General features: G+C 40.1%; 1 long non-coding RNA gene across 1 annotated transcript; it reads left to right on the top strand.

Moving 5' to 3' along the window:
- The first annotated feature begins 12,295 nt into the window (after positions 1 to 12,295).
- LOC139073347 (uncharacterized) lies at positions 12,296 to 32,768 on the top strand. The gene is made up of 3 exons (XR_011521972.1): positions 12,296 to 12,564; positions 23,671 to 23,861; positions 32,514 to 32,768. It is a non-coding gene; the product is annotated as an uncharacterized lncRNA (long non-coding RNA).
- Positions 32,769 to 72,089: the final 39,321 nt, after the last annotated feature.

Genomic DNA, 72,089 nt, shown 5'->3' on the forward strand with positions numbered 1-72,089 from the left:
AGGTAAATCGCACCTAAATTGTCTCATTCAAAAAATGTTAGTTATCCTTAAAAGATTTCCTGTGCACACACAGTATTCTCATGCTCTAAAACATTACTAACTCAGAGTAGATGGGGGAAAAGCCAGTATAAAATAGCAAATGTTAAATTACAGGATTTATTTTAATGGTAATTCAGCTTATTACTTCTAAACTAATACTGCAACTAATATAATAATTATAACTCAGTGAAGGCTACAGGTTAGCACCTAGTGGAAGTCTTTATAGACTGAAATAATAAAATCAAATTGTTGAGGGAACCATTGAATCAGAATTGAAAGGATTGGCTATTAGGTTGGATACTTTATGAAAAGACACTAAACTAACTGAATGAAGATTTAAGTACATTTTATCTTAAAAAACAAAGCAAAACAAAAATCTTATTCCTAATATTTCCAAGATTTCTGCAAAATTGTTTATTCTCAATTATCCTTTTTTTAATCTATTTGGTTCCAAAATTAATCTATCCAACCTATTAAGAACATCCTAATCAAAGATAACCTTCAGCTTCCACCTTGCCTGAATTTCTTCAAATTCCAAATTGTTGGAGCCCATAAGAGTAAAGTCTTGCTATATTTACAATTCCAGAATAAATAACACAGGAGAGGAATGCGAGTTTCTTTGGGGACTTGAATTATTCACAAAATGAGTAATTGATCCCAGATATAGATTTTCAATTTATAATTATTATGTGCTTAATCATTATGGTTATTTGGGATCATGAAGAATTTACTAATGGGAATTTACAAAAATGAAACAAATGTGGAGGATGACATAATATGATAGAAAAGGGTGTGGCCCAGTAAATCCTGAGTGAAATAATTGCTGATTGATGGTGAAAAGTTTGCATTCTCTCTCACATTGGGCTCATATGGCAGGAAGCAGTCAAATGGGAGCCAGAACAGAGAAGACATTAACTAATTTTTATATGCACTATGTTTTTTGTGAAGAAGAATATAAAAAAAAGATGACATTATATTAGACAATTAAATTTTAAGGCCAAAAATATTAGTTTTGCAATTTTTAGGCCACAGTAACTATTGCAGATTATCTAAAGGACGAGAAAAGCATTTTACCATGTGCTCTTCAGTCTGTAGTATTGTACTCTATTTGTCTTAAAAAATCATCATAAGCATTGTCACCCACAATAACTGCTGAGTGGGTAAAAGGAGGTCTTTTATTGCTGGAAAATTTACTCTGGACTGACTTCTGTATGAATCATGGGATTACAAATCTATGGATACTTAGAAGGAAGCAGAGATTTACGTTTACCACTGTGCACTCATGACCTGTATGCCATCAACAGTGAACCACCACATCCTCCTGGGGAAAGCCCTAGGGTGTGGCTTTGAGGGACAATGGGGATGCTGATGATGGCAACCATGAAAGTTATGGGGTAGTTGCTCTTCATTCATTTGCTAAATATTTATTGAGCACCTACTATGTACCAGAAATCCTTCCAACCCCTGGGTATACAGCAGGGACGTCCCATAAGGTTCACATTCTAATGAGGAGAAACAGAAATCATAAGTAAGTATATTCTATGTCAGATAATGATAAAATCTTTGGAAAAACAGGGGAAGGGAGATGCAGAAAATTCAGGAGTATTTTTTTATAAGGAGAATTAGCAGAGGCCTCCTAGGTCGTGTGATGAATAAAATGGGCATCGTTGACAAAGTAAGGAAGAAAGCCACGAGGAAATCTGGGAGAAGACCTATTCAGGCAGAGGGAAAAGCTGGCACAAAGGTACTGAGAGAAAAGTGTACTTGGCTTGTCAGAACAGCAAGAGGGCCAGTGCAATCGGAGAGAGGTGAATGAGGGGAGAGGAGATAGGAGAAACTGGGTAAAAGGGTGGTAGGGTCAGATTATAGGGCCTCATGGGTCACTGATAGGATTTTGGCTTTCTGAACAGAGCCACAACAAGGTGGGATTTAGCTTTTAATAGGATCACTTTGCCTCCTGTGTAAGAAATGATTCTATGAAGGCTGGGAGGAAGCAGAGAAACCGGTCAGAAGGCTTTAGAATCACCTAGGATAGAGTTGATGATAGGCTGATAGTGATCAAGATCAAGAGAAGCAGGATTTTAATGTAAAAGCCAACAGGACTTGCTGATGGATTGGATATGGGGTGTAAGAGCAAGAGAAATGTCAAGGTTGACTCCAAGGTCTATTGGCATGTGCAACTGGGAAGATGGAGTTGCTGTGTACTGACACAAGGATAGGAAAGAGGATGAGGAGTTTGACTTTTATGCATGCTGGATTTCAGACACTTACTAGGCATCCAAGATAAGACGTCAAGGGAGATGGAAGAAATGAACCTGGATGCAAGGGAGAAGTTCTGGCTGGAGATGTAAATTAGGGAGGCTTATCAGCATATCAGTGTGTATTTGAAGAGAGGAGATAGGATGAGATCACCTAGGGAGTGAAATAAGAGAGGGGAGTTGTGAGGCTTGGACCCAGGCCGCTCTAACATGTGAAGGTCTGGCTGATAAGGAAGAATCAGCCAAGGATCTGGAGGAGTGGCTAGTGAGGTAGAAGGGCAGTTTAGATGTGTGGTGATGCTGAAGCCAAGTGAATAGAGTATCTCAAGAAAGAGCAAGTGAGCCCTTAGAAGGAGAGAGTAGACTGGTGGTTACCAAGGTCTGGGGAGTGGGGGAAATGGGGAGATGCTGTTCAAAGGGTACAAAGTTTCAGTTATGTAGGTTGAATAGGTTCTGGAGATCTAATGTCCAGCCAGGTGACTGTAGTTATTAATACTGAATTGTTTACTAGAAATGTGCTAAGAGAGTAGATCTTAGTTGTTCTGATCACAAAAAGAAGTAACTGGGGAGCCAGCCCCATGGCATAGTTGTTAAGTTCCTGCACTCCTCTTTGGTGGCCTGGGGTTCACCAGTTTGGATCCCAGGAACAGACCTACACACCACTTATCAAGCCATGCTGTGGCAGGCGTCCAACAAATAAAGTAGAGGAAGATGGGCACAGATGTTAGCTCAGTGCCAATCTTCCTCAGCAAAAATAGGAGGATGGGTGGCAGATGTTAGCTCAAGGCTAATCTTCCTAAAAAAAAAAAAAAAGTAACTATGTGAAATAATGGATACATTAATTAGCTTGATTGTGCTGATTGTGGTCATCACTTCACAATATATATGTATATCAAGGCATCACTTTGTATACCTTAAATATACACAATTTTTATTTGTCAATTACACATTGATAAAGCTGGAAGAAAAAGAAAACGAACAGCAAATGGTCAACTGTATCATATCTTTTGATGATTCTAATACCTGAGAATTAGACTGAGAATTAACTATTTAGCATTGAGGACACCATCGAAGACCCTGAGGAGAGCCCTTTGGCAGAATGCTAGGGAGAAAGCCGGACTGAATGGCCTCCAGATGAGGAGGTGAGGTGCTAGAGGCAAGGAGTGTAGTCTAATTCTTTTGAGTATTTTTGTTGTAAATAAGAGTAGGAAAATGGAGCTGTAGCAGGAGTTGGCTGTGGGATCCAGTGAGGGTTTGTATTATTATTCACTGGAATCAAAGCAATAGCATGGGAAATCTTGGCATATTTACGTGTTGGTGGAAATGTTCCTGTAAGGAGGAAAAATACCTGTTGATTAAGGAGAGAGGAGGGCGGTGGTTGCAGTGATGTACTTGTGTAGATGAGAGATGTTGGGGGCTGGAGAACATGTGAAGGGCCTGGCATTAGGCAGGAACATGGACCTGTCACCGAAGTAACAAGAGGGAAGCCAGATTCCAGGTGTTCAGATACAACTGGGGCAGTAGATGTGGTGGTTGTGTGGGCAGAAGTTAGCTTGTGCTGCTTCCACTTTCTCAGCGGACAAGGGAGCTAGTTCATCAGCTGAGACTGAGGGGAGAGAGATGTTGGAGACTGAGGGGCAGACAGGATGGCGTAACATAGTCATCAAGCAGAAAGAGAGGGAATGAACTCTACTGAATGAGCTGCTAATCGTTTAAACTTATTATCTCGGTTGTAGCCACACAATGCCTCTGAAAGGCAAACGTTCTTATCATTGTTTACAGATAAGAAAATGTGGCAAACTGAGCTAAGCCTACGTGTGTATGCTAAACATTTAGGTTCTCTTGGCGGATCATGGCACAAGATTAGTATGTAAATTAGCAAATGGTCTGTCATGGATGAAGACAGCGGTAGGGAAAAGAAATGCAGTAGCCACTCTGGAGTGTGTGTCCCTTTGGGTTAGAATGGGGACTGACTACCCTTGGACTGTACATTCTTGAGAGCATGTTAGCTGCCCATGTCTTGAGTTAAAACTTAAGCTATTTGGTACTTGCATATTATCATGCAGATACCCTGAGGTGCTTTAATGAAAATTACAGGCCTTATGATGTTAAGCAATCTCAGAGAGGAGCAAGGAAGCTTTCGTGGCTGTGAAGGGGAGACACTGGGATTTGAAGCTAGAAATGACCGACTTCAGAGTCCACTATTTCCACATGAAGCTACGTTGTTCCACCAGTAAGATCCAGCTCCTGCCCTTCAGAGCCTGCACTTGAAAGGGGCAGGCAAGCTGAGGACATGACTAACAATGACACAAAACATGATATGATACCCACGTCTAGTCAATATTCCCCTCCGTCCAGGCTTGAGGGAAAGAATATCAACTTCTGGCTGCTGTGCAAGGAAGGATTCAGGGGGGACTTACATTGGATTCCGAGTGGCACATGGGACTTGCAAGTGTAGAGAGAGGACTCACATTTTAAGAGCTGGGAATAAAGCTCCTCACAGTGCTATTACTCTAGGAAATGACACTGCATGAAGGTTCGAATTCTTCTTCATTTACCATTTGCCTCTCTACCTTTTTCTGCACAATTTGAATTTCTTCTGGTGGGAGCAGGGACAGACTGTTGACATATCTCCTTCTTAATTAAGTATAGCGTTGACCTCCCTCTCTCAGGAAACACAGTGTCTTTCTCACTTGTTAGCCATGAGATGCTGGGCTGAGCTCTGGGAATTGAGTTTCTTCATCTATAACCCAGGGATGTTAATACATCTCTCACAGAGGTGCTTTGGGTATTAAATACAATAGTATGAGACAGCGCTTTGTAAAGTGTAAACACCATGGAGATGGATCTTAGATGTTGTTATTCAATTTCGTCAAGTACAACAGAGCCCGAGGAAGAGACAAAAACCAACAATAAGCGTTTCCTTTGGGCTCTTTGCTTGTGGCGCTATGATCTAGTTTGGCTGAAGGATCTTTTGTATGTTAATATAAGAGCTTTGAAAAGATTTGAGCCCTATCGTTCATGTTAGACACTTTTGTCCATTTACGGAAGCACTGTACCATATCCCGCTCCGCCGCCAGCTGGCCTGAGAGAATGCCAAACAGGCATAGGACCCCAGAGCTGTCCTTGATTGACCAGAGGACTTCAAATATAAAATAATTCAGTTCTATTATTTTTCATTTCCTGCAAAACACGAAAGCTGATAAGTTTTGGGCTCTCTCACTGTTAGAGGGAAACAGTCAAGTTGAGTAATCCTTTCAGCCAATGACAGAACAACCCAGTAGTTTCTGTTCCAGAAAGCTGCCACTTGGAGGTTAAAGACTCCTTTCTCAGCAAAGGGCTCTCTCTTTTGGGGGGCTTTCCAGAAACACCCCGTTGCATGGTGCTGGCCAATTTGATCTCTGGCATTCTGCACGTGGACCTCCACCTTGATTTTTAGGAGAGGCTGAGAGGCAGCATGCTGTTTACAGTTATTGATCTTTTAAAGTTGTCTAAAGAAGTCCCTTTGGCAGTTCAAAAACTTAATGTTCACTTCAATCAGCTGAGTGGCTCTCAAAGTCATGCCTCATCTCTAAAGAGGATACACATGGTCACGAGCTTGCATTCTCTATAACCTGAAACTTCACGAGTGTGTCAGAAGTCAGAGTTCAAATAATGCTTTTTCTGTTTTTTTTTGTTTCTCTTTGCTTTACACTTGTCAGATTAGCTTTTTGTAGGTAATGATTCATTCCTTGAGTTGGGATATTCTGTCAGAGACTAGTGAAGCCTGTTAGGAATGGATTGAATCATGGCAGATTGAAGTTACGAGCATGGGTGAGGCGCACCTGGGAAGCGCTAGGCTCAGCGCATGCAGGGTTCTGCTCTGCACACACCACACTCATAAGCTGCTCCAGTCAGTTTAAGGATTTTCAGCATAAACCATGGAAATTCTTTTACCAGGTTCTCTGGAAGTGCTTTCTCTTCCTTTTTCGCATGCCGCTCCCCCACCCACTGTGTGTTTACTAGTTCACAAATAATCCAGGACCCCCTCAAGCCATTTCAGTTCCAGTCTAAGACTGCCAGTCAATCCCAGACTACCATGGAAAGGATGCTAGAGAGATGTGAAAAAACCTGGTAACTTGGTGGCCACATCCCTTTCCCTTCTGTCGCTTACTGGCTTCAGTCTGTGGCCACGACTTGCACTAAGATGGAATAGAGATAATGCTTCTCAAACTTTAATGTGCATAGGAACACCCAGGGATCCGGTTAACATTCAGATTCTGCTTCAGTAACTCTGGGGTGGGATCCGAGATTGTGCATTTCTAACAAGCTCCCCAGTGGTGCTGATGCTGGGGTCAATGGGCCACACTTTGAGTACCAAGGAATTAGAGGATGTGTTGGTCAGAGAGGCTCTCAAACATTCCAATTAGATTCAGGCTCCAGCCGCAGTACAGGGCCTAATACGATGGATAACAAAGAAATATTGTCTTTTAACAGCATTTCCCAGGCCTGTCCCCTGGGACCTAGCATAAAACGATTTCATTATATTTATCAAATACTCTCTGCAAAACATATTGCTATAAAAATCAGTTAAGCGTTTGTGACCAAATAAAATGACTAAAGTGCTATAATTGTCTAAAGAGTGATATACGGGAAATTCACTGGAGCTATCTGGGTGCACAGGATCTTATAGCCTCTTTCATCCATCAAAGGTTTTCCTCGGCAGATGTCAGCCGGGAGGTTATCTGTATCGTAAACACTATGCAAAGCTTTTTGGATCCTTTCTCTGGGACAGGTTGCCTCCATTGACTGTGTTATCAATCAGGGCATAAACCACAGCCGTAATGTTATCTGAGTCTCAGAAGTTCACCCTGGCACAGTAACTGCTGGGGAATTATGAGTCATGGGATTGCTTTAACATAGAGAGTATTGTGCTGTAAAGATTATGAAATCTTATTAGAAAAGGCTCTGCCCCAGATTTGTAGCAGTTAAAATCAGAATATTTCTTTCAGATACCTTAGGGGAGAAGAAAAATGTTGGAACCTGTTTCTATTTACTCCTATATGCTCCCAGGATGCAGAACCAGCAGCAGGAGCTGCAGCAGTCCCCGCTTATTAGGACGAATCTCCCCTTTGGGGGGTTATTTAAAAATATTTGTACATATTTCAAATCCTTCAGTCTGGTTTGTGGCAAATGGTTGCTTAAGCAGCTTCTTAATTATTTCGTTTGAGTTTTTGCAGAAGGACTGTTGCGAATATTTGGCACAAAGCTGAGGTTTTTGAGGGCTTTTACTACCTCCTGAATAGATTTCAGGAAAAGGAAAAAAATCAAGGAGGGTTAAATTATTACTTTCTTTGTGTAGTATGCACAAATAGAATTGATTGTGGACCTCAGTACAGGAAAGAAATACTTGCACAGCTGCATGGTCATAATTTTTATGTGTGTTAAAATTATGTTCTTGCTATTTTGTCATAATATTCTAGAGTGAAGCTTTGGAAGAATGACATGGTTATAATAATAGCAAATGGAGTCACTTTGTAGATACCAGGTAATAAATTATCTCATGAACTTGAGGATGAAATGTAAGCAAAATCATTTAAACTCTATGGTGGATAAATAGAAACACATCAAAGCAAATGTTATTTTGCAGTACTATCAGGTGAAATCATTCATTGGAGGAGACAAATGCATCAGGTGCCAAACTTGCACTTGAGCAAATTTTAATTAGCAAGTGTATGCCCGGTCTTTGTTTCTGCCTTTATATTTGAGCTACCACAAGCAGCTGGGAAAGATGACGTGCACTGAGTGTGGAGGGATGCAGGCTAGTGGAATTTATGGGCTGAGGATGTTTGAGACCCTGGGTCATCCTGGATTGTCATATGGCCAATTTATTCCTTGCAACCATGGGGAAGAAGAGATGGTTTTACACCCTAACTGATCTTTTGGCGGCAGATTAGAAACAGCTGGGCTGTGGACCCAGAGAGAACCTCAATACTGTCTCCCTGCTTTTCTAGGGATCTAATGATGTAGGCTGTTGTATTTCATTCTATATATTTATCCACATCAATATGTTCTATAAGCATAGGGAAGACCAGTAATAGTGGTGAGAATGACACTCAGCATTGCGGAGCTGCCTTCCTACATCAGACTGTGCAGGCAACAACCAACTAGGAAACAGAATCATGCGAGCTTCACTCCTGCTCTCTGTCTTCTGTCACTTCATGTTGTGTTTTTTGGGGAGGTGCAGCTGGTCAGGAAGACACTTGTGTATTAGAATTTAGGAAGAAATCTGAAGCTTGAGCAATTGCAATGTCAGAGTTTGGATCTTTCTGATTATGATTATGTTGAGAGGCGCTCTCAGCAGATTGATGGTGCATTCTGGTAAATAAAGCTATCAGGGCAAAATAAGATGAGATCGTACATATATGTATATGTGTGTGTGCACACATTTGTGTATGTGTACGTGTGTGTGTATATATGTACAGCCATGCATTGTTTAACTACGAGGATGTGTTCTGAGAAATGCGTCGTTAGGTGATTTTGTTGTTGTGTGAACATCATAGAGTGCACTTACACACACCTAGACAGCACAGCCTGCTACACACCTGGGCTGTATGGTACTGATCTTATGGGACCACTGTCACAGATGCGGTCTGTCATTGGACGAAACATCGTTACGTGGGACAAGATTGTGTGTATATATATCTCTCTCTCATCACACAAGCACTCTGGAAACTGTCCCACTGAGAACGATGATCCATGTGATCCAAGGTCTTGAGTTTGGGGAGAAAAGAAAGGTCAGGGAAGGCAACTCCAAAATGACAATTTTTTGCAAAAAAACTCCGTAATCTTCACTCTGTGAAGATCATTCTGTGGTCACTGCTTTGGCAATGAAAATAACGGTTATATGCCAAAACAGTTTCAAGGCCCTCAATCCACAGATAGCAGTTTTATGCAGAGTATTGAATGTCATTGAGAGCGTGGTGCTCACCTACAATCATTTTAAAGGAATGAAAGGAAATCTGCCAGCTCCCAGCCATAGAGAGAGAACTCTGGCCCAATAAGAGATACGCGTTTAGTCTAAGCAGACCATGCCCTCGGGTAGCTTACCATCTGCTAGAGAAAAAACCCCAAACCAAAAACCAACAGCAGAGCTTGGAGGTTACGTAGTACAAGTAGTTCATTTTTACAAAGACGGAATCTGAAAAAGAGAGGTTATGCGAATTCCCCCAAGACACACAGTTGGGAAGTGGGGGAGCTGAGCTGACATCCAGGCAGTGCGGCTCCAGTTCCTGCTCTTGACCCGGCGCAGTGTCGCTTCTCTGAAGAAGCTGTGACCTAAGGAAGGTTTCTTTTAAATTTGTTTTGAAGCTCTGTTGTTCCTTCCTTCCTTCATTTCACAATTTGGCTGCCTCTAAATGCAATTCCTTCTGCTCGAGGGGTCGGGGGAGGCAGGCACGAATCAGCCAATTATCCAATAAGTTACTTGCTTTTCATTATGAAAAGTACTGGGAAGCAAAGGGGGCTATGAAAGTATACGGCAGGGGTGGAAGTGCGGGGTCCAACTGAGGTCAAGGGTTGAGAAAGGGGTCCTTGAGGAGGTGACATTAGAGCCGAGCACTGACGGGTGAGTAGGCATTCATTGAGTGAAGGAGGCTATGGACAGTTGTGGAGGAATAAGTGAACTCCAGGCAGTGGGAACAGCTGTGCAAAGGCCCTGAGGCAGGCAGTATCATGGCCCCTGGGAGGATCTGAAAGAGGACCAGAATAGCTGGTGTGGAGAAGGATATGATATGAAGCTTGGGAAACTGGTAGGAAGTATGGGGTCATGCAGAGCCTTGAAGACCATGCTGAAGAATTTGGTGTTTATTCCTAAGAACAGTGAGCTCTTGATGCTCATCAAAGGGTGTTTTATCTCTGCCCACATAATAAATACTGGGGTTGGGAGGAAAAAACTGAGGTTTAAGTATCTAGTTTTCCCTTGGAATTTAGGCTGGAGCTTTTTTCCCCAGCCCATCTAAGGCAAGAGTCTGCATCCTTTCAAAGCAGGGTGTGAAGCTGGCACTTCCTGTCATCCTGACACACGAGGGAGGAACCAAGCCTTACAAGGGCCAAGACGGGAGCTAGCAGTTGCTCAGCATGTCACAGATCAGCTTCTCTGTCCTCTGGCGGGGGTGCGCTGCCCCCTATCCCTTGGGAACAGAAGTTCGCCTCTCCTTCCCCAACTCAACGTTTGAAGCCTGCATAACAAAGTTTACTTTCAGACAGCCCTGAACCTTTTGTTTTCAATGGCGTTAGAGGATCATTCACTCAATGCCAAAATAAAAGAAGTCCCCAACTCACAAGCCTTGATTTCTAAAGTTTATATATCAGAAGGTAGGCCGACCTTGGACTCAGCCCTCCATCACGGAACAGGGGGACTTTCCCCCGTGCCTGCATCTGTGCTCCGGGCACTGGCGTTTCTCCTAGAAGTGACGTTATAAATGGCGGTTCTGTTCCGGGGTGAGCCCCCAATTGCATTAACAACTTGGTCTTCGGAGCCCAGGGAAGAGGAGACGACGCAGCTCAGAAGAGAGGAAAGAGAATAGAAAAGAATAGAATTTCCTTCCCTCTCTCCTGGGTGTAATTTTGAAAGAGGCACATTTTTGTCAAATTTGAGTGATAAAAAAAAAGTTCAGCCTAGGTGGGGAGAGGGAGAGCTGCAAGGATAGCACAAACTCCGCGATGAAACGGGTCTCCAGCGTCGGGCGTGCAGGTGGGCTGGTGGCCCGCTGGGGGGCGTGGAGAGGCTGCGCGGGGCGCCGCCTGGTGCTGCGGTTCAGCCGGTCTTGCAGCTGCTCTCGCAGCCTGTTCAGAGTCCCCTCGTGGAACAAGCGGTCCCGGGCAACAGCTCCTTTGTTCCTTGGCTTTCCAGAACTGAAGAGAAAACTGATGGCGTGCAGGTGACTCGGGCCTCTGTCTCTCTCTGGTGCCTGTTTTTGCAAAGAGTGGAAAAGTAGGAGCAATCTTTGCCACTTCTAGAGAGCAGCTGTGCCGTGGAGAAGCAATGGAAAATCCAAGCAAAAACCACCAGTGCGGCTTCAGCAGTGGTCCCAGCCCGGATCAGTGAAAAAGCCAGGGCGGAGGTGACAGTTGAGGGTGTGCTAGGAAACCACAGGAGAATCCCAGACTGAGCCGCGTAGGGCCCCTTGGGTGCCGCTGCAGGGGACGGGAGAACCCACTAATGATCCTCGGTCCTCAGAGGCAGAGAATAAAGCCAGCAGCTGCGCAGACAAGAGCAACCCCAGAGATAAGAATCTAGGCTCCTTGGGAGCTGAGACTATGTCTCCTGTCTCCTTGAATTCTCAGAACTGCTGTCCCCTGGGGCCGGGAATGCACGCCTAATTGCTGAAGGAAGACTCAGACCTCGGAGACAGGAGGAGGGAGGGGCCCTCCAGAACCATAGAGCGGGCAGAGGGCAGTCCACGCAGACACTGAGTGACAGAGTGCTCTCTCTTGTCTACAGAGGCCTGAAAGCCGTCTCCTTCCCTTGGCTGGTGGAGCTGGCTAATAAGGAGGAACTACCCGTCATTATATTGGGAAATTGCGATGGAGATTTTGCTTTCCTCAGAGACACGCTATTTGGGAAGGCTTGACTATCTTAAATGCTGGTGACTGAGGTGACCCTCCCTGAGCCGAGTGGCCCGTTGGGGCAGGTTATTTTCAGGTGTGCACCGAGAGAGCAGGGTTTGTGATAAGCACATCTCCCACTGTGCGTGTGTGTGTACCATCAGTCGCCAGTCCTACTGGGAGCTCTGCTCTCAAAAAGCAAGGGTCCTTGGCCAAATACCCGAGGAGATGGAGTGGTCCACACCCTTCCTTTGGATAGTCATCATCTAAACAGCATAAAAATCTCTGGATTCAGTCATTAGGCTTTGTTCTGTTAAACCCAGTGCCTCCTACGCCTGCGTAAACACAGAACCCCATTGCCGTGTAGCAAATATTTCCTACACTTTGGTAAATGATGCTGTTGTGGGTGGTTTGGAAAAGCAGATTGGAATTTTATCTGATGGGAGCAGACCCGGGAATCACAGGAAGTTGAAATTTTCCCTGAACAACCTCTGTAGCATATGCCAGAGGCAACGGTTCCCTTTCTTGACGGATCTGGATCTAGAGTCAGATTAAGCCCGTCATTTTGATTTTCCTGTCACTGAACGAGCTAAGGCAAATTGCTTCGCTGTCCTGTGTCCCATTTCTTCACCTGCCCTCTTGTACTCCTTTTCTCGGAAGACTGTGCAGAAAATGAAAGGTATGTCTTATTCAATGAAGCCTAATTGTGGTATGTCGCAGTTAAGCAGAATTAGCATGTCCTATTTTCAAGCGTAGTCCTTCTTTGCTACTCCTACCAGTAAGACCCAGAGAAGTCAGGCGGCATTCTCTGCATTTACAGATTCAGAAGGTAGTACCCAGAGAGACTGGGGGCATAACAGGGTTCCTAGCTGGGCGTCTCCTTCCTCGTGTTCCTCCAAAATGGGCTGTTGCACAGGCAGCTTGCAGGATCGGGTCATGACCGAAGAGCAATACAGCTGAGCTTGCTTCTTGAACCAAGTCTCCGCTCCCAGCTGGGTTTGCCAGCTTTGTAGTGATTTGTCAGGAGTAGCTTCTATTTTCATTACTGTGCTTTTTGCACAACTGAGAGGCCTTTTGTAATAAGTGGGGACATTTATCCACTAGGTGGCGCTACATCCTTTGTTCTCTGATGGATGCTTTTTCTCTAAACTAAAAAGTATATGGTTTGGGTGGGAACTCAGCAAAGACCGTATATATCCTTCTTTTCTCTCACTTTGTCATGGGAGCTTCAGTATTTTGATTGAAAAATGTATGGAGAATGGGCATGTTTTCATACTGGGAATGAGAGCTGTGATGCGTTAGGATGTCCTGTGAAATACAGCAGAAAGCTGAGGGGAATCCGATGGCCTCACTTTGGATTAGCTCCAGGATTTGCTAGATACACAGAAAATGGGAAGTTCTTTAACCTCTCCGTTATTTCCCTTCTTACGAGTTTCTTTATCTGCTAAATAGCTGCCCTATAAGGTTGTTTTGTGGAGTAAATGAAACCTATAGAAAGTACTTAGCCAGTAACCTGGGACATAATAAGTACTCAATCTGTTAGTTGTTGCTATTATTTATATTTTTATTTTTCATTGACTCAGTGCCCACTGACAGAGAACTTCATGTTTTCTTTTGAAAATAGGGCGTTCAGCAGGATTTGTATTTCCACTGGACCACCTGCATTCTTTTGCTCCCCTTTGGGTTCCTGCATCCCTTAACCTTCTTAACCCCTGGCATGGTCTCTCATTTTCCCTAAAACAGTGTTCCTCAAACGTTAGTGCTAGCAAATTCCCAGGAGGGCTTGTCCAAACACAGATTTTGGGGCCCCGCCCCCAGAGCATCCGACCCAGCAGGTCTGAGTGGGGCCTGAGAATGGACATTTCTAACAAACGGCCAGTGATGCTGATGCTGCTGGACCCGGGTCCACATCCCACTGCCCCAGAAAGGATTCTTTGAACCCTTGTCTTGCCTTCCCCTGACAGGCCTTTTTTAGTCTGTGACTCCAAGGCAGGACTGGATGGGATGCTTCAAGTTGCTCCCGCTTGGACTGCCCCGCTTCCTCTGCTTGTCCTGGTATCTAACATGCACATCTGTGTGCTCAAAAAGACGGCTAAATCTCATTATGAGGGCTCGAACTCCTCTTTGTCATTTCTTATCACCCCTCGCACCCCACCCTCAACAATTTCTATCTGAGTGACACTGGGCGAACTCAGGGCTTCCCAGCTGATTGCTTTCGGGGGCCACAACTGGGCAAGAAATAGCTCGTGATTCTCCACGTTGGAGAATGGCCTTTGGCACCATACGCGGCACGTGGTAAATGCTCAGGTATATTTGCTCAGTGAATAAACCTCTAGAGAAGGCACTTATGGTCTACTGCAAGGAGATCGTATGATCATCCTGTGTGACCATAGGACAGTCACTTTAGAACCAAAACACAGCTTAGAAATATTAGGTACTATGGTGATTTACAGCCACATACTGTTTAATATGACTGACATTCTTTCAGGTTGGACCATATAAAATTGCCTCTCTGTGACCAGTTTTGGTTTACAAAAATGGCAGCTTTATGTGCCTCAACCTCATAGAACTTCTGTATTTTAAATTAGGCACATGCTTAATGGAACTATTTTTCCAATATGCTTTTAATTCTCAGGAACTGCATTACTGCTCCTCTTTCCCTCGCCACACATACGAATGTTGAGGGAATATTTTTAAAATAAATCTGATGTTGGCACTATAAAGAGTCAATTTTATTCCCAATCCAAGGGGATCCCTCGTCAATGTTTTCTCATTGGAAGAATGAGTCTTTCTTCATTTAGAAGGAAATGGCAGATGTTCCCTTTTGAGCTGGCTCTTGGTTTTCATGGAATGCTGAGCTGCAATTCCGGTGTTGAATTGTCTTTCCTCACTTTTTCTGTCCCCTGCCCCAGAGACTGCCTCTGCTCCCTCCACCTCCCTTCAAAGAGTATATTAACCTGTGTTTCCGTCTTCTGCGATACCATCCATGCCCTGTTCCCAACACCCTCTCCCCTTTCTCTCTCTCTCTTTCTATAGTGTACATTTATATAACCACAACTAACCTGAGCATAGGCAGTGAGATTAGCTTGGCAAACTCTACAATATACCTTTGAAGTTTGTGCTTCTGGACGTTACTTAACTTCTGGTGCATCAGTTTCCTCATGTGTAAAAATGGAGGTAAAAATAGTATTACTTCATAGGGTTGTTGTGAGGATAACATAGGTAGAGTATCCAAAGTGCTCAGAGCAATGGCTGGCAAACTGTAAAAACTATGTAAATATTAGCTATTTTTAGTTTCAGAGAATATCCCAGAAAATGCTAAATTATAAAAACACATCTATGATCGATAGCGACATCCTCCTCTAGGAACTGTGGTAGCCTTGGCCTGTTTTAAGGTCTTCTGTGTTTCTTCATAAACATCCAGTTTTAAGTGGTTTTGAGATCATTATTTATTTTAAAAATCGTTCGATCCTCTAATCCAGTGGGTTTATTATCAGTAAGTTCTTCTTTCCCCCTTGATATTTAGGCCAAAACTCGTCTCTTCTTAATTCCAGTCTATTTTTCCTCATTAATATCTGTTTACTATGCTGGCGACTCTTTTTCCTTCATGTTTACCTCTTCCTGATATTTACAGAAGTACGAGGGAGAGTTGTGAACTTAGGCAAACTCTTTGGGGAGAGCTCCCTGGGGATCTTTTACAGACATCACAGTTCTTGGTGACGCAGTCTGCAGGCAGCGCCAACAGAGCGCCATGGCTATCTCTGGGAATTTCTCATGAATAAAAGCAGAGAAAAAGCAAAAACCATCTGTTTGTGAACTAGGAAGAGTGGGGTTCCAGCCTTTCTTTTGAATTTCCTCTAGGGCTTTAAATTATGAGGTAAAAATCACAAAGCACCATAGAGTTTTGGCATTTTTATCATTGTGTTTAGAATGGAGGGGGAAGGGGTTTACAGCTTGGTTCACCAGGAATTTCATTGTAGGATCATGGGGGTCTCAGAGATGCTCCCCTCATTTGGATTATTTGTACGTGCTAGAACTATATTTTATACTTTGACATTTCATGATTATTTCATGTAATTATTATATCAGTCATATTTTGGGGGGGTGAGGTTTATTTGTACTTTCCTTGCATTTTATACCATGGTTCAATTCTGGAATCTTTTAAATCCCAAAAGGATATCCAGACCTCAGCATTGAGTTTTATGAGACAAATTATTTTTGTCTACTGAGTTTTCATAATTGTTCCATGTATCATATTGTTTTATTTATTGGAATATTTATTTCAAGATGTCGTGTTCAGAGTCTAGTTAGGTCAAGTTTTAGCATCTGTTAAGAAGTTAGGTTTTGCTTACTTTTCTTAAAAATGAAAATTAATTTCCTATCTTTGATACCTTCAATGAAGGGGAAAAAGTCATATTTTTATTCTATTACAAAACTGATCATTTTAATAATACATATTTTAAAGAAATTCAGAATCTGAAAGATTATGCAACAATTGTGGCACTGGGTACAAAAGCTACGCATTGATTTATTCAAGCATAAGTCAGAATAAGCAAAGGAATAGACTTCTTTGATGGTTCACAGTTTTTATTCTAGCTTCCCAATAAGATTTTATCTTTAATATCCGTCTGAGGTGGCGGCTAAGATATGACACCAAAATAGTTCTGTTTGAAAGTAGAAGTTCTCATTTTCTGCTCCCTCTTCCCTTATTTTCTGCTCTGTCTTATGTTTAAGGCAAGTGTGGGTATAGAGGTAAATGAATTAAAATTAGTGCAAAGAGGACAGAAAATGAATATCCTCTTGGTCCAGCCAACACCTCTAGGTCAAGTGTTACCACTCTCTCCTCTTGACCTGAAGTCTTATGATCTGCTAGACTCTTTAAAGAGAGGGCTGGAAGGATACCGAGTGACAGGATTAGAGGCTGGTGGTAATAATGGTGTTAGTGGTAGGGAAATGGATGTAGGGTCTGAGGACACAGTGCCCAGTGCGATTACTGATGAGGTGGTAGTTTGTGGCAATGTCCTCCTCCGTGAGAGTGTGGTGCCCAGCAGACTCGGTGTTTTTCCTCGGCTATCCATATCCACAGCTGATATGGGCATTTGGAGAGCAGATGGGTAAGCCACCTTTTTATTGTTCTGTCCTCCATTTAAATGCTCCCAGCAAGGACTGAGTTCAAAGATAGTTCAATGAGATGCCAGATCAACTGACACATCTATCCTAGCTGGTGGGACGTTCCGAGTGTTCTGATAAACCTGAAAACAAGGAAAGAGATATTTGGTCTTGCTTGACTATCTCCAGAATCTTCTGTCCTAAAAAAATGGGAGTAGGACATCAGGCAAAGGTAAGCAGAGACTGAACTTGTCAAAATCCTAACAAGAATATAGCAAGAAATATGGAAAACAAAACAATGACCTACAGACTGAAAACGCTCAATATATATCCCAATCCCCAAGAAAGGAGATGCCAAGGAGTGCAGTAACTATGGCACCGTTGCTCTAACTTCGTATGCGAGTAAAGTGATGCGCAAGGTGCTGCAACAAAGGCTTTTACCTTATATGGAGCAAGAAATGCCTGACAGCCAATCTGGACTTCAAAAAGGGAGAGGCACACGAGATCTAATTGAGATTATAGGCTATTGGAGTGCTCCAAAGAATTTCAGAAGGTTAGTCTCTGTTTCACAGACTATAGGAAAGCCTTTGACTGTGTGGATTATGAAAAGCTGTGGGCTGCTCTTAAAGAAATGGGCAGGTCTCAGCACTTGATTGTCCTGGTGCGTAACCTGTATTGTGGACAAGAAGCCACTGTCAGGACAGAATATGGAGAGACAGAAGGGTTTCTTGTAAGCCAAGGTGTCAGACAAGGGTGCATTTTTTCTCCCTGTCTGTTTAATCTGTATGCAGAACGTATCATATGTAAAACTGGGCTAGACTCAGACGAAGGAGGAATGAAAACTGGTGGAAGAAATATCAACAATCTAAGATATGCAGATGACACCATCTTACTGGCAGAAGCTAGCAATGACTTGACATGGCTTCTGACGAAAGTAAAAGAAGAAAGTGCCAAAGCAGGACTGTGTCTGAACACGAAGACGACAAAAATCATGTCTAAAGAGGAACTATGCAGCTGTAACGTAGACGATGAAGACCTTGAAATTGTTAAAGACTTTGTTTACCTTGGTTCAGTCAAAATTTAAGCGGAGACTGCAGCCAAGAAGTTGAGAGAAGACTGAGATTTGGAAGGGCAGGAATGGAAAGATTAGGAAAAATCATCAAGTGTAAGGAAGGGTCATTAGAGACTAAGACACTCCAGCTAAGGTTGTCCACACCCCTGTATTCACAATTACTGAGTAGGAGTGCGAAAGTTGGACAGTGAAGAAAGCTGACAGGGAAAATATGGATTCATTTGAGATACAGTGTTGGAGGAGAGCTCGCTGGATACCCTGGACTGCCAGAAAGATGAACAAATGGATCCTACAGCAAATGAAGCCTGAACTATGGCTGATGGCAAGAATGATAAAACTGAGGCTGTCGTACTTCGGGCACTTCATGAGAAAGCAGGATTCTTTGGAAAAGACAATAATGGTGGGAAAAGTAGAAGGCAGTAGGAAAAAAGGAAGACAAAATCTGACTCCATGAAGGAGGCCATGGGCCTGAGTCTACAGGAGCTGAATAGGGTTGTTGAGATCAGGACATTGTGGACATCACTCATTCATAGAGTTGGTAGGAGACAGAAGAAATTTGACAGCACCTAACAACAAGAGATAGGCAGGTGGTTGAAGGGGGCTATTGTGGTCTTGGCCAAGTGATATGATTTGTTCTTTTAACTGCCTTTTGTAAAATATCGAACAACATCTAATCAAGTTTTTAACACTATTGAAACAAAATAGCCACATTATTATTCCCATACAGGGAAAAACTAAAACCCAAAGAGCTTCAGCATGTTGCTAATGTCACAAACAGTAGAATGGACAAGATCAAACTTGAAAATGCCTCTTGCCCTGTTTTCTAATCTATTCTTTTTTTCCCTTTTTTTTTTGGTGAGGAATATTGGCCCTGAGCTAATATCTGTTGCCAATCTTCTACTTTTTGCTTGGGGAAGATTGTCCCCAGGCTAACATCCGTGCCAATCTTCCTCTACTTTTTGTATGTGGGATGCCACCACAGCATGGCTTGATGTGTGGTGCATAGGTCCACACCTGGGATCTGAACCCATGAACCCTGGGCTGCCAAAGCAGAGCGCACGAACCCAACCACCACGCCTCCAGGCGGGCCCCTCTAATCTATTCTTTCAGGCTGCATATATCCCTTTTATTGTATGGTGAAAAGAATAAATCATTGCCTGAATTTACTATAAGATTGAAATAGACTTGATTTTCTAAAATATGTTTTTCCTAGAAGATTTCCAACAGTAGGACAAATGCTGAACATTTCTGAATTCTAATTGTGAAGCACTAATCTTGTGCATTAGCGCTTAGCCTTAGGAAATTCTTACTTTGGGTGCCAAATTAAACTAATTTACACTTGCTAACTAACTAAACATTTTCTTCGCAAGATACAATGCTCACATTTCTACCATAATATTATGCTTTACACTTTTTCTACTATTTTACAAAATTATGTGAGGAGTGAACTATTTCAAGCTTTGGACTATAATTCTTCGTGGCCTCCTGGAGGACCGTGAGGCAAAGACCCTGAAGATACTAATGTTAACTGTCAGATGATGTTATAAACCGTCCCAATGGATGGCATAACCTGCTGAGTAGAACGTCATTACCAAGAGGCACATCCTGAAACATAGTGATACAGTAAGAATTTTTCCTCAGTGTTGCTAATCCCTCAACCGGGCTAGATGCTGTATGCAATGTTCTTTAAACAAAAATATCACAGAAACATTAAGCAGGGTATATACAATAGGAAGAGTAGTCCTATATAATCTGGTTTGGGAAGACCATCCAAGATCTATACTTAATTGGTTTCTCATCTAGTTTCAGTATTCTTCTCTATAATCTTATTTATTCTCAGAATAAAGCAAAGCCAGACTGTTTCTACTTGAATTTGAGGCTCTGAGTTTCACCTATAAGCTTTAGGAAGTGACCCAGGTGAACTATTTGAGGGCAACTTTCATTCTGAGCTGTTGCCAAGGCATTGCCCTGGAAAGTCCAAATCTTGATCGTGAGTCAGGAAAGAGTGGAGGATGTTTTAGATGACGATTTACCTGGCTGAGCATTAGTCACTCCATGCTGGACTTGGAACACAGGCTGTTTCATTAGCTGTGGGAAGTATAGCATGTTTTCTGACAAATATCCCCCAGAAATCAGATTCCAAAGTCCCCTTTATCCTTGGGTGGTTTAACGCTCCACACATTCTCTGCCTTGCTTTGTTACAGGCTGGATGGCTGCCATTCCTGTGATAAAGGCAGTGGGGAATGTCTCACCTATCTTGGTAATTTGAGCTTTTGTCCCATTTTCCAGGCAAGATTTCAAACTTTTAATTACCCACTTAGTAAAACCCAGATGTCCCATTTCAAAGACCTATTCCCATTAGGGAATTTTCATTTCCAAGCGATAGTTGGATGGAATCCTAGAGTTTTACTGCATCCCATTTCCAATACTTTAGCTTTACTCTTTTCTTTTCCTGAGTAAATAGGAGCCTAAACTTTAAATTCTGAGAACCTATTTTAGATGGAATTGGGAGTATACCACAATCCACTACCTTGAAGCTTTTCATCTAAGCCCTAACTGGTTCTTTTCAAAATATTCCTTAGCATGCATTTGGTTCGTAAACCTTCTTGGGGTGCTAAGAGGATAAGTGACTTTCAATTTGAAAGTACATTACAAAGTATTTCGTCTCTTAAAGTTTAAGGAATACCTTGGTCAAGCTCTTACAGCATTTTCCTGAGAGTGATGTCGATAAATGGATTCATCCGTGGGTTGGAAAAGGACCAGAGTGAGATGGCTCCTGGACCGATTTACTGTGGCCATGTGTATTGGCAGAAGAGTAGGGGTCTTGTGTGACCTTGTTTACACAGGATGTTTCCACAGCGGTGCTAGCTGAAAGTCTCAACTTCAATTGCTGTCTCCATGGACCGCATTGGCTGGTATCATCACCTGTTGATGGTGGTCTGCATAAAATAGCCATTTTCCAATTTCAAGAGAAGACACAGGGAATTTAACCTGGTTATATTGATGTGTAGGTAAAATAATGAAAGGATTTAACTTGGATAAGCACATTGAAATTTAAATTAAATCACAGATGGTTAAAACTTCTACTTCAAGGTGGCCTTTATATGACCTAGGTCTGAGGTACCATGGTTGATAAGGGCCATTTCAGGCTAGGATGTAAACTGTGACCCTTCCTGAGTAAAAGTGATATTTTATTTACATTTTACACTCTTCAAAGTGCTTGCACAGGCATACAGGATTGCAAGATCTTTATTTTCCGCAAGTGGAAAATACACAAGTATGCAGACATTGCAATGGCTGGCAGAATCACAGGTTTCTAAAGTTGAGGGTCATAATTCATGTTGAACTGTGTATGAGTGGTATCCTGGGGAGTCCAAATGTGCAGAGGGCTGGAGTGGCAATGCAGAGGCTTACCCAGCTCCAGAAGATTTCCCCCTACTCCCACCTCCCACTTCTGACTTCTTCAACTACTTCTCCCTCATTGCTCAGTTCTAGTCACTTGGGTCTTCTTGCCAGTGTCTGAGCACACCAACATGCTCTGGCCCCAGGGACTTTGCACTTGCTGTTTCTCTGGCTGGCCTGTTTAACATTGCAACTCTTCCCACATTTTCTGTCCTTTTCCTTGGCTTTATTTTTCATCTCTAGTCACTATTTCACATATTATACGTGTAGTTTATCTTATATATTATCTGGCCTTTCCCCTACTCCGCCAAAGTCTATGAGGGCAATGGTTTTAGTCTCTTTTTTCTTTTTCCCCAATGCTGTAGCCCCAGCACCTAGACTAGTATTTGGCATATCGTCTGTTCTTCATAAATATTTCATGAATAAATGAATGAATTAAAAACTTTTCAATATATTATTAAAGATAGCTAAGAGTTACTAGCACAATAAGGCAGTCTTGAACTTCTGTATATACTGTATTTTAAAAAACCAGGAAACTTGATGGTTTTGCTCATTTCAGTGGTGAGACATGTAACATGTTTCATGCGTGGCTAGGTAGGGCTCTGATTTGAAATGGAATGTTCCATCTCCATAGATGGAACCTAAGAGACCCTTACAGAAACCTTCAGGTCCATCTGTTATTTCTCAAAGGATAAGAATTTTGGTGTGGAGGTTTGAGACAAAAGTAACCTCAGCTGGGGTGGCAGCTTAAGAGTCAACAGTTTAGTGTCACAGCTTTTATAAAAAATAAGACTTACCATTAGAGAGACAATACCAAATTCTCATTTATGCCCCCGATCTAGCCGTCTTGATGCCTCTGATCCCAGGCTTCGTCCGCCTTCCTGCTACTGCCCATGGATTTATACCAACTCACTGTACAGAATACATTTGCTCTCCCCCAGAATATTGCTTTTGCGAAAACAAGCTCAGTCTTGCCATTCAGTCAATTCACTTGCCACTCAGTCAGTTCATTCGACAATTTAGCATCATTTGACCAGATTTTAAGGGAATTTGTGATTTGTAAAACAAACATAGTTATTAAGAAAACATATTTACTTTCATGGCATTTCATTGGCAGTATGTTTTCTATTAAGTATATTTCAAATAATTGATAACATGTGTGGAAAGTTATACATAACATTATATGAATCTTCTGTGTGTCTTAGTAGAGAATATCCAAATATTCGTTCTAGGGGAGTGACATTTTTATTAATAATTGGGCATCGGGGACTTATATATGCTCTGAAATTGGTAAATGCATACGTATGTAAAGAAAAGTGCAAGTAATGTTAACATTGTCATTTTTCTAAGATATACCAGCTTCTGAAGCTGGTATCTGGCACCATTTCTTTTACCCTGCTGTAGAAACTGAATACTACTTGTACGATTAGGTGTTGTGGTGATGGATGCTAATAGGGAACGTGGTGTTGGCTTCTCACTGGCAGATCCCCCAACACCCTGGCAGAGGGGATGAGCCATCATTAGGTAGCATGTGCTCTCATCTTAATGCACATGAGTTTGTAGCATTTCTTTAATTGTCCAATTTGTTTTCTATTACCAGGTGGTTTTGATTAATGAACCAAAACAAGTGAATTTGTGTACAGAAGACAGAAAGAATTATAACTCAGATGGTTGCTTTTAGGTCAGTACAAGTTGCAATAGAAATACATAATCTTGTTACTGATGCAACATTAATTCTTTCCATATTGAGGGGGATGAAGTACCTAATTAAAATTCCAACATTTCCTTCCCCCTTTTAATCTTCCTACACACTAGTAAAAATCTACGGAACCATGAATGAAATATTTTAGCTTCCTAGACACTGTGGATATTCATTAAAAAATGCTTCGATGATGCCAAGTATTGAGAGGGGCAAAGAATGGTCTTCAGCTCGACTCATTCTTCTCCTGCCTTTTCAGGAGCTGCCAGCCGCTCTCCCTGCCCTGCTCTGAGGCACAGGAGCCTCAAATATATCGCCCCGTTTTTGTTGTTTTACAAGTATTTTCACTTAAGCAGTTTTTCTACTTAGTTAATAAGCACAAATATAGTATTTACTATGTGGCCAGAATATTCGAAGTGCTTTAAGAATATTTACTCTTTTTTTCTCCTTTCTCTTTTGTGTCCTTTTGTCCCTTTTTGTCTCTCTGTTTCAATTACATTTAGGTATTACCAACTTCTGAACAGAAAATCTTCCTCTCAGCATTGGGTAAATTTCAACAGCACGTAGATTTCTCATGGGATGTATATACACTTCAACAATGAAATGGTATCTCTATGTAAGGCTGGTGGGAAGTTCCGTGGAGTTTCTGGATGCAAAAGATACCCACCCATACCTGCACATACTTTATATTTTGGTAAGACTGGGTTTTTTCTTTTCTAACTGCGTCCCTCCATGTAGTCTTACCTGCAAGTTGAAAAGGCTTCATAGTCAAATTAAGTTGGAGAAACACTCCCTCTGGTAGGGCCTCCCTCATGGAGAATCACAGTGCATGCTTGCTTATTAAAAGATCCTACAAAAACCTGTAGTAATTTCGCTCAAAAAATTAAATGTAGGATTACCATTTGATCTAGCAATGCTACTTCTGGGTACATACCTGAAAAATTAAAAGTAAGGGCTCAAACAGATATTCGTACACCAATTTTCAGAGCAGCGTTATTCTCAGTAGCCAAAAGCCAGAGGCAACCCAAGTGTCCATTGATGGAAGAATGAATGAACAAAATGAGTGGCGCAGTCAGTTAGCGGGTGGTACTCATGCAATAAACAAAATGTGGTATATACAACGGAACATTATTCAGCCTACAAAAGGAAGGGAATTCTGACACATGCTATAACACGGATGAAACTTGAAGACATTGTACTCAATCAAATCAGCCAGTCGCAAAAGAACAAGTACTATACAATTCCACTTATATGAGGTACCTAGGGTAGTCAAATTCACAGAGACAGAAATTAAAATGGTGGCTGCCATGGGCTGTGGGGGAGGGGTAATGCGGACTTATTCAATGAGTACAGACTCACTTTGGGAAGAAGGAAAAGTTCTGGAGATGGTTAGTAGTGATGGTTGACAACAATGTAAATATACTTAATGTTACTGAATGTACAATTAAAAGGGTTAAGATGGTAAATTTTATGTCATGTATATTTTACCACAATGAGAAAAGAAAAAAGAAGAAATCTGTTTTTAATCTAGCATTTCCTAGTTTATTTGATCATGAAACCCTTTCTTCAAGGAAGAAATTTTTTGGAGGAATAATTGGAACCCAGTTCTGAAAAACCTGGTCTATACACTGAACATTGAATTCAACAAATGTGAGTTGTAATAATTTCACTTCCATACCTAAAACCCTTCTATTCCTCCTTCAACATGATTGGTAACACTCCTTGCTTGTGTGCAAGCCTACCTTGTATCTGATCACAAATGTGAGATTAAGTCCTCAACTAGGACAGGGACCTCAAGTTAAGAGAAACATGACAGTTAAAATCTGTACAACTTGATGATGATGAAATGAGGAAAGGATATAAGTAAAGATAGTGCAGAAGTTTTAATCTGGGTAAAAGGAGAATTTATTACTAATGAAACGAATGATCTGGAAGTAGCAAAGAAAATGATACATCGTAAGGCTGCCGGGATTGTATCCTCTTATTCTGAATAATTTTCCGGTTTGCAGGGCCTCTTTTTTTTCATTTTGAGAAATTCAGTTTAAAGAATGCATTTTAAGGGCTTTAATTGCATCTATTATTGTAAAGGCAGTCAGAGTAATTAGGATGATGATTTAAAACGAATTCCTTCTGATTTTCTGTTCTCTCACAATGAAAGCTACACCAAACAATTAGTCTCCATATGTGAGGCATAAAGAATGCAGCAGTGTATAGACAGACAAGAGAACAGAAGGCATCTCTGACCTCTGGAATAAAATATTCAAAAGCCCTGGCCTTGCACCAAATGAATTAAAATTGTCTAGTTTTCATTCACAATTTGAGACATAATATTTGTTACACGAAGACATTATCAAGTTTTAAGCAAAGGAAAAATCATATTCCTGCTTAACCTATTACTACAAGTGATGTAGCAGATGATAATAGTGGATTTTGAATAGTGTAAATGAGGATAGATGACAGCCCTGTGTCCCTTAGGTTCAGTACTTAGCACAATGCTGAGTACACAGTAGGTGCTCAAAACATATTTGTTGAACAAATGGATCAATGATCGAATTGGTTTCTGAAAGTTAAGAACTGTTATGATCGGAGAGCTGAGCTGCAATGAAATGTGTATCCTGAGTGCACTTTAATATTTTCCCTGACATCTGAGAGTGAGGGGAGGGATCGCAGGGTGTAAAGAGTGTTCGCGCTCATGGGAGAGAAAGATGGTTTATTGTGCTTCCAACAAAGGTCAGTCCTGGGGAGTATTAATTGTGAGGGAGACTAAAGAACATTTGGGCTGAATGTCAGGGGAAGTTTTTGAAAAGTAAAGTGTGTGAAACTACATAACAGAGCCAGAGGTAGAGACTCCAGGGAAGGGTGGAAGGCTCAATGGCTGGAGGATTTACAAGGAGCCTGGACCAAGCCCTGGAGAAGTGGTGGGGGCCTCGTGCCCCTTGAAGGAGGCTGCCCTAGCGGAGCTGTCAGATTTTCATCTTCTTCCTCTCTCGTGTACAGCTGCACTGGAGTCTTCTAAAATACAAAGAAAAAGATGCATATGTGTGGTTTGGTAAGGGGCCTTTGCAACTTGGAGAATAGCACAGTGATGCAGCAATACTTAAGGGAGTTTGTGTATTTGGAAAATGAGGCTGTGATCAGGTGAGATTCTGGGAGAAAGAGCAAGAAGCAAAGGATTCGTTCTGCAGCTCTTCAAAATGGTGTATTTGTCAACTAGTCATGTGATTAAATATAAATGTCTACAACAAAGGAATAGACTCCAATGCTAATTAGAAAAAGTGAGTTAGTGAATTCCTTTTAGGTCTATGATTCTTGGAAAATTAAATTTGAGGACAGTGATGCCACATAGCTTAAAAGTACTCAAAATCTCTAATGTCCCCTGGAGCTAAAAATCCTCTAAAATCAGCCTACATAATGAAGCCTTTGTTATAGCTCAAATTTGCTTATATTATATAGAGAGAGTGCTTTGTGCTGCATATTTTGTATGTTAATTTTAAAAGTTGAGCTATTCTCATCCAGAAAGTGAAATTACAGGTCACTCCATAGAACCCAATAAGGAGTTTTGCTATAAAATGAAAATAGTTTTAAATAAAAAATGTTCAACTCAACCCCAATACACATTTGCTGCCTGCAACTTCCTGGTGCTACTGTCTAAATCCACTTGTCATTTTAAGAAGGTTAGCTTCAAAAGAAACTACATCTCTCTTCCCTACTTGGTGTTTTAAAATTTTAATAAATAAGACATGAGGCATGCCATTGATTTCACAGAATGATAGTATTTGTGAAAATAAATTTGGATGTCATCAGTTTTATAGATAGATAGATACATAAGTAAGAGAGAGAAGGGGAGGGAAGGAGAGAGAGAGAGAAATAACTGAGTTCCTCTATTGCATGTATCTTAAACAAAATTGTCATTTTGGATAGAATAGAACATTTCTGCTGATGACTCATGATTAAACAGTTGGTTTTTTCATGGCTGATGAATATAACCGTGGAGAATCTTTTTAAAAGACCACCTTTGCAGTGATATAATCTAAATAGATAAAATTAAATTTCTTATTTTTAAGTGCAGTACATGAACAAAAGCAAGGAAGATTTTCAGTGATTATAGCTACATTTTACATCTTCTGACTTGAAATATAGGTTATATGGAATGCCCAAAATTAATGTTATGGAATTTGTACCTTTCTGGGGTGGGTCATGAGTGAGGAACTAGAGAGAGGGACTCAGGAGGGGAAATTACAGTGGTAAGAAGAGAGTCAAGAAGGCTCAGCCCTCTCGCGATTCCCCCTGCCTGCCGGACGTCTCTCCAGGGATGTCTTACTGGCAGCTCCAAACCAATCACGTCTCCTCTCCTAGACATGCTGCTCCTCTTCTAGTCCCTGCTGTAGTTAACCATAACTCTACCTACCAGGTGCCCAAATAAAAGCTTAAAAGCTAAAGCAAGTGTACTCTGAGAAGCCTGTGAACCTGAGCACTGGGAGGGCCCTGCACACTTCTCAGTAGGGTACCAGAGAGACGTCACTGATTTCCATCCAGCCTCAGCACACAGTTACTTCAGTGGGTAGGTGTGGATCTGAATACAGACTGCTTGGAACATTAATGTAGATGGTATTGACAAAGTATGTTCAGGATGAAAATAGCCATTTTTTTCCTGAACAAGTGTACCTTATGTTGGGCAATTTAAGAATTGTAATTATGAAAAAGCAGTAGTAAATAGTGTCAATTTTTACTCATTTTCACTCTCCTTTTCCATCTTTGCTTTATCTCCTCCAGTCAGCAGTAAAACTTTGTGAGTTGAGGCACGGCAGTGTCTGTGACAGTCCCTTATTTCTTGACTAGCATTGACCTTGTGTAGCAGCAACCTTCCTGAGGATGCAAGTGACAGTAGATTCTCTGTTGAGATTCCCCACAGGCCTGTCTCTGGCAGAGCCCTGGCTCCTGCAATTTAATCATGCTCATTCTTAATTTCATCAACAGTTCCATCAACGATTCTCTAAGTCATTAGACTAGAGACTCAGCTGTTTCCAAGACTGCTCAAGCTGGCCCCTTTCAAAGCATGAGGTGACCTGGTTTTCTTTTCTGAGCCATGACTCCATATTTTAGATACTTTTGTTTCAGTGTTCCCTTTTGACATTATTTTGCAGATGATAAGATGGAGACACATAGGAATAAAGAAATCTAAGAAGATTTGTTCCATTAGGAACTGTCCAACTCCCATAATACTCCCGTGATATATAATAGTAATAATAATCATAATAGTTCATATAGGTTTTCTTTTAGCATAACTACAAAAAAGAAATAGGTCTCATGGTAGAGTTCTGCTTTTGGCTTTCTCCACAGAATAAATCAAGAGCAGGCTAAAGGGGATCTCCCACATCCAGGGAAATGAAGACTCTTTTGTGAACAAAGGGGAAACACGCCTTTAGCTTACATCAAATATTTGGGCCTTAAAAATAACAGAGGCTGTAAAGATGGCTCTGAGAAGTCTCATCTTGCCCAAGCTTGTGAGATGATAATGGCATCCTTCCCAAATTGCTTGGCAACCTACTTCTTTACAACAGAACTGACAGGCGTATCCCAGGGTAAGCCACCAGGCCCCAACTCTACCCCACACTAAAATTAATTCCATTGCTGAGAAAAAGAGTGGCGGGATAGCAGGAATGGAAATACAACAAAAATGTGAAATATAGAGTGACTTTTTATTGTCTAGTTTTTGGGCTGGATAATATATTTGGGAAGTTTATGTATAACCTGATTCTGGTCCAGAACATATAGATTTTCCACATCTATGGAACAAGTTTACGAACCATCCTTCCCCGGTTCTCCCCCCTGGGCAGGCTTGCTATCCCCATTGTAATAGATGCCTGTGCATCCTGAGAAGCAGCTACTTGGTCTTCCTTTAAAGCCAACAGGAACCATCAGAGGAAAATCAAACTGAACAAACCAGCTCAGAGACATCTGACAGTTACAAAAGCCTCTCTTCCTTCTCGCTCCCGGGAAGCCCTGGCTTTCAGTGCTGTACGGTATCCCATCTTACAGAGCTCACAAAAAGAGGGTTTGGTCTTGAGAACGATGCTGACAGGACCGCCCGTTGGCTGTTGCTCCAGGCTTGTCTTCACTCAAGGCCTTTCCTCCACTGCCCATCTGCAGCTAGCGCTCGGTGGCTCTATGGAATTTCTCTCTCCAGATTTTCTAGCTGTAATTACAGTTTCTCATTTACAATAGAACATTACACTCTTTTTGGAGCTACTTCATATACTTGGCAGCCAACTAAGGTGATCATCTGTCCTGCTTTTCTTTCTTTCTGTCTTTCTTTTAAAACCAGGACGGGTCTTTTGTTTTTGCTGAAGTTTGCCGTTTCTCCATTTTACTGGTGTGCAGCCTCCTTTGTGCTGACGGCCAAGAAAATTCTGGACGGCTGCCCTGTTTGCCTCCAGAGACTGATGCAAAGTCTTCAAAGTAAAGTCAGTCGTTTCTTTTCAAAATAGAGTTTACCAGAAACAAGACATCTTCATGCTTACGAGGACCTTGCAGTCTACTGCAAAACTTTCAAAGACTGGCAGCCTGGGCTTGGCCTCTCTGAGGTTTGCAAATGTACTTGAAACCACTTGAAAAAGAAAATGGTTTCAGAAAGGGCAAGAATGAAGTTAAGCCTTCATTTGATATTTTGCAGTTCTTCAGCTAGCACCAATAGAACACGTTCAAAAATATTTTCAATTGGATGTTCTTTGGGCAGATCCCGAAGAGGACTTGCTGTCGGTTCTCAGTGAAAGTAGGATCGTGTTTAGCCCAAGTTCTCCCACACTTATGGATCTTGTTGCTGTGATGGAGAAAACTGTCAAATTCTCCTTGTCTTATGCTCCATGCACTGAAGGTGTGTGGTTGTTTCCTGAAGCCTGCGCACGCTACACCTGTCTTATTTACCTAAGACCCTATCGTCCTGATTACTGAGCTAGAGACAAACGTATCATCCTTGCCTCTCCTCCAAACCCTCTGAATGCATTATCCATTTATTTGGTGTTTGGCTCAGGTTTAAATGAGTCATTTAATAACCCCTCTTCACAGCAAGTTAAGCTGCAACCAGCTGGCAGCCACAACTCACAGGGTTGTTAGCCGTTCCAACCAGGGTCAGACCCCGAGCCCCAGCCTTCCTGAAGGGCATGACGCAGCTCTGCTCCGGCTCTCATGGCAGGAGTTTCAAGCAGCTCTGTGCCTTAGGTAATGAAATGGCCATGAGAACGATGAGGGTTTCAGGAAATAGATGTCAGTGTCTATGCTAATGACTGCAAGAGCTATCGATAAAGCTGTTTGAGGCCGATTATGATTACAGAGTGAGAGGCTCCATCCCACTCACGGGGCCTTCAGGGGCTCCATGAAAAGCACAGCTGCCTGGATCCACAGAAAGGTCATTTCGTATGAAAGGTCGGTGGCCCTCAGAAATGCAGACTAGATGACAGAGTGGTCATGAGGGAGGACAGAATGTTTCCACATCGACTCTGCGCTCTATATCTCTAAGAATGACTTTTATTTAAGGACATCACATCTCTACTCATTTTTTTTAAAGGAATTTACCACTTTCTGACTTATGTAATTAATTATTTATTATGCTTGTTGTTTATGGTCTGTCTACCACTTCATCCCCTGCCCAGAATGCCCAACCCCGATCTCTACCCTCATTAGTCTACTTGGCATATAGGAAGCCCTCAAAAAGAATGCTTAAATGAATATATGTAGTGTATGTTCATTTTTGAAAACTGAAAAATGTAAAAATGTATCAAAAATAATATAAACAAATGTGTAAGATAATAAAAGTCATTCATTTGTCCTAATCCACTAAACAGCATCATTAATATTGTGGGGAGGCAAGTACACTCATCCATTGCTGATGGATCTAGGCATAAATGTGCATATATCAAGGTTAGCATCCATCGAAGCCCCTCTCTTGTTTATTTCTGAGAATCCCCAAAGGGTTGCTCACCCATCTCAATGCTCAGTGAGTCTGGTTTCTAATCAATCAATCCTTATCAGTAGTTCTTAGCTGGGTTGGTTCTGCCTGCCCCCCACCTTCATCCACCTGGGGACACTTGGCAATGTCTGGAGATATTTTTGGTTGTCGCTATGGGGGTGGGGGTGCCACGGGCTTCTAATGTGTAAAGGCCAGGGATGTTGTTAAACTTCTGACGGTGCACAAGACAGTCCCTGCTGCCCTTTCCCCACCAACAAAAATTATCCAACCCCAAATGCCCATGGTGCTGAGGTCAGAAATCCTGATCTACATGCTTCTTTTGCTGCTCCGTCTTCTTCTGGTCATGTTCCCAAGTCTGTCATGCCTTGAAGTGAAGTCTCCTTCCACTGCTTCTCTACACATTAAGGCAAGACTGATGCCCTTGCCGAGGTGGCCACCTCCACATCCTTCCAGTGGTCACTAGCCACAGTTGGTAAAGCTCTCAAAGTCTCTTCTGTTGTGGGCTCTACTCAGTATAGAAATAGCAGCTCTTGCTGAGGGTGCCATCTCCATTCCTCTCAGCATTTCCAGATAGCTGGTGCTGAGCAGGTGCCCATGCAAACACAATGAGAAGCACCTCCTCACCACCTCTGTGCTTAGCACATGGTCATCATGACCATGGACAGCCATGCTTGTGCCAGAGACTCAAAGAGATTAACTTCTGACCATCATTTATTGCTCGGATGTTCACAAAGTTGGTCATGATGTTTCCCTAAACGTAAGACTTCAAACTGAGTTCAAGGGGCCAGCTGAGAAACCGTAATCTTCACCAACATTTTTCTTCTCCTGTTCCTGCTCAAACCCCAAACTTCTGCCCCTTCCTTAGTTCTCATTTGTAATCATGGGTGTCAGGAGGCACCAAGAAAGAAGAACAGAAGGAGATGGTGAGCTGTCTGCAAAGCAGCATTTGGCCTTTGCCTTTCAAAAATGCCTTTTGTGTATTTTATTTTTACTACCATTTCCCATTAAAATTTTCCAATATTTTTTCAGCTATATGGGAAAGCTGTTGTTTTTATTAACTCAAATCCTCTTTCATCTTTTCAGTAGCCTTATACAATTTAATTTACTTAGGTCCTTCATGTTCTTTATTAAATATATTCCTGAGAATTGTGTGCTTTGGGTTGCTATTATGAATGGTTTTTTAAAAAAATTATATATTTGAACTATTTGCTGACTGTAATATATATGTCTATATAAATACAAATAGCTATATATCTTGTTTCCAATGACTTTTAAATTTATTTTATTAATGGAAATACTTTTTCAGTCAATTCTCTTGGATTTTCTAGGTAAACTCTTATATCATCTGAAAATAATGATAATTTGTTTTCTTATTTCCAGGACTGTGCTAGCCTATAAGCCACCTTTGTGCAAAAATAGAGTAAAAAAGTCCCTTATCTAAGCAGACGTTTCTAGATGGGTGGCTGGCTTGGTGCATGGATAGAGCCTCTATGAAAAGCAGAACCCAGTGCTGCTTCTTCAGGGAAGACGCAACTCCAGCCCAGAGGACACGTGTGTTGAGCAGAACAATGGCTGGATTTCAGCCCCTCCTTTCTTCTGGCTTGGAGCCTTGGACAGGGAACAACTTGCTCACATGTAAGGAAGGGGTCCCATCCAGTTCCCTTCATTTGAATTTTACTTTTTCTTTTCCTATTTCATGTTTTATTGCTTTGGTTGGAACTCATATAGAACAGGGTTAACCAGTGATAGTGATGTTAGCTAGTTGCTTCTTTAATATTATTGAGACTGCTTCCAGTATTTCACTAGTAAGGATGCTGACTTAAGATAGATACTCACTGATTTGAGATAGATACGGGTTAGTATTCACCTGCATAAATAAATCAAGGGTATTTTTATTTTTCAATAGTGATCAATTAGAAAATGGAAAATAGATCCCATTAATGACCGCAAAGAAACATATTAACTAGAAGCAAATTTAACAAGAAATGTGCATGATATATATGAAGAAAATCACAAAGCTTTAGTGCAGGGCGCTAAAAAAGCTTCAATTAGTGGTAACACGTTAATTCCTGATTGAAAGCACTCAAAGTTGCAAAGATAATCAATTCCTCATAAATTACTATATAGATTCAATGAGTTACAAATAAAAATCCCAGGAGGACTTTTATGTAAACTGATAAGCTGATTCTGAAGTTCATCGATAGAGTAAGTACTTGAGTATAATTTATAGTTGAGGCACTTCGAGAGGGGGTACTTGCCCCATGAAGATTCAACGTGTATAAACATAATAATTTTGAAAGTGTAACACTGGTGCAAGAAAGGCACATATATCTGTGTTACTGAAAAGAGAGTCTAGAAATATATGTGTGTGTGTGTTTATAAAAATTCATATATGTATACACAGATATTGTGATATTAGCTTTCCAAATCAATGGGAAAATATAGCCTACCAAATAAATGAATAAACAATATTGAAATAATTCTTTACCAATCTAACATAAAATAGACACTTCTACCTCATCACACACACACAAAATGCCAAACGATTTAAGACCTAAATATAACAAACTAAATTATAGAAGAATTAGAATAGAACATGAAAGCTTTATATATGTGTATAATTTAGGATATACTAAGGTTTTCTCAAGAAAGATATGAAATCCAGAAGCAATGTGGGAAAAAACAGAGCTTTATAAAAAAATGTTAAAATTGGTACCAAGAAAATGACCTAAAAAATGAAGATAAATGGCAAATTACAGATAGGGATTAAAAATAGACAAAACATAGTAGGCAAAGGATTAACCTCCTATATATAGGAAGCTGTCTCATAAAGTAATTAAATTTAAAGCAGGATGACAAGGACTTTTTATAAATAATGTCTTAATCATCATAACAGATGAGGAATTGAGGCACAGAGAAGTTAAGTATTTTGTTCAAGTCCACACAGCTCACGAGTAGTGGACACTGGATCTCAATCCGGTCAGCCTCCCTATAGCTGTACTCTGAAGCACTAGGATTTCCTGCTCCCAAGACAGACACTAAACAGTATTGGTGAATTTGGGAAAGAAGGAATTTCTCACATCCTGCACATGGGAATTTAAACTGACACAAGATTTTTGAAAGGAGATTTGGTAATAGAAACATTTAACACTTCAAGAATATTTACCCTTCAAATCACCAATTTTCCTCATTCTCAGTGCACAAGGACATTTCTACACTGTGGCATTATTTATAATGGATTTAGTATGCAATTTGATAATATTCTGTCTCTGTTTGGAACTGTGTGTATATAAAGTGTTATTTACAGGAATGAATCCTATTGTAGACATCCATATGTGTATCTACACAGTGGCCCATTTATTGACTTCATTAAAGAGTTCTGGGTGGAAACACACCAATCTGCTGGCAGCGCTCATCTCTTGGGAGGTGACGAATGGGAGATGTAGGCGTGGTTAGGGATGGGAACTTTCACTTCTTAATATATAGATTTCTGCATTGTTACATTTTTATAGTGAGGTTGTGGTAATTAAAAGGAACTCTTCTTCGAGTCCTAATTTGTAAAGAGGCTTTTTTAATACTGAGGAATGAATTTTGTATATTGTCCATTGTATTTTCCTCATTATTGAGATGATATGATTTTTCTTATGTGGTTGATTGATTTGAAATGTAATATTAATATATTTTCCTAATATTATTTTATTTTATTATTTTATTTGAGGAAGATTAGTCTTGAGCTATCTGCTGCCAATCCTCCTCTTTTTTGCTGAGGAAGACTGGCCCTGAGCTAACATCCGTGCCCATCTTTCTCTACTTTATATGTGGGATGCTTACTACAGCATGGCTTTTGCCAAGCGGTGCCATGTCCGCACCCGGGATCCGAACCGGTGAACCCCGGGCTGATGAAGCGGAACGTGCGCACTTAACTGCTGCGCCACTGGGCCGGCCCTTATATTTTCCTAATATTAAATTATCCTCACATTCACAAGATAAAATCTTTTTTTCCCCTGGAGTTTGATGTTCTATCAATAAATGCTCACATTTTTATGGCTAGTATTTATTTAGAATTTTCGGATCTATCTGCACATAAAAGATGGGTCTATAGTTATCTTTCCTGGTGACATTTTTGTTAAGTTGTTACAGTGTTATGCTGGCTTTATAAAATGAACTTGGTAGCTTTCCATTTTTTACATACACTCTGCCAAAATTCATATGGTGATGAAATTAAATGTTCCTTAAAACTTTCAGAGAAGTTATCAGTAAAATTAATTTTTATAATTAGTCTTTGTTAAGTAAAAAATGTTTTTTGATTTCCAGTGTCTGGTTCTGCACAGAAGGAGCTTGGAAGTCACCACTCTGTCCTAAGCTGAACCGACTTAAAAATCAACGACTCTTCTTGGATCCCTAAGAGAGGGGAGAACATGGGGCAAACTGCTGCCCCCGAGACTGAAGAGGCCAAGCGGTGCGCACAGGGAGTCGTGGCACACTGGAGTGGAGACTCTCCAGCAGCAACCATCACGGGGACCAGCGCCGAGGTGGGAACACCTGAACTGACGAATTGCTGAAAGCTGGGTGCAGAAAACTCTGAGACTTAAATACTCCCGGGGGCTCAGTCATAGGACCCCCCAGTATAGTGAGATTTCCTTCCAGGAGCTCAAACCACAGTAAATATTCCAGATAGCTACAGTAAACATTGGAGATTCCAAGAAATATTGGAAATATTGGAGAAAAATCCCCTTGGGCTTCTGTCAGGGGAGGGGACAAGGAACCAATTTCAAATATGCCAGAGCACTCTGCTCTTCTTAACGAGGCCTGCCCTCATTGTCAACTTGTTAGCCAGAGCCTAATCCACTTTAGTACTTAAGTGACCTAGGGATAGGCAACACTCAACTTCAGCCCACTCCAGCCTTGCATGTTGGAGAAGGGAGCTAGCCAACTCCAGCCCACTTGAGACATCCTGTTCCATCTAAAGGGGGAGAAAAAAACCCAGAAGCACTTATGAAGTTCACGTTCGAGAGGCATAGGCTCACTAAAAGACTGTGAAGTAATCATAGGACTATAGAACGCTTTCCCTCCTCCCACACTTCACCACTACATTACTAAATGCCTATTTTCAGCGGTTTCTTTTACCCAGTACATCATATCCAGCTGTCAAAAAAACAAAACAAAAAAAAGCAATTATAAGGCATACCAAAAAGCACAGTTTGAAGAGACAAAGCAAGCATCAGAACCAGACATGGCAGGGACACTGGAATTTTCACACCGTGAATTTGAAACAACTGCGTTTATGAATATGCTAAGGGCTCTAATGGACAAAGTAGACAGCATACAAGAACAGTTGGGAAATGTATGCAGGGAGATGAAAACCCTAAGAAAGCATCAAAAAGAAATGCTAGAGATCAAAATCATCATAACAGAAATGAAGAATGCCTTTGATGGCTTATTAGTAGCCTGGACATAGCTGAGGAAAGAGTCTCTGAGCTAGAAGATATATCAGTAAAATCCTCAAAAACAGAAAAACAGAACAAAGACTGAAAAAAAACAGAGCAGAATATCCAAGGACTGTGTGACAAACACAAAATGTGTAACATACATGTAATGGTGATACAAGAAGGAGAAAAAAAGAGAGCAAAGAACAGAAGATATAATTTAGAGAATAATGACAGAATTTCTCCAAATTAATGCCAGACACCAAGCCACAGATCCAGGAAGAAAAGAGAACAACAAGCAGGATAAATGCCCCCAAAACTATGCGGGGATAGCGTTTCCAAACTACATAAAATTAAATATATCTATATCTATGTATAAATCCCACTAGAAGCCAGAGGAAAAAACATTTTACCAATAGAGGAGCAAACGTAAGAATTATATGTGACATCTCTCAGGAAACATGCAAGAAAGAAGAGAGTGGAGTGCAATATTTAAAGTTCTGAGGGGAAAAATGCCACCAATGGAGAATTCTGTACTCTGTGAAAGTATGCTTCAAAAGTGAAGGGGAAGTAGAGACTTAATCAGACAACAAGAAAAAATGGAGGGAATTTGTTGCCAGTAGACCTGCCTTGAAAACATGTTAAAAAGTTTTTTAGGGAGAAGAAAAAGAACCCATGCGGAAACTCACATCTACATACAGAAAGGAAGAGCATTAAAGGAGGAATAAGTAAAGGCAAAATAAAAACTTTTGCTATTCTTACTCTAATTGTTCTAACAGATAACAATTTGTTCAAAATAGTAGTAACAATGAATTTGATTATGTATGCTTATGTATATTTCTTTTGTATATATACAGTCTATGCTTATTATGCTTATATATAAGTGAGATGAATGACACCAATGATACAACGGATGGGAGGAAGGAATTAGTATTATTTTGTTATAATAAGGTACTCACACTCCGTGCGAAATGGTATAGTGTTATGTGAAGTGGACGTGGATTAGTTGTAAACATATATTGCAAACGCTAGGACAATCACTAAAAAACGTCAAAGAAGTATAACTGACATGCTAAAAAAGGAGAGAAAATGGAAACTTGATAACCTAGATGAAATGGACCAATTCCTTGAAAGATACAATCTGCCAAAATTCACACAAGAAGAAATAGACAATCTGAATAGGCCTATATCTATTAAAGAAATTGAATCAATAATTAATAAGCTTCCCAAACAAAAAGCAACAGACCCAGAGATGGGTTCACTGATGGATTCCAGCACACATTTAAGGAAGAAATCATACCAATTCTCTACAATCTCTTTTAGAGGATAGAAGCAGAGGGAATGTTTCCTAACTCATTCTATGAGGCCAGCATTACGCTAATACCAAGACCAGACAAAGACATTACAAGAAAAGAAAACTACAGACCATACAGACCAATATCACTCATGAACATAGTTGCAGAAATCCTCAAGAAAATATTAGCAAATAGAATCCAAAAAGTATAAAAAGAATTATATACTACAACCAAGCAGGTTTTATCCCAAGTACACAAGACTGGTTAAACACTCAACAATCAATTAGTGTAATTCATCACATCGATAGGCTGAAAAAGAAAAATCACTTGATTGTATGAACAGATGCACAAAAAGCATTTGACAAAATCCAACACTCAATCATGATAAAAACTAAGAATAAAAAATCTCAGTAAACTAGGAATAGAGGGAAACTTTCTCAATTTGATAAAGACTATCTACAAAAAACTACAACAAACATTATGCTTAATGGTAAGAAGCTCAAAGCTTTCCCACTAAGATCAGGTACAAAGCAAGGATGTCCTTTCTCACCTATTCTTTTCAACATCATACTGAAAGTCCTTTCCAAGGCCACAAGTCAAGAAAAGAAAAGTATGCAGATTGAGAATGAAGACATAAAACTATCTTTATTCACGGATGACACCATCCTCTGTGTAGAAAATCCAAAAGAATCACCAAAAAAACTCCTAGAACTAATAAGTGATTATACCAAGCTTGCAGGATACAAAGTTGATATACAAAAGTCAATTTTTTTTCCTATTTACCAAAAATGAACAAGTGGAATTCGAAATTAAAAACACAGTGCCATTTATGTTAGCACCCCCCAAAATGAAATACTTAGGTATAAATCCAACGAAATATGGACAAGATCTATATGAGGAAAACTACAAAACTCTGATGAATGAAGTTAAAGAAGAACTAAACAAATGAAGAGATATTCCATGTTTACGGACAGGAAGACTCAATATTGTCGAGACTTCAGTTCTTCTCAACTTGATCTATAGATTCAATGCCATCCTAGTCAAAATCCCAGCAAGTTATTTTACGGATATTGACAAAGTAATTCTAAAGTTTATGTGGAGAGACAAGAGACCCAGAATAGCCAACACAATATTGAAGGAGAAGAAGAAAGTTGGAGATTTCAAGACTTGCTATAAAGCTACTAATCAAGACAGTGTAGTATTAGTGAAAGATTAGACAAATAGACCTAAGGAACAGAATAGAGAGATCAGAAATAGATCTCCAGAAATACAGTAAACTGATCTTTGACAGAGAAGCAAAGACAGTAAAATGGAGCAAAGATAGTCTCTTCAGCAAATGATGCTGGAACAACTGGACCTCTATGTACAAAAACAAGAATCTAGATACAGATTTCACACCTTTCACAAAAATTAACTCAAAATGGGTCACAGAACTAAATTTAAAAGGCAAAACTATAAAATTCCTAGAAGATAACACAGGAGATGTTATCTAGATGACCTTGAGTTTGGTGATGCTTTTTTATATACAACATGAAAGATGCAATTCATGAAAGAAATACTTGAGCTGCACTTGATTAAAATTAAAAACTTTTTCTCTGTGAAAAACAACGTCAAGAATATTACAAGACAAGCCACAGACTGGGAGATAATATTTGCAAAAGATACATCTGATAAAGGACTGTTATCCAAAATGTACAAAGATTTCTTAAACTCAACCATGAGAGAAAAACCAACATGATTAAAAAATGGTCCAAAGACCTCAACAGACACCTCACCAAGGAAGATAAACAGATGAAAAATAAGCATATGAAAAGATGCTCCATATTATATGCCATCAGAGAAATGCAAATTGAAACAACAATATGATACCACTACACACCTATTAGAACAGTCAAAAATCCAGAACCCTGGCAACACCAAATGCTGCTGAGGATGTGGAGCAACAGGAACACTCATAAGTTACTGGTGGGAGTACAAAATGGTGCAGCCACTTTGGAAGATAGTTTGGAGGTTTCTTATAAAACTAAACATACTCTTACCATCTGATCCAGCAGTCGTGTTCCTTGGTATTTATTCAAATGAGTTGAAAAACTTATATCTACACAAAAATCTGCACACGGATGTATATAGCAGCTTTATTCATAATTGCCCAAACTTGGGAGCAAGCAAGTTGTCCTTCAGCAGGTGAATGCATAAATATACTGTGGTGCATTAAAACTATAGAACATTATTCAGTGCTAAAAAGAGATGAGCTATCAAGCCATGAAAAGGCATAGAGAAACCTTAAATTTATATTACTAAGTGAAAAAAGCCAATCTGAAAAGTCTGCAGACTGTATGATTCCAACCATATGACATTCTGGCAAAGGCAAAACTATGGAGACAATAAAAAGTTCAGTGGTTTCCAGGGGAGGTAGGGTAGAGAGGTGAATAAGCAGAGTACAGAAGATGTTTAAGGCGGTGAAATAGTCTGTATGATGTTATAATGATGGATTATATGTTTGTCCAAACCCATAGAATGTGAAATACCAAGAGTGAATCCTAAGTTAAACTATGGGCTTTGGGTGATTAAGATGTGTCAGTGAGGTTCATCCTTGGTAAAAAATAGTGAGTGATGTTGATAATGGGGGAGGCTATGCATGTGTTGGGGCAGTGGGTATGTGAGAAATCTCTGTACTTTCTCAACTATGTAAACCTAAAACTGCTCTAAAAAAATAAAGTCCTTAAAAAAATTTTTTTTGTCTCTTCAGAGTTTCTCCTACTTCCCAAATTATTGGTTACATCTATTTTCCTAGAAATTTAAATTAATCCAATTTTTAAACTTTGATAAATAGTAGTTTCTTATGATTTATAATTCTCTCTATATACTATAGCCCTTTAGTAATTTAATTTTTAGTTGTGTTTCTCTTTTATTAATCATATTTTCCATAAATTTGCCTATTTTCCTTTTTCTTTCTCCCTAAGAACCAGCTCTTATTTTTTTAAGTATTCAAATTAGAATATTTGCTTCAATTTACATTTTCGGAATATTTACTTTTTGACATTACTCATTAGTTTGTTTTCTTAAAGAAACTTTTTTAAACAAATACTTAAAAATACTGTTTTATTTTTCTTCCTTAGATTTGCTGTGCAGACTCCCAATGCTAATAATCTCATTTTGTTTATGCAAAACTGGTCATCCACAAAGTTAAAATTATGCCGTTAGCTACTGTCCCCATTTCAAGTAGAGTGGCAATTTTAATGAATATGTAAATATGGTGATAACTTTTAGAACAAAATACATATATGTTTACAAATAAATAGCTCGCCTTTTTGTTGTTGTTCTTACAGAATCATAGAAGCATTAAATAAAACTTATTGTGGGGCTGGTGTATGAAATAAAATACTTTGCAAAAAAAGCATCTCAGTATCTTAGTAGAAAGGGCTAGACTGAAGGAAGGAATTCTTATCCCCAACTAACACCTATATAGCGAGCAAGGTAAAGGGTATGCATTCACACAGGATAAAAAGAAAAGCAGTTGCTGAGCTAGAAATTGCACCCTTCCTCATTTCTGAAGCAGTCCCTGAGCCTTGTTTCTATATTGGTGGCAGCTGAACCATCTGTGTATTCGCTTCTACTAAAGAACTGACGTTCTCCATGACAGTCATTCAGAACAAAGTACTTTCGTTTGTACCATTAAGTGGAGAGATTTAGAACATGGTGTCAAAAATGCTGCCCTTTGGAAATAGCTTAATTCCAGATAAGAGAAATGTCATGTGATGCCAGGAGCAAATAACGAACTGGCGCAGGCCTATGGGAAGGTTCTCAGCTTGGGAGCCAGTCAGGGCTTTGCTTAATCTTGGCTCCAGGACTCCAGGACTGTACCTGTGGGCAAGAGAGTTAACCTGAACTTCACCATCTCCAAGTGGTAACGGGAATGTTACTATTGACCTTTCCTGGTTCTTGTGAGGAATAAATGTCAACTATGTAGAAAACATTTTTAGAGCTCTATATAAAACACTTTGAAAACATTGTTGAATAAGTGGTAAATCTACTTTTAGTATGATGATGTGACTGTCTCCTATTTCAAAAAAGAGATCCCATGTCTTTTGTGATTTCCAGCTGAAGGCATCGCTGACATTCCTCAGTCATACCCTTAGCACGATTCTGACATGCAGCGCTGTAATTACTTTTACGACACACGCAATTCAATTCCACAAACGTTTACCAAGTGCCTGTTCTGCTTGAGACTAGAGACGAGGTGGTGGAGATACAATAACTAAAGCAGTGAGGCTCCCTCCGTAACAAAGTAGATTCTTATCCGTAGATTCACAGCCTGATTACTTGACCCAGAGAATTCTGATTAGCAAACACCATATGTCCAACACTGTCCTGTAAGTTCAATTTGCCTGAGGCATTATTCCTCTGAGTACCATGGCATTTTACTGCTCTCATCCATTTAACTTGTCTTACTTTTATGTGAAATCAGATGTGAGAACAGGAAGAACCTGGGAAGAACTTTTGGCCCTCCAGTGGTCCAAAGTGGAAACAGTTACATTTTATTAAAAATGAAGGAGTTTAGCAAAGTGTTTAAAAATAGAATGATATGGGAGCTCAGCAGGTCATGGAAATACTTTCAGAGGAATTTGCACAAGGACTCTCTTAGGGGGTAAAGATCAAAGATCAGCCATCCACAGCATAAAGGGTGTAGTGTTTTTCGTCTTTGCCTGTTCAGTATCATAAATAAACAAGGATATTGCGTACATGGATTGGTTGTGGCTCTCCAAAGCTGAGAGGTAAGGAAACATATAATTTTTACATGTGAAAGGATTGTGAGGAGAATGCAATAAACTTTCAAATTCAGGGGTGTAGGAAATGGGCTTCCATTCAATATTTATGTGTAATCCTCCAGGATTCTGTGAATTAGTCTTTTCTTTCTAGTGTGACATGTTTGATTTAAAAGGAATTCAAGTACATCTGTTTGAAACAAAAGTTACCTTCATTATCAGTTTTTCTTTTCTGTCAGAAAATATTAAGAGAACTGGCCTTTAAAATGAGTTTCTAAAATCACAATTTCCACACATTCATTTAACAGCCTCAAACAATACAACATACAGTAATAATCCGAAATAAATATGTAAAGGCAATTTAGGTTAGAAAATTCCAATTTTCTTCTATGAATGAGTAAGGAAGAAAGTGCTAGCGAAGGCCTATAAAAGCTTTGATACTATTTGTGAACTATGCCATACAAGACATTATCCTGACAGGTAAGGAAAATCTGGATTAAACTATTTTCAGTGATCTGTGGACACATATCTGCTTGGGTGGTATAATCTTAAATAAATCGTTGGTAAATGGGTAGGTGGAAAGTTAAGAAGATCTACTCTATATTTTGCAAGTATTGAATACATCAGTATTGTGCAAAGAGTTTTCTGTAAAATATTATTTCTGAGGTGTTAACTGGTATTATTAAATCCCTTAAAGGGGCAAACTGTGAAGTGAGTTTTAACTGAGTTGAACAGACTTGTACAGTGCATTTAATATACAATAAACTTTGTGAATTTCCAAGAAGTAAACATAATATCCACTATTTCCTGAATTTGTTAATGGGGTTGTGTGTGTATAAGCTTTCTAGATTATTTTTCCAGGAATATGCTACTTTGGGATACAATAATATAAACACCTTTCTTAAACTTTTGACTTATGACATCTTCGTCCTTTTTTCTAAATGTTTAGCCTTCTAAATTTTGTCCTTGATAAAATTACCAAGTGGAGTTGCAGAACATCTGCCAGCTTTATTTCATGTGACGAATTAAGTAAAATGTTAATGTGGACTCACCCAGCAATATTTGAAGTGTAGCATTACTCAGAAGGAATATATGGGAATACTCTACTCTGTGCTAGTCAGACAACTACAGAGAGTTATATCTGTCCAGAGGAATGGATTTTAAGAGGTTTATGTCAAACAGGAATTTGCTGTTAGTGCCTCACGTCTATTCTGACTCCTAGTGACCCTGTGTACAGCAGAGCGGAACCCTGCCTACTCTTTTTCCACCATCCTCTCACCTTCCGGGGCTGTATCAGACAATGCTCTGCGGCTATTCATAGGGGTTTCATGGCCAATTTTTTGGGAAGTGGGTGGCCAGGTCCTTCTTCCTAGTCTGTCTTAGTCTGGAAGCTCCTCTGAAACCAGTCCACCATGGGTGACACTGCTGGTGTTTGAAATACCAGTGGCATAGCTTTCAGCATTATAGCCACATACAACCGCCACATTATGACAATCAACAGATGGGTTCTCTGACTAGGAAATGAACTGGGACAGTGGAGGTGAGAGCACCAAATCTTAGCCACTAGACGACCAAGGTTGGCTCAACAGGAGCAAGTCCATAGAAAACAACATGTTGATGAAGGGGCGTTCAAAGACTTCTTATATGAGAAATATGAAGGCATTGGAAACGTTTAGCTAGAATGAATACAAGAAGATTACTTAAAAACTACTGCTGTCTTTAAACATTTGAAAGAATGACACTTAGAAGAGTAATTACGTGTGTCACAACAGGTAAAACTTGATCTAATATATAGACATAACCAGGTTGCAGATTTTTTGACTCAACATAAGGAGACATTTTCTTATAGTCAGAATTGTCCAAGAATGGCTGTGTGCCCTTAGGAGGCAGTGGTGTTTAAACTTAAACTGAATGAGTGCTCTGCAGCAGCATTGTAAGGGGACATGGGGCCAGCCTTAGTTAAAAAATTGCAGGATGATTGACAAATAAGATCCTTTTAACCTAGAAATTTTGTGAGTTTTACTAAAATTTTAATATTAAGATGAGAATCTACGTAAAACAGGAATTTTCCATGCCTCAATTCACAAGATTCTTATTTCAAGCAGTATAGTAAAAATATGGTATTATCTTAACAGATTCATTTTAAGTTCATTGGACTGTTCTGTGAGTATTTTTGTAAATAACTTGGAGAATAGAATCTTTAAGGGAATGATTCATTCCTTTGAAAAGTAGAAATGAACTAACAAATGAACTGTAATTTGGTTTTCTTTTTGTTTTTTTTTTTGAGGAAGATTAGCCCTGAGCCAACTGCTGCCAATCCTCCACTTTTTGCTGAGGAAGACTGGCCCTGAGCTAACATCCATGCCCATCTTCCTCTACTTTATATGTGGGACGCCTATCACAGCATGGCTTTGCCAAGCAGTGCCATGTCCGCACCCGGGATCCAAACTGGAGAACCCCAGGCTGCCAAAGTGGAACGTGTACACTTAACTGCTGCACCACTGGGCCAGCCCCTGAACTCTAATTTGATGTGTTATTGCTGATGGGGTAGAGATAGCCATGACAAAATCCAGATTATATAGCCAGAGCAGTGACATGTGAAGATATTTTAAAAATCAGCTATTTTTATATACAAAGTCCAGCTACTGTCCTAATGTCATTAGTATATTCACCTTGAAATAATATTGAAAATAATAGCCACCTTTTTTTAAAGGCAGCTTACTCCCCTAAGCCAGGCATGTTAATGCCTCGTGGTGTCCCAAAGGAGTAAGAACTATTATTGCTGCAACTAAAATTATTATTGCAAATGACAACACTGAAGAAGCTATAAGAAGTGAAGCAAGTTGTCCTGTCACCATATCAGAAACTTCTAGTTGTTCCAGAAATATCACTTTCCTCTGTTTTGGGGCCAAAAGATATTTCCCATTTCCCAGCTTCCCTTGCAGTTAGATGTGGACATGTAGCCGAGTTCTAGTCTATGGAATCAGAGTGGAATTGAGTTGTGCCATCTATATCACGATTTTTTAGTAGTAGTTTTGTCCCCCCCCACCCCCCACGCTCTTTCCCTTTCAAACAATCAGGTACAGATGATGGCAAAGCCCTGAACAATGAGGCCTCAAGCTGGAAGGAGATGAATCACCACGAGGGAGAAAGCCACCCATAACAATCAGGAGTTCTTGCCTTGGACTCTGATGTGATGAGAAATAAACCTCTGTTATGCATGTTGAGGTCTATTTGTTACAGGAGCTGGCATTACCCTAACTGATACATCACACAGCTGGTAGATGGTGCAGACAATTTATAGACCAAGTCGGTGTGACTCAAATACCATACTTTTTGCCACTAAGTTACCCCTCTTTTTTTCTAATATTAATGGTGAGTAGTACTGAGACATTGACATTTTTACCCTTTTGATCATCAAAATGCATTTTTAAGATGGCTGATCAAAGTATACTTGTTTATTCTTTGGTCATAGAACATATATTTTCAGGACAATGATAACTGATCCGAATTCCAGAACTTTAGCCTCATTTAATTTTACATTCAAGAAGTTAGAACACTCCTATTTTACTGAAACAAACTAGTTATCTCTTAGAAAATAAAAGAGAAGAAAGTACAGCAGATGAGAAATCAAGAGAAAGAAATAGATTAAAAAATATAGCTCTGTTTATTATGTTTATTCAACGTTCACATATTTGTTATTCATAATGTTCATACATTTATTTTTGAAAACTTATAAACACCTGCAATATTGTGATTTATAATAAGAAATATATGTTTGGTTTTCCTCACTGTTTCTGTCTCAGAACCATTGGAATTTCCTAAGCCATGAGACAGATAAAGGCGTCTTTTAATGAGGTGACTTTCAGAAAGCAGCTAGTTAACTTAAGGATGGGGGCTGGTTGCCAGGACAACCAACCAAGTGATTAGAGGGTTGGAACTTTTAGTCCCTCCCCTCTGACCTCTGGGGATGGGAGAGAGGCTGGATGTTGAATCACTCATCAATGGCCAATGATTTAACCATGTCTGTGCAATGAAGCCTTCATAAAAACCCAAAAGGAGGGTGTGTGGAGAGCTTCAGCGTTGGTAAACACGTGGAGACTGGGGGAGAGCAGCCCACAGAGAGGGCTTGGAAGCTCCTCACCATTTCTGCATACCTTGCCCTGTGCAACTCTTCCATCTGGCTGTTCCTGAGTTACATCCCTTTATAAGAAACTGATAACCTAGTAAGTAAAATGTTTCTCTGAGTTCTGTGAGCCACTCTAGCAAATTCATCAACCCAAGGAGGGGTTCATTGGAACCTCTGGTTTGTAGCCATTTGGTCAGAAGTCCAGGTCCACCTGGATTTGCAATTGACTCTTCAGTGTGTGTGTGTGGGGGGGGCAGCTGTTTTGTGGGACTGAGTCCCTAACCTGTGAGAGCTGATGCCGTCTCCAAGCAGATAGTGTCAGGATTGAGGTAATTGTAGGACACCCAACTGGTGTCTGAGCACTGCTTGTTGGTGCTGTGGAAACCTCTGCCCACAACACACTTATTGGAAATTGGTAATTAGAACCCTTTCATACCCTGTAGGAAGGTATTATTACTATTATCATTCTCATTTTATAGATAAGGATGTTCAGGCACAGAGAAGGTGACTTTCCCAAGATTATACTGTTAGTAAGACATGAAGCCAGGATATGAACCTAGAGAATCTACTTTAGAGGCTCTGGTCTCAAATACCATGGCAAATGGCCTCAGATAAGCATGACAAGAAGGTCAAAAGGATGAGCTTTTTAATCTGAGAGAAAAGAGGGGACATGTCATTAATTCTCTGTAAAGTATATAGAAGATTATTGTAAGGAGAATGCTGACTCTTATTTTTCTTCAGTAGGAAATGACCTTATAATTCTTGTGACATTTTATAAAACATCATCAAACACATCTTGACAATAAGGATTTGCTGGAAGACTGAATTAGAATACAGAGGAGAGAGAAAAATTCCTTTTTCAAAATGCATTTTTAAGACGAAGACAAAAAGCAGCATCCTTACGATTTAGATGGTTTATATGTAGTTGAGTTGGAAGTTCAGGGGATAAACTAGATAAGCTTTAGGTGCTAATGGGGGAGACCATGTGAGATACTGGCCAATAATATCACCTCCTTTTCCTTTTACATAGGCTTTTTATTGTGCTTTGAACCATGTGATTCTACCATTATGGTCCTAACTAATTGAACAAGGACTGTCACCTGACCCAGGGGAAGCCATATACCAGTTGGCCAGCGGTTCATGAGGATTCTGCCTAAAGAGTTCTGTCCAGTTGGAGTACCCTAAGCTGAGATGGTGTATGATCAACCTAATGGGAAGCTCTTTTCTTAGTGAGAGTAGATATGAGACATAAAGAGAGAAGCAAACTCTAGAGCAACAGATGCTGAGGGACTCAGAAGTGTAACAGTAAGTAAAGCCTTGAAGTGGAAAAAAGGAAAGCTGTGACAGCGTTGTGTGACTATTAAAGAAGAGTAGCTGTCCTTCCTTGTGTCCCCGTGTTGTTTAAACACCCAGCCCATTAATCAAGTGTATCAGTTTTCTATTGCTGCTGTATCAAATTGTTACAAACTTAGTGGCTTAAAACAACAAACATTTATTATCTTACAGCGCTAGAGGTCAGAATTCCGAAATGGGTCTTATTGGGCTAAAGTAAATGGTGTCAGCAGGGCTGTGCTCCTGTCTGGACGCTTTGGGGGAAATCTTTTTTTTTTTTCTTTTTCCAGCTTCTAGAAGCTGCTTATATTCCTTGGCTCATGGCCCCCTTACATCTTCAAAGCCACCAATGGCTGTTCAAGTCTTTCTCATGATGCCATCTTTCTGGTTCTGCCTCTTCTGCTTCCTCCATTCAAGGAATGTTGTGATTACATTGGGCTCACTCAGATAATCCAGGATATTCTCCTTATATTAGTCAGATGATTAGCAGCCTTAATTGCATCTGCAATCTTAATTCCTTTTTGCCATATAAGATAGCATACTCACAGGTCCTGGGAATTAGGATGTGGATATCTTTGGGGGCCATTATTCTGTCTACTACACCAAGTGTAATACAAGTGTTATTTTTTGCAAATATTAAAGTCAAAATGCTATTTCCTTGCAACTTTATACCACTGATACTTAGTCATGAGGTTTAAGGCTCTATGACATGGGTGGGCTAAAAGTTAACCTATTTAGAAAGCATAGGTAGACTATAGTGTTTTAAGGAAGGGGTCTTGAAGCAGGAAAAGACAGTGGGGCAATCTTATCATTTATGGCCACAATATGTTCCAAATTTGAGCATATTAGACTATGATTTTTCCAGTAGTCAGAACCATTGAGTGTTATAATAATCTGAGTTTCATTCAATCTAAGTGACATATAAAATATAATAGATAGCTTTTTAGTAAATATTTTATATGCTGGTATTAGCAAGAAAGTAAACATGAAAAACAAATATTCTACTGTACACCCAGGAGCACACAATTGTTTAATAGAGTATCATAGTGAGAGTTTGGATTGACTATATAATTCTCTACTACAATTTCCCAAGTGAGGCAGTAATTCCCTCACATCACTTTCCTGAAAAGTATTCCCTTTCTCTGATAGCATCTACCAAGTAATGGGCATCTGATTACCTTCATGAGTCACTGGATTATTTTGATAGTTGTTCCATGTCACATATGCAAAAACATGGTGAACTGAACATTTTATCTTTACTCCATCCCTAAAATGACAGTAAGAGAGAAAACAAATAAAAATACTACCCGGTTCTGAAGACAAAGACATGAGTCTCTGAATTGAAAGAGCAACCAAATGCACAGTACAAGGAATGAGAAATAAACAAACCAAAACCCGTATCTAGAAACATCATAGAATTTCAGAATACCAGGGATAAAATGATGACCCTAGGAGCTTCCCAAGGGGGTGGATAGGTGAAACAGTACATATACATAAAAATGGAAATCTAAATTGCAACAACACTGGAGGCTAAAGGAGAGTGGAGCAATGCCACAAAGTTCTGAGTAAGAATTATTTTTAACCTAGAATTCTATACCCAGTATAGTGGACAACACTTGGGGTGGCCACCATGATCCCTGACTGCTGGTGTTCCCGCCCTTGTGCGATGCCTTTCCCTTCAGAATAGGTGGGACCTGTGACTTGCTTCTAACCAACAGAATATGATAAAGGTGACAGGACGTACATGATTGCCTGATTATGTCACACACAATTGTGGAGACCGTCTTACTGGAGTCTCTTTCTCTTTTGCCAGCTTTGAGAAACAAAGCTGCCTTGTGGGAAACCCCACATAACAAGGAACTTCTTGGAGCTGAGGCTGATCTCTGGCTACAGCCAGCAAGAAGCTGAAGCTGTCAGTCCTATAACTGTAAGGAACTGAATTTGTAGTCAGATTTGCAAATACAGCTAATGCTGTTACGAGGATCAACTGCAAAGAAGGGTATGTATTTGTATAAATTCCATTTGCCCCACCTGCATCTTTATTCCCAAAGGACTAGTCTGCCCCCAGCCGGAAGAGTGATGCTTCTTTGATTGACATGAATTAGATCAAATCATTCTTCTGCTCTTAAACTTCCCAGTGGCTTCCATACTCCCTTCACTCTAATCAGTTGGCGCCATCCTTGGGGCCTTTGCTCTTACTGTGCCCTTTGCCTTGTGCAGATATTTACAAGGCTCACTCCCTCACATCACTGAGCTTTGCTTGAGCATCATCATCTCAAAGGAACTCTCCTTTGTTTTGCTGTCTCAGGTAGCAGCCCCTTACTCTGATTTGGTTTTCCTTGGTGCTCTTACCATTATTTATTGATCTTATGTTCCCTGCCCCCCCACCAGATTGTAAGCTCCTCGAAGGAGAGATGTTTTTATTTATTGTTCTATCACCAGACCCATACTTTTGGTGATCAGTTAGTATCTAATGAGTTAATTAATTAATTAAATTTCAATGTAAAACACACAGCTTTCTCCAAGTAAAAAGTGAGATATAATAAAACAATAATCTAAACCAGATTTCATTCTACACTATTTAAAGTTCTTCTAAATGTGCACATTTGCTTCAAAATATTAAATGCAAGAAAGCTGCTCATGAGTTATAGACAGATACAGTTCTAAAGAAATTCGACATAATTGGAATAGAATATATACTTTCCATTGTCTCCATAGTTGCAAATTCATGTTATTTTAATCAATACTCTTGGCCAAATATGTGATCTTATAGCCATGAAACATGAAGGTAAAGGTAGGGGTAAAGATTGATGTTACGCTATTTGGTTTTTGATATTCTGGCCATTATTAACTCTAAGGAAGAGAATGTTCTCTTTAATGTACTGGAGTGTTTGCCCCTTTCCTGGACATCATACTTAATTGAAATGAAGGCATTGCACTGTGCATTAGGGGTAGTAGATGAAGTCTCTGAAGTAATTCCATCCCCCTGGTAGCTAATTCTTTTATTTTTTGAAGTTAGATCTCTACCTCATTGCTTGGCATTAATGAATTTTTCGTAATATAAAGAGCAGATGAGAGGTGAAAAACTAGCTTCTAAATGAGTTGGAAAGTCAGCAGGCCACTAAGAAGAAGAGGTGAGTTTGCAAGCTCTTCCCCGTAGCTAAGCTTAATAAGTTGCAGCCAAGTGAAGGAAAGGCTGGCTTTTCAAGAGCCATTGTTACTGCAGTACCAATTCTAGATGGACTTAGAGACAGGGAAGACAGTGTTGATGCCTCTACTGGTAATACTAGGGTCCTAATTCAATTCTCTCAACTCACCTGTGTACTTCTATAATTTATAAGATGTGAACAATTATACTTGGCTCTCTTCAGTGTTCCAGTAGAGAAAATGTTGAAGAAAAGCATGATGATGAATACTATTATCACATTACATCATATTATACTCATACCAAACTCAGCTAAAATTCCTGCTCAAATTCTATAAACTAAAAGTTTAGATTTTTACTAGGGTGACCAACCATCCCAGTTTGCCTGGGACTTCCCTGGATTTGGCACTGAAAATCCTGCATCCCGGGAAACCTGTCAGTCCCAGGCAAACTGGGACAGTTGGCTGCCCTAAGGTACTGTCTTGAGCTCCAGTCTTGGCAGGACCATCTTTAAGGCCGTGGTAAGTTGTGTGGACTTAAAAATACTGTAGAATTGTCTCCCCAGAAGATTCTTGTTCCATCCCAATCACCTATAGTTAACTCTTGCTGCTAGTCTGACTGTCAAAAGCAGGTCACAAGACTGCTTAAGCCCAAAGATAAACATTTAACACTCACCAAAACATCTAGTCCTGCAGTTCTTCTCCTAAGATTTAGAGGAAAAACAAACATATATGTATAAAGATATCCATTTAATTATTATTTATTTTAATAGCAAAAATTAGCAATCAACTTAAATGTTCACAATGGGGATTAATTTGGTGAAATACATTATATTCATTAATGGAAGAATACACAGCCATTAGAATTACAGTTTTTGGAAGCTATCCAATGACAGGGGAAAAACAGTAGGTTCTAAAATAGTAATAACATCATAATACATATAAAGTTGTATATACTGTATAGAAAAAAAGACTGGGAGGAAATATATGAAAATGTTAATAATAGGTTATATTTTTTGTTTTTTTGAGGAAGATTAGCCCCAAGCTAACATCTGCCACCAATCCCCCTCTTTTCGCTGAGGAAGGTTGGCCCTGAGCTAACATCTGTGACCATCTTCCTCTGTTTTTTATATGCGGGATGCCACCTCAGCATGGCTTGGTAAGTGGTGCATAGGTCTGTGCCCAGGATCCAAACTAGAGAAACTGGGGCTGGCCAGCACCAATAATAGGTTATGTTTGGATGACCATTATATATTTTATACTTTCTTTATAATCACCATAAGGAAATAATTATTGAGAAAACCATTAACACCTAGATCAGTGGTGCTTCAACTAAAGTTGCCTAAAGAGCATCTTTTCTAAATAATATTTCCTAGCTCTGTCTTCACATATTCTGAATCAAGGTCTGAATGAGGCTCTTGAAACTGCAATTTCAACTCCATCCTGGAAGATTCTAACACACGTGCCATGAACTACTTGGAGAAACATCAGCTAGAGTGTGTCTATCTTTAATCTATTTGTCTAGTCTTTTATCTAGGAAGTTGGTCTACCATGCAGGTAGAAGAGATGGTTCTATAATTGGTGGGATGTTAAGACAACATCAGGTGTCTAAGCAAAGTTACTCCAGCCACTGATTAATGATTAAAAGTTTACCGTTGGATCTTCATTCCTTTAACCCGGGATTTACCACTGAGGGATTCCATGAGAATCTCTTCTGGAGATTTGTGAGTGTCTGCACACATGTCTGCATGTACACACACACACACAGAATTCCCCAGGCCATAGTCAAACCGCTAGAATCAGAATCTCTGAGCAGGAGCCTGAAAGTATCCATTGACATGGCTCTACAAGTGCTCCTGATAGTCACCCTTCAACAACTACTTTCGTGGTCGAAGATTAAAGTTCTTGTTAAAACACAAATACCTTAGGAAGGATGGGACTTTGAAACTCTTACTAATTATAAACATCTTAGTAAAACTGAATTTGTCAGGTTTATTGAAAGCAGATTTTGATGAAGATATAGGGAAAGAAGATGAAGATCTTGGTACCTGAAGAAGGTATGGCGAGTGATTAAAAAAAAAGAATGAAACAGCCATAAAAAGTAGGTATTGGAGGTCCTAGAGACTGACTAACTGCCAGCCTCCTCATTTTGCATAGGTTAGCCCCTGGCACTGCAAGGGTGCTTCTACCAACTCCAAAGAATAATTAGGTGCTGTCGGGGAATAAAGTTTAAAAGTTAAATTGCTCACGTTCTAACAACAGCTGAATAGTCAATGCAGCAGAAAGCAGCCATTTCATTAGCGCCTTTTGCAAGACCAGTAAGTGGTTCATTCCCAATTAAGCTGCACTTACGCAGATTTGCCTTAGACTTATACCTCCAAGGCCACACTTCCCACTTGCCTTAATTTTCTCCAGGATTTCACTGACTGGTCTTCAAATCTCTGCCTCTGATGCGTTCTCATTCCACCGAGGCGGGTCAGCTCAGAGGGGAAAGAGGCAACTCCTGCTACAAAAACTATTTTTCAAATGGAACGCATTTTAACTTCTCACCTGCTAGGTTCCAAAGCTAGCTCACTCTTTTGAAGAATGAGGGGAGAAATAGGTAAGTTTTCTAATGCCTGAATTGGAGGTCACAGGAGCTTTTCATTGGAGAACAATGGTTGCCTCAGAACTGGTGTGGGGTCCCCTTGAAGACTCAAGAAATGCTACAGAAGCTCTGCGTGTGTGTCAGGGGACAGAAAATAGTTTGGGCAGCTGTAATTCATGCTGGCGCTGTTCCGTATTCAGAAACTTAATTCATTTTCTCCTCTTCAGTTTACCAAAGACTGAGGAGGAGGGCTTTTCTTCCAGAGTTGTTATAAAACTGAGTCACTTAAATATAAAAAGACAGAGGAGAAGGCTAATTGTTTCATAGAGTGTGTTCTTAAAAGGAATTGGAGTATAAGAATAGGAAAAGGTCAGGTGGAAAGAGAGTGCACAATTAAGTAAGGAATTAATCAGTTCTATTCAAACTCTCCCCTTCCACTTCCTGGTATAGACTGGGAAGTGACTTGTGTTAATGGAGTTAGTTAATAAAGGCAAGATCAGTGGGAAAGTCAGAGAATCATTAAGTAGGGCTATTGCTGTGTTATTTTAAGAAGATACAATCTTCACCTGAGTTCAGGTGGGTAATGCACGTATGTACCTGACTGACACGAGGGGCATGGGGTCCAGAACACCACACTCGAGCTACTCACATTGCAGAAGACTCCTTCCTCTGTCTTCTCTGAACACCTGGAGTATTCATGCTGGCTCACTCCCCTTGTGGTCTCTCTTTTCTAGGCTGGGTCTACACCTACTCCACAAACACTGCATAACCTGAATGTAGGCTCTACATAAGTCTGCGCTGAACGAATGAGCAATTCTGTTCAGTCTCTTTGAGCAATCACTTCTGTGAGAGCCTCGCACAAATAAAACACTCTGGGAAACCTAACATTTTGCTGATGATCTGACAGAGTGGTCTAGAATGGTAGTAGTGAAAATGAACTCCTATGTCACTGGGACCATTTACAGATGAGAAATCTGAGGCCCACGAGGCTAAGATAATAATGCTGACACAGAAACTTAATGTACAACCTAAAATAGAATGAACGTTTCCTAGTTAGTTACCTACGTTATCATTTACTCACAACAACTTCCTGAGAAGAATAGAATAATTATTGCCATTTTTATAAGTTAATAACTGTGGCTCAGAGTGGCTAAGTAAGTTTTTAAAAGCAGCTAGGAAGTGGCCGTGCCACAACTTGAACCTCAGGCTGTTTGAATCCAAAGAGTATTATTTTCCTTATTCGTAGGTTTCTCAAAGCTGGCTGACGTTCAAAAGCACCGGAGAGGATAAAGCTGGCTTTGGAAACACTGTCCTCTACTGCACAGCCCCGCAGGATCCTGCCCGAGGAGGCGTTTGGAGAGCCAGACTGGGTTTGCATAAAGACACATCAGCTACTGGGCCTACTCCCTTCCACCCATCCTTTTGTTTCATGCTGTGAATCCTAATTTATCTGGTCTTAGACCCGGAGCCCATCGTCTACCTTCCATCTCTAGAACTATTTCCAGTCATTCTCGTCTGAACCCTAACCCCAGGCAACCACTGATCTGCTTTCTCTCTATGGATTTCTCATTTCTTCAAATTTAATATAAACGAAATCCTAGAATATTCTGGCCTTTTTCGCTTAGCCTAATTTTTTTGAGGTTCATTCATCTTGTAGTGTGTTTTAGTGGTTTGTCCCTTTCATTACTGACTGGTGATCTGCTGTGTCCGTGTACTTCAGGGAAGACAGCCCAAACTCTAGCTCTGCATAGAAAGCTTTCATAAGTCGGTTGCTACCTATTTATCTATCTCCTTCTACTTTTATCCTCCCACCTGCCCCGGCCTGACATTTACTCTAGCAAGACTGAACTACTTGCAGTTTCCAAATGTCCTTTCACATTCCTTTCCAATGTGCCTTTTCTAATAATAGAAATTTAATATAGGGAATATAATAAAGCTCTATCTGCTTTGAACACCCCTATCCTACATTTGCCCAACCTTGATCCTAACCTGCACACTTCTTTACTTGATTCATTTCTTTCTTTCTTCTTTTTTTGTCAAAACTCAACTCAGAAGCTACCTGCTCTAAGAAAGCTTCCCTGACACACAGCCATCCCACCTAAACCCTGGCCTGCCAGAAAATTGATGGGTACCCCAGTGGTCTGTAGCTTCCTCTTCATATTGCGTCATATTACAATCATTCCCTAAGCTTGTCAGATGATAAGATCATTGAAAGAAGGAACCATATCTCTCTGTCCTTAGCATCTAGGACAGTATGGCACATGGTGGGAATTTAACGTATTTGAAAATATAAAAATCCTATCCATGGCTTTTCTGTCTTGTGGCTAAGCATTCTAAATGCTCCTGAACTAGATGCGGGAAGAGTCTGAGCACTACTGACAAGTGAAAAAGGGAAACTCCAGGACATTATTTCCAAATGCAGTTGTTCTGTGTCATATTGGTGGGCTAGCGTTACTACAACCCACATGACAAATTATTTGTAGGCACTTCAGGGATTAGATTTTTTCATGGGCTGTTTCCTATTTTATTTGTAGTGACAACTAAACTTAAAGAAACGTTGGGTATTACTTAATTCAATTGTTTTGTTTCAGTCATAGGTATTTCTGAGGTCCAGAGAAGGGAGTGACTCTGAAATTCACACACTGTGTGACTGAACAGGTGTTGGAAACTGGCTTCTGTGGATTGTTCTTTCCCCAACAAAATGATGTCCCCCCTTTTTAAAAGATGGAAACAAAGATCGTAGGTTCTAGGATGAGGGAAGGAGCTCCAAAGTCGGACTGCCTGTGTGTCCTAGCTCTGCCACTTACACGCTGTGAGAACATGTACAAGATGCTTCACCTCTCTGTTAGCTCGGCTTCCCCATCCATCCACTGTGGATACTTAACTATGCCTCCCGTGCCAGTGATTTAGCTATTGTCTCTTGGTTTCAAATCCATCCTTCTGTACTCTGCCTTGAGATGTCGGGGCTGGGCCATGACTCCTTTGCTATCTGTCCCCTGTTAGGATCAACTTGTAGGGGCCACTGGAGAGAGACTGAGAGACTTGGAAGGAAAAGAAGGGACACATCCTTGCTTTTACTTTCTATTCTTGTCAGCCTCACACTAGCAATACTCTTCACCCTAATAGTAGTGGTTCATTCTAGTAGCAAGATAAATATATTTATTTAGGTTTTTCCAGCACAGGCAGAAACAGCCTCCTTGACCCTCCTCAGAAATACCAGCACCAGCCAAGCAGTGTCCCCCTGCTCAGAAGTCTCGGGTGTTAGCTCCACAGGGATGCTCCTTCAGGCTTCTAAATTTTAATAATTGTAAACTCGTCCATCTGTTCCCTTAGGCTTGGTGGTAGAAGGTGCTTCTGGTAATTACTACCTCCCTGTTCCCTTTCTGTCTTTTCAGTTCATCAATACCTAGTTAGCAATTCTTCTTATTAAATTCTCTCTGTTAAAATACATGATGTGGTTTCTGTCTCCTAACTGGACCCTGACTGATGTGTCTTCATAGGGTTGTTGTGAACCTTAAAATAGTTGTCCAAGGAAAGGGCTTAACAGGGCCTGGCACATTGAAAGGGCTCAGAAAATGCTAACTATTGGTGTTACTGATTAACTGTTCCATTGCTTAAGAAGAGTGTCTTCTGTGTATCTGTTATGAATATTTCCTTGTATTCATTTTCTTCCTCAAGAACAATAGAGGAAAGGCTAATAACATAGGCTTCATGCTTTTGTTTTAGGTTTTTCTCTATTCATGCATCCTTTGGGAATTGTTTCAAGTTTCATGGGAGGCATAGCAATCTTGGTCCCCAGATCAGCTTTATGGGGGTCACTCAGTCCTCACACAGCAACTCTCATGCCGCTATCTAGTTAACTACTGAGAAAAAAATTCTCTAAAGGAAGTCTTTTGCCTGTGAGTCATCAACACCAATTTCCAAAATAGAGAACCGAACAGAGAGCTGAGCATATATATAAGGGGAACAACTCACTCTCTTTGACGTTTGATTTTACTGAATTCAATCCCAATCAGTATTATGGTTTTCAGATGTTCCTCTCTTCCTGAGTTCTTTGCAGTTTGTTTACTGTCTCTGTTTTAAATTTCTATTTCACATATTTTCTGCTAAACATCCCAATACATTCCTCTGCTTATACACAGACAGTTTCTTCGCATTATTTCAGATGCTCCTCTGAGAAACTCTAGATTTTAAATGAGAACTCTAGATTTTATTTCTCTGTTCAGTGATCCCAAGGGATTGTCCCCCGAATCCCTTGCTGTGTAAATGGTCAATATGTCCTACTTATTCTTAAACCAAATTGTAGGGGGAAAAAAGAATATATATGTGATTATTGGTCTCCTGGGACACACTAGAAATTATCTTTTTTGTTATGGAACCATGGGAAAATTGACATTGGGGGTTTTGATTCTGCCTCTAGGTGTCATTGTTTATGAGACTGTTTTGGGTTACTGAGATATGTGAGTTGATTCTGCCCTTATTTTTTGGTCAACATACTATCATTTTAGCTAGAGACCAAGAGTTGAAGATGCTCTGTATGTGTGAGTGCACGTGTGTGAGAGAGAGAGAGATGGAGAGAAAGAGAGCGAGAGGGAGTGAGCACGTGTGTGCATGTTTGGGATTAAAGGTGGGGCTGAGAGGAGGAGTCAATGACTGACAACAGCAATAATTGCCCTGTGCTTAATTCAGGGAGCCTGCTTTGGCCATATTTAGTAGGCAAAAGAGGCTGATTTAGTGGCATCAGTAACTATGCTGGTGAGGCCCTTTGAAATGTTACATGTAAACAGGCTCATCATACTTTGGCCAGCTTTAAGAGGTCCACCCATAGCTATGAATTCCAGAAATTTTATTATGGAGGAAAATAGAATTGTTTTTCCTACTTCTGTTTCAAATATGTCCCCACAATTGAGCTAAATCTAAATGAAAAGAATATTAAGAAAGGAGAACAACTTGAACTAAATCAAGCCAACCCAAAGAAAACATTGTCTCCACCATCAAGGTTTCTATTCCTTGAGGAATGGCAATATATAAATACGATTTAGTTAGAGAAAGAGAAAGTTCTGGTGAAGTGCTCTCCCTTCTCTTTTGTTACAGAATGAAATTTATCAACAACGGCCCTCACAGAGTCTTTCTTGTACTCTTTATACAGAGAAAATATTTTATAGTCATGGAAATGGGAGACAGACAAAAAAGATAATTCATAGTCCTTAAATGTCTTCTTTTCTCTTTTAGTCTCCTTTGGGAAGAGGCCTTCTCTTAGGATTTTTCCCTTTTATTTCCTACACATTAATGGATCTTCCTTCATTGTCCAGCCATGTGCTGTTTTGGTTCTTTTTATAAGCTTGCTAATTTACTCCCACTGTCTGTTGCTATTTAATTATCCAACTACCTCACAATTAAAACCCATTCCAACTGCTGAAGAATTGCTGTCTGGCACTTACTTAGCTCTTTCCTTACGTATATATTACATACAATTAACCTCTCGGGCTTTCTTGATATATATTTTTTTAATTCCCTAGGTTCCCAATACTAATTGGTGACAGTGGAAAAAAAATTGTAGCTAAATCGTTAGTGAATGATATTTCAAAGATTCAATATAATCAGGAAAGAAGAAAGAGATTTAGGAAACTAAAATTCAAACAGCCTGGTCACCATTCAGGGAGAACTGACTGGTAATTGTTATACTAGTAAAACTTTAAGTGTCTTGCTATTACATAATGGAAGAATGAACTCTGAGATCATAATTATTTAAAATATTAGAAATTTGCTTTTTTCTTGACATTACGTGCCGGTGCAGTTGAAGTCTGGTGACATTCTGCCTTTGAACTGGTTTACATCCTCAATATCTCCGACGTGTCACAGTGATTGCTATCATACATCCGAAAGCTTGATGATATTTTCACTGGAGCCCATCTGTGAACCATTGTATCAGATGGGAAGGTCACAACTGAGCAACATGTTAAATTAGATTTGCATAAAACATTCCATCTTGTCCAGGTTGAGCTCCCAGTCCTTACTTGTTTTCATCTTATCTGTCCTGGTTTCAGCATCATTTCTACAGAATATCATTTGGTCACATCTGAGCAGATGGCGCATCTTCAGATCTGCTGCTGATCAACACTCAGCGAGTTGAGTGTTCCTCCCAAGGATTGTACTATTCCCTCAGACCATTGCTGAGGTGGAGAGTTCTCTGCCCCTCACATCCTCCCCTGGAAAAAAAGAAAAAGCCTAGTATTCCAAATATCTGATATCGAAGAAGTTCCCATCCTGGTTGGCATTTAGCAGACTGGGGCAGAAAATAACCAGCAGACTGTGTTCTTGCGGAGGCTGGTGGAGAAGTCTCTTCTCCATTCTTGCCTGAGTCCTCGGGAGGAGACCCTCAATGGTTTTCTCCAAATTAAGATCCTTTTCCTTAGACTAATTCTTGTTTCAAGAAAAGGATCTGCTGCTCTCCAAGCTGAAGAGAGACTATTGAGTGCTGTAAATTATGAGGTTGAAATAAAAGCTCTGATTTTCTTATTTAGTGGTTAAAAAGAGTGTGATTTAAATATTTCTCTAAATGGTGTGCAGAGGAAAGTCTAATGTATTTCTAGAATTGTCATTTGTCCTGTGCCAGTGACATTTTCCAATGATGACCACATTTTCAGTATGCAAATGTTGTATAAATGTGCCTTTCTTTTGTCATTTACTGCATGAAAACAATTTGTATTTTTTAGGAGATAAAATGGAGTGTCATGCATGGAAACTTCCACACCTTTTTTCTCATAGAAACTTTTTTGTGGTGGAACGTCAACGGTTTTAGCAGTTAGAGGAGGCATTCAGAAATGAGGAAGAATGAAGGATAGCTAAATAAAATGATATGAGTTTGTTAGAAATGGAATTTTAAAGATTCCAGAGTCAACTTAACTCATTCCTCTTGGACTATAATATAAATATTATACAATTAGATACTTTTCTTTAAGGATTGACATTTATAAAGATGAAATCTGAAAAGATATTTGTTACATTTCAAAAGGAATTGTTGAAAACTTATTCCCAAAGAAAAATTACTAAACCCCTTTTCCGTACATATAGAAATAATTGTTTTTCTACAATCTACTTCCTATGCTCAAGTATTTATTGTAATAAACATTTATTCCAATGATGATTTCAGAGACTTAGAACAACAGGGTTTCACACTGACATGACTTTTTCAGTAAACTTGAGGTAACAGCCTTTGAATTTTGAGAGATCAGAGGGAGAAGACACCAAGAAACTTGTAAGAAATATATTTTCTTGTCTACTATTGTAATTTATAAATTCTGAGCACTGTATAAAAATCAAATTTTTTAATTTCCTTTGCTTTTGAAGATATCGTTTACATTTTTTTGCCTTTTTCCTGTAACCACAAAGCCTATGTTGAGATATATTAATATGGTTTATTCTGTTTTATAAGACATGTGCTTACATCTTTCTTTTCCTCCTCTATAGCACCGCCTAAACATTACTAATCTAGTTACTGGATTTTTAAATAAAAATATTTGAATACCAGGTTTTCCATCTTCTTTTTCTTAACCAAATTAACACTTCTTGGTAGCTGTTCCACAGAGGGTTTAGAAACCTCCTTCTCCAAGATGTGTATTTCAAATTCATCACCTTAGTATTCATTCTTCATATTTTATGCTATGGCTTTTGTGAACTAGTCATTCTTCTACTGAATATCTTTTCTTAATTTTGAAGTCACTGAATAGTATTTTATGTATCTCAAGGCCCCTGCTGCATTCTTTCTTCAAGATTCCCTATACATAATGCAATATCTTATTCAGATGTCTGCAATTTCTTATTCATTAATAGCAGCAGCCACTCTTTAAATTATGATTCACAAAGTGGAGGGGCATTGATCCCTGGAATATAGTGTGGGGGAGAGTGTGTATTTGTGTGTGTGTGTGCAGATGAAGTGGGTTGTGTATTTTGAAAAATCATATTCAATATACCTATTCTATTTTCTTCATAATATAAATTATAAAAAATAATGGCAAATAAAATCTTAGCAGATGAGGATATTCAAAAGACAGAGTAGAAAGTACTGGAGGATATGGCTAAAAAAGAATAAATAACTTGCTTTGGGGCAAAAAGTCAATTATTAGCTGAAATGGAGGTAATGGCTAATGTGAACTGCATGTTGTTATTTTATGACACTAAGTTGTTACCTTCACAACTGCCATAAATATAATATATTTATAAATATGTATCTGTAAGCATGTCATTGGGGAAACTGAAATATGTTACAAATGAGTTAGGCTGTCATATCTATTCCGTGACTATGGGAACAATTAATTCTCAATATGCAGATTTTTTATTTCTCTTGGCTAACATCATATTCCTGGGTCATCTCAAACTCACTACTGTGTATTCAGAGAATGTAAATCAAAGTTACTAAGAAGAACACAGTAGGAAGATAAATCTTTAAGAAGTCAGAAAAAAAAAATCATTTGATCACTCAAAAGTAAAAAAGAAAACACTATTTAAATTTATGTACTCATACTACTTTTCCAAAATATTAGAGAGAAGAATTTTCAATCAAATTTTGCTGGCTCTTGCTTTTATACAAGAATTGACTCTTAGAGCCCATTGCATCTTTTCCTTCGCAGAGACCTCATTTAGGGTTTTTACACTTCTAAGCATCATTAGCCACCACTGATCTGAGGTCGTAGGGAGAAGTGATGAGGGCTGGAACTTAAATATTGTTAGTAAGAGGCTATAGTAAAACAAAACAAAACAAACAAACTTCCTTGAGGGAAATATTTGAAAGGATTTATGAAGTTGCAATTTTGAATTATCTTTGATTTCTGTCCACCACCCTACTACATTACCATAATACATGAAAGAAATTCAGCACTGAGTTTCCTAGAAAGAAAAAAATATACTTTTAAATTTATAGTTTAAGACCAAATTTCAGACAAATGATTGTATTTATTATACTTAATATTTATTTCTGGATATAGATGATTTAAATCTAAATGAAAGATTATTTTACTGACACTTATACAGAAATATACATTTATACAGAAATACATACAAGTAAATATATCAAACGTGTATATTTAGATAAATTTTATATACAATATATGTAAATATATTCTTGATTTTTTGGCTTGATTTGGCCTTTTGCAGAAATATGTGTATTTCTAAGTAATATGAGTCTACGTTCACTTGGTTGTCCCATTGGAAATTTACCCAGAAGTAATTTTATTTTATTTTTATTTTTACTTTTATTTGTTTTTTTTTAAGATTGGCCCTGAGCTAATATTTGTTGCCAATCTTCCTCTTTTCCTTTTTTTTTTTTATCTCTCCAAAGCCCCAGTACATAGCTATATATCCTAGTTGTAAGTCATTCTAGTTCTTCCGTGTGGGATGCCCCCACAGCATGGCTTGATGAGCCATGTGGATCCATGCCCAGGATCCAAACCTGCAAACCCCAGGCCACTGAAGGGGAGCACGTGAACTTAGCCACTCAGCCATGGGGCTGGCCCCTAGAAGTAATTTTAAAATGTGTTTCTTTAAAATCATGGTAAAAAGAGTTTAGCAGGAACACATCTTTCACATTAAGTTAAATTATTTCCTACTCTATCCTTTAGGGAGCCGTCTTCTCAAAGAATATAATGACTAATGAATGAGCAAATGGTGATCGTTGGGACATACCAACTTTATTAGTTAGTCAAATGGAAATAATAGAAGAAATAACTGTTTTAAAAGATTAGATATACAGACCTCTATAACTGACACATTCAGCTTTCTCACCATAAAGATTGGCCAATTGTATGATGTTAAATATTACCAGAAAAGGAAATATTTTTAGTATAATCTTGAATGAAAAAGGAGAAGCAGGAAAGAAACGGACAGCCTGGGTTTTAGGTTTAGAAAAACGTCTCCTCTGTGACATTTCAAGGACGTTTTTCTTTTGCTCTAAGTATTTTGATAAATACAAATAAAAACAGTAATTACTTATTCATGAAATAAATCAGCTCTCTCCTCTGCAACGTGAGTCAGTGAGCTGGCAGGTGGTTTAGCTCCCGTGGAGGAGCTGCATTTTAGGGGCCTCCAGTGTTCTCTGCTCCATAAGGGCATTCAGGCTGGAAGAGGGGTTCCTATTGCCCCTTTATTGAGAAACAGCCAATCATTTGGGCACTGAACCCTCCAGCTTGCTCTCAGCGCTGAGGCTGCTTCACAAGTACAGCTGTGAGCTGGAAGCTTATCCATGGGGGCCCATAGGAACTCTTGGCTTTCAGACATTGTCCAAGGGGAAGGGGCTGTAGACTAAAACCCAACCAGGAACTTTAGAACCTGCCTCTTCCTGGGATCATATCTCAGTGGACATTGTTCTTTTCAAATTAAATGAAGGGTAATCAATTGGACCCTCAAGGCTGGAGACACAGGCTGACAAATTTCTTTTTTAAACAAGAATTGAGTTACAGTGGAAATGCTCTGCCCTCCCTCAGCCCCTTCTACAAGGCCATGCTCCATCCCCAGCCCCTGAGGAAAGGGAATTAGTTAAGCAGTCAAGTTTTGTATCACACAATCTCATCCTGTCAGCCATAGCTGATGAACAGTCATTCCACGTGAACCCGGCCAATCCTTAGGCTGGTCAGTCACCTCTGATGTTACCTGGGGTACACAAGTACACACACACACACACACACACACGCACACACACACACACGCACACACACATATACAATAAACTAAATTAGTTCTAAGAAACTCTTTTGTGAATTTAAACCAAGGAATACTCAGGCAAGGAGCCTGTTAGCAACAGAAACTGAGGCTAAATTGTCTTGTATTGGGACAGGCAGGTGAAATTACGCCGAATGTGTTAGTTTTCTATTGTTGTTGTAACAAATTGTAAAAAACTTGGTGGCTTAAAACAACACACATTTATTCTCACATAGTTTAAAGGTCAGAAGTTCAAAATGGGTTTCACTGGTCCAAAACCAAGTGTCCTCAGAACCGGAGCTTTCTCCAGGGGAGAATCTGCTGCCTTGCCTTTTCCAGATTCCAGAACTACATCCCTGGCATTCCTTAGTTCATTGCTCCTTCTGCCATCTTTGAAGCCAGCACTGTAGTAGCTTCACGTCTCTCTCTGTTTCCCTGGTCAAATCACCTTCTGTCTCTCTGACCTCCTGCCTCCCTCTTATAAAGATCCCTATGATTCTATTGGGCCCACCCGGATATTCTAGGATAATCTCTCCACCTCAAGATCCTCAGCCTAATCACGTCTGCAAAGTCTCTTTGTCATATAAAGTAACATTCTGGGTTCTGGGAATTACGACTTGGTCATCATGTGGGGTCATTATGCAGTCTATTACCCTAGGTAATATGCACAGCCAGGTTATAAGGGAGCCAAAATTATGAGTAAGCAGAATGTATGAACCATAAGACACACATGGAGCAGAAAGGAAGGAGAGCAGCTGTGTCACGGGGAACGCAGGGCTGGCCTACAGTGAAGATTCCTCAGTTCTTGTGGCTATGTTCTTGATAGCTGTAGAAACACACTCCAGTTCTTGTTTCTGAGACATGAAGATCAGCTTTATATATATATGTGAATATCCTGAAAATACACTGCTGCTGCTGGAGGTAACTTGAGCTTGTCTCTGATACTTGTAAGCAAAAGGGCCTGGCTGGAGGAAGAGGCATATTTGCGATACTTTCCCTAAAAAGTGGGTGGCAGAGAAGGAAATATTTGCTAATTGTCTAGGCATATGATTGAATAACTATTTTATTAGTCTTATAAGAAACTTGGTGATCTTTTTCCTTTTGAGTTTTAAATGGTCACAGCTATAATTTAATGAGAAGAGCCCTGGCTGTGGCAAAGAAAACTTGTCATCACCAAGACTTAGGTTCTTAGTAGCGGTGAGACTTGGGAAAAGTCCACTGGCCCAAAGGTGTTTCATGTTTTTCTTGTAGGTGTAATGGGGATAATGATACCTTTCTTTCCAGAATGTGGTGTGAATTACATGTTGATGAACACAAAAGCCCTTTGAAGCCATAAAGAGCTGCTGCTCTTTATTATAACTGACATAGATGCCTGATGATGGATTTCTCATACTCTCATAGTATAGAAAGATCCCCCAGAATATTATACACAGTTTTGATAAATAACAAGTATGTGGTGCTGTTGAGATACTGCAATTTTACAAAAGAAGTAAATTTTGTGGACAGACCAACTTAGAAATCAGAATAGGAGAGAAAGTGATAAAAAACATAAATGGCAGAGGTCAATTTGATTTATGGTATGTGATCATTTGCCAGAAAATTGTATATGACACAGGTAGATGGGAAAGGCCTGTGCCCAGGTGACTAGCTTAAGGTTATTTTACTGGGGGCTCAAATAATGGTTAACGCCAGTTGTCTCTTGTGAGAAAGTTGGAGGTTACTTAAGTTATGATTTTATATCAAATAAAATACCTACGTTCCCATGGCTCTTATTTGCCTATATTTTGAACTTCAAAAGAGAATGAGAAACATCAAGGAAGTAAGATAAATGTGCCTTATCCAAACTGGGAAGGAGAGAAACACTTGAAAATGAATGGGACAATCCTGTTCAATTCTAAGAGAAACAAAAAAGCATTTGTCTTTCTCTGTTTGACAAAGTAGACATTCAAGGTTTTGTCTGTAAGCATGAAGACACAGAAGTATAGTCACCAGTCAAAATGGGGCTTAACACATAAAATCTGTGATGAAAATTCCAGAATTTACATGAAAACTCCTGACATAATCTTGGCATTGAACAAAACGTCCAGCTGAGTGCAGGCAGCTCTCAGGAAAGTTTGACAGAAGCAAAGCCATGATTCCCTTATTCTTAGAGCAGTCATAACAGCCAAAGTTTACCTCCCAGGAGAACAGTCTTCACTGTACTGATGCTAACGCCATCTCAGGGTGGAAACCTATTTTGAGAGCTGTGGAACTCTGCTTTATATAAATTGCCTATCTTTTCAAATACTAAGAATGGAGCACTCACTGAAAAATCACTCAAATATCCTGTCTTTTAAAAATTGTTGTTGTTTTCACAAAAAGGTATAAAATACAAAGTATCTTAGGAAAAGGCATGGTCCCTCAATGTTTGCATGGGTCCCTCAATGTTTGCATGGATGTGTCCCTCCAAATTCCTATGTTGAAGTGCTAACCCCCAGTGTGGCTGCATTTGGAAATGGGGCCTCTAAGGAAGTATTTAAGTTTTAGTGAGGTCATAAGGGTGGTGCCCCCATCCCATAGGACTAGTGTCCTTATAAGAAGAGATCCTGGAGCGCTTGGTTTCTCTCTCTCTCTCTCTGCATGGACATACAAAAGAGGTCTTGCGAGCACACAGTGAAAAGGCGGCCATCTGTAATCCACAGAGAGAGATCTGAACAGATGCTAATCCTGCTGACACCTTGATCTTGGACTTCCAGCTTCCAGAACTGTGGGAAGATACCTTTCCGCTGTTTAAGCCACTCAGTCTAGGGTATTTTGTTACAGCTGCCCGAGCAGACTACAACGGAGGGCACCTAATTTGCTCCCTAGAAGACGACACAGTGTCAGGTACATACCTTTGAAGCTGACTTTAAGCTGGAAGTCTTAATCTATCCCATTTTATTTTTGCCTGTTAATAGTAGAATCTACAGAGGATTTATTGACTTAAAATAGATGAAAATCTTATGGTGAACAGCAGAGATGTTGCAAAATGTCATCCATGTTTTGTTTGCTCATGATTTATTTATGCTTGAAATTTTACATAGTTATTTTCTGACCCATTTTTCTCATCAAGGAAACAGGAAGAAGAGGTACCTTTGAAACATGCCAGATCTCCTACAGAAAATTCATGTGAAATGTCTAAGAAATGAGTGAGGGGAACCTGGGAAATTCTGTCTCAGTCGAGATCTTTCAGGGAACAGAGACATCGTTGTATGACCTCCAGTCACCCAGACGATGTTTGTATATTGTATGGGAGGTAAAGAAGCGTGCAAAGCTTTGTAACAAACAAGCCTCCTGGAGAACTGGAGCATTGTTCAGAATCGCTCAGTAGCTCTGAGAATCTGTTATTCTTGTGCCTGAGATCTTCCTCTGCATCTCTGTTCCGGCTCTCCTACAGCTCATGCATACCTCCTTCTCTTTAAGAGTCTTTTCTGCTCTTGTCTTCCTCGTCCGTGTGAATGTCTCTATTTGCTTGTATCTTGACTTCCCGAGAAAAGATCCTTTTAGGAGGGTTTGTCCAGTGTACACCTCTCCTGCTGGGTAGAGTGCTTGTGCTGGGCCACGTGATAGACCACTGGCCTCCATCATGGCAAGCTCTGGGACGGGGTGGAATTGATTGTGGCCAGACTTGCTTGTCTACGTGACCCAAATCGTGGCCATCAAATTGACATGGTTAGATATTCAAGGTTTGTTGTTAAATGGACATAAATGTGTAGATGAGAAGAAAATCATGGAAATACATACATGCCAAGATGTGTCTTTGACATCTCAATAAAAATCATGCCTATATAGCCCTCCACTTGGGGGTTCTGTACTCTTCATTATTGATTTTTGCTCTTAATATCATAAATATTTCTTTCTTTCTATGTTTCCCATTTCATCTACTTCCCTCTTATCTCTGACAGCACAGCTGGGCATGGCCTGTTTCATTCTAGTATGACCAGCAGATTGGAGAGGACCTGGGGCAGGAGCCAGTGTTGGGTCAGGCACAGGCCTGGAGAGGGGAGAAAGGGATGGGGGTGCAGGTGCCAGAAGCAAGTCGATTCCCGGCAAGCTGAGCAAAATCTCTTGGTCCCATACCAGAAATCTGTTGGTTGCTTAATAACTAAATAGGGTTCCATCTCAAATTAGCTATGTGACCTTGGGCAGTACCCAACCTCATCAAGCTCAGATGAGGAGTCTGGATTTTATTCTAAGTATATTAGGAAGTCAGAGGGGAAGCTTAAGCAGAAAAGTAACATGATATGAATTATGCTTAGAAAATCACCAAGGCTGCAGGGTGAGCAGTGGCTTGAAGGTAGAAAAAGGGGAAGCAGGGACAACAGCTAGAAGGCCAGTGCTTCTGGGAGGAGATCTGTCTGGGGAAGGCAACACTTCAGGCCCATGGACAAATGATGATGGCTAGGAGCCCAGGTGGGTGGGCAGGTGGAAATATGGCAATCTAGATGGAGAGAAGAAGATAGATTTGAGATATACTTTGGGGGTAGAAGCAAAGAGATTTTGCATGGATTAGAATAACAAGAGCCACAAAACAACAACAACAACGTAACAACTTCTCAATTGTGCAGGAGGGCTCTGGGCAATCCATGTTGTTGGAGAATTCTGTCTTTTCATTATCTTTCCCTTTCTCTACCCCCTTTGCCATCACGGCCCCCATGCAGTCCCTAGTGGCTGAGAAGCCTTCCAGCAGCATCGCATGCTTAGATACTTTCTAAACACACTTTCTATAATCACATCTTATATCTTAAAGTCTCCCTTGGCCTTATGGAGTGACTCACTTTTTTTCGAAAAGGTATTTTCCCCTAGATAGGAATGATTTCAGGTACAATGTTCCCAAGAAATACAACATCTGCATTTTAACATGGAATAATTCCCGTTGGAAGGTCAACTATGGTGGCTAAGTCAGTAGGAACTTTATTTGAGTGTGGGAGGACCCCAGAATGATACTACTTTATTTAAACTTCTGACTTTTACTCAAAGGAGTTCCAGCCTGGCATTGGGTATTTCTCTTCTGTGAATTCTGTACATAAGAATTTGTTTGCGGAGCTTTTAAAAATACATTCACCTGAAAACACCTACACGCTCACCTTCATGCTTGCTCCCCGCTCCTGAATCAAACTCTCAGGGATGGGCCCAGGCAGCGGTATTTTCACAAGTTCCATAGGTCAGGAGTCAGCAAACTTTTTCCTTAATGGTCCGCATAGCAAATATTTTAGGCTTTCTGAGCTGTGTGGTCTCTACCCCAGCTTCTCAACTCTGTCTTGGTTCCTCAAAATAGGTAACCAAATGAGTGTGGCTGTGTTTCCCTAAATCTTATTTACAAACCAGGCAGTGAGCCAGATGTGGCTCTAGTGTGCTGAGCCCTCCCAAAGGTGATGGCTCCACATGGTTCTCCAGCTTCACAAGGTGGCCCTGCTGCTTTGATCTTGGTCTGGGGGATTTGCATCAATCCTTGGTCATCTGTTGAGTCAACAGTTTATTTCTTGAGTGTTTACTGTGTGCCAGACAGTTAGAATACAAATACTGGCTTCTGCCTTGAAGGAGTCACACTTGCTCGAGGGGAAAGACAAAGATAGAGACAATTAACGATGGTAGGATAAGGGTAAGCACCGATTTCTATGGGGAATGCTGGTGGTGAAAGGAGGCTTTCCAGAAAAGTTTACTCGAATTCTCATGTGTCAGCTCAGCCTTGGCCCAAGTTCCCAGCCTCAACTCTGGCATGAGGTAACAGTTTCCTCAGTAGTCCTGGCCTCTGGCTACTGAGCTCCTGCCTCAGTCCCAGGCTGTAGACCTACTGTGTGCCTGGATCACTGAACTGTGCTCTAAGGCTCCCTCTCTCCTTCTGTCATCAGTGGTTTTATGTAATCCCAGTGTCCTCACCGCTCTGCTTGCTCTGATAACACAGTATGCTGCATCTGGAACCATAGAGGTTCCAGCAATTATTCTGGTACTTTGTGTCTAAAGACTGATGCCAGCTTTCCTCGTGCCTAGCTGCCAGGGTGTGAGTTGTCGATTTCCTCTGACGGAATTCCCTCCTGATGTAGGCTTTCTGGACATCGCATATGCAATATCGTGTGTACTCATCTTCTGCCCTGGCTCTTATTAATATTTTACCCCTAAAATTTTCTAAATTTGTCTATTTTTCTTTTCTTCCCATTCTTCTACTCCGTTTTTCAGAACTATTCTATACTCCCGCTACAAGAATAGTTTTGTAGCTGTTGCTTCTTTCTAGAACTGCTCGGCAGAAAGCAGTTTACTTTCTAGAAGTAGTGGTGCCAGTATAGACCTAAATCCCAGTTCACAAGCTTGAGGAATATGGCCCTTCAGTGATTATGTCTGTACTTTCTACTGTTGGTTGTGAATGCTTTAGTACTCTTATAACTCAGTAGTGGGCATTTGTTCTGTCTTCTCTCACGTCCCTTGGTGTCTTTATGAAACTTAGTAACACTACACACAGTATGGCCTCATTAGCTCTGGGTTGAAGCGCATCCAGGAAACAGGCCCCTTTCCTCACTCTTATGGCCTGGAAGTCGTCATGGTGCACTGGCGTGCTGAGCCTGGGGCATTTCCTTTAATGATATTCAGAGGTTGTCTGAGCCGAGTGAAACATAGCTTTGGTGCTGGCTGAAGCATCTTTCCTGACCAAAGTGTCAGTTAATTTCCAGAAAGATTAAACAACCCCTGCATACACAAATGTTCACAACTCACAGGCCATCTGGGGTTCCTGCCTCCTCACATGAGAGACCCCAGATGGATTGTAAATTCATCCCTGTGGGTAATATAGTGCCGTTGCTCCTCAGTCCTCCTGCTTTTCCCTGTGGCATCTGATACTATGGCCATGATGAGGTTAATTTATGTGGCTTGATACACTTTATCATCTGTCACTTGTACAGCTCTTGCTGTGCCATCTGGTGTCTCAGAGGCAGTTTTGGGAAGCAGCATGCATAACAAGGTATCTGCATTTGTGAATTCTTTCAAGCATTTATAGGTAATAGCTAAAAGATATTTTGAGAAGCCAGTGCCCGTCTCTGCTGCGGATCAACACTAACGTGAATAATCTGACATGAGGTTCAAACAAAGCCTGCTATATTTTGCAGGAAAACACATCTGAATTAGTCTGCAATCACCAATATTGATGGAACCTATTTATTTCGAGACCCTGAATATCTCTATCAGGCTGAGAATATCTTACTGGGCTCTTGTGCAAATCAGTAAAAGCAGAGGCAATGGCTTACTATCAAATATGATGGATGATGAGCCAAAACAGCACATATAGGCACAAAAAATTGTTTAAATCAAAAATCCTGCAGAAAAATGCCGAAGTGCCCCTATTATAATGATTTCATATCCATGTCTCATTTTCAGCAATGTTTTAGGACCTCAAGAGAGCACAACAAAACATTCAATAGGTATAACTACAAGAAAGAGATAGGAAATATACTGCGGGGAAGTGGGAATGGTGAAATGATACAGCGTGGGCTGTCCCTTCTGTTGGTCAGTCAGGCTGTAATTTGTGTACTGTGCCTGGCGCCATGGTGAGGGGTAGGGGATTATGAATGTTAGGGCT

The sequence above is a fragment of the Equus przewalskii genome, chromosome 9 (genome assembly GCF_037783145.1).
Source record: "Equus przewalskii isolate Varuska chromosome 9, EquPr2, whole genome shotgun sequence".
Taxonomy (NCBI): domain Eukaryota; kingdom Metazoa; phylum Chordata; class Mammalia; order Perissodactyla; family Equidae; genus Equus; species Equus przewalskii.